The sequence below is a fragment of the Atractosteus spatula genome, chromosome 5 (assembly GCF_055471065.1).
Source record: "Atractosteus spatula isolate fAtrSpa1 chromosome 5, fAtrSpa1.hap1, whole genome shotgun sequence".
Classification (NCBI taxonomy): Eukaryota; Metazoa; Chordata; class Actinopteri; order Semionotiformes; family Lepisosteidae; genus Atractosteus; species Atractosteus spatula.
The window spans coordinates 43,404,335-43,476,423 of record NC_142710.1 but is presented as its reverse complement, the minus strand read 5'-3'; the positions used below and the strand labels follow the sequence as shown (position 1 = coordinate 43,476,423).

General features: G+C 42.2%; 1 protein-coding gene across 1 annotated transcript; it reads right to left on the bottom strand.

Moving 5' to 3' along the window:
• Window positions 1-13,777: 13,777 nt before the first annotated feature.
• opn4a (opsin 4a (melanopsin)) lies at window positions 13,778-67,206 on the bottom strand. Its single transcript, XM_088916541.1, has 11 exons — window positions 67,069-67,206; window positions 36,565-36,707; window positions 34,839-34,972; window positions 30,206-30,409; window positions 27,738-27,909; window positions 26,192-26,353; window positions 25,304-25,411; window positions 23,262-23,448; window positions 22,261-22,413; window positions 15,301-15,369; window positions 13,778-14,029 (listed from the first exon to the last, which is right to left on the bottom strand). Exons 1-11 carry the CDS (start codon window positions 67,204-67,206, stop codon window positions 13,778-13,780), a joined length of 1,722 nt encoding a protein of 573 aa, XP_088772667.1.
• Window positions 67,207-72,089: the final 4,883 nt, after the last annotated feature.

Here is a 72,089-nt window from a genome sequence, read left to right as displayed (position 1 = left end):
TCTTTTTCACTTTATGCTCGGTGCTGTGTCATATACAGTACAGTAATCCATGTGCCAAAACCAATATGGCAAGACTCTGTACAAGATTCTATTGATTAAGCTCTGGTCATTTTAAAGCTGTCTGTCCACCGTGTTCACTGTGAGGATACCGAAAAAATCTGGCCTAATCAGCTGAAATGTGAATCAAGATGGAAATGCAGGTCCATAAAAGTTGTTTGTTTTTGATTTTAGGAATATCCCTGGCATGGAGGTAACAGAAAGAGTTACTTATTCACTCTCCCCATTCAGAGAGATGAAACCCTGTTATCAGAAATAGTTTGGAAATGGGATTATTTATCAGCCTTCAGTATCTAATTATCATGACATACCTGCACTTATACCACTGATCAATTCAAGCAAGAGATTTATAATGAGGTGATAAAGGATGGAAATTCTATACCAAATATAGATGCTTAGAAATGTTTTGTGGAAACAACTAGCGTCTTATGCGATTTAGAGAGTGGAAAGCTTTTTGGGAGTTCCATGACCTCAGTAATATTTTTGCTGTGATGAAATGCCTCTCCTTGTGCCTGAGCCTCAGTCATTGTTAGAGTAATGACCCATTGTGGAATATGAGCACACGTTCAGGAGAATCATTCCAAACATTCTTTTGTTTGGCATTTGGCCCTGGCGTGGCAGACCTAGCCACAGATTATACTCTCATAGCACAACGCAAGGCAGCCTGGAAAACTACTGTGGGATTGCTGTGTTTTTGCTGTTTTAAATTCCTGTGGAAAATTATCTCCTGTAAGTCAGGATGCAACAGAAAAGCTGCGTTGCTTTGCAATGTTAAATGTGATCTTTATAAACAATAATCACATTTTCCAACAAGATGAAATGGTCATTGATAGCTTAAAGAACTGCTATATTGTATAAGTTTATTTAGAAACACAATAGCAAAAGCAGGTTTTTGAAGCACGTTTACTCATTATAACACCTGAAATTCACCTCTGTGTTTCTGACACAGAATGGGGATTTTCAGGAAGTCTTAGAATTTTTCTTTACCTTTACTTAACATGAACTCCGTGGATTCATGTTACTCTGTTCAGACAGATTCTACACCAGCTTCAGCCCAAGATGGATAGTGCTTTAATAAGAAGAGAAGCTTGTGGTGGGCAGTGTACATAGTGGAGTTCTACAGGGCTCAGTACTGGGACCAGTGCTCAGTTTAATCTATACTGATGATATAGGTGAAATTTGCTGATGATAGATTGGCTGTGACCCTCAATCAAGAAACAGCAATATTACTTGTTAAAACAAGCAATACTTCTACAGTATATACCTGTTTTGTTACATAAGTTAGCTTCTCCCACTAATACAAGATCCAAACGTGCAGCTTGTTGTTCCATTTTTTTTTCTTAACAGAAATGCTAATGATTGCATTCAAAATATTATTGATTAACAAAGTAACAAAAAATGAAAAAAATAAAACGTTTTAAATTTGATTATGCACACTATGAATACACAGTATTGATATCACCAGACAATTGTGATATCTATACTGTGCATTCATAATGTGCATAAGAGGGAGAATCCAGCCTGCAAACTTGATACTCCTTCTTACTTTTTGACTGCTCAAGATTTATTTAAAAAACTTCTGTTTAGTAGGAAATTTTGATGAGTTCATGTCATTTATTGTATATGTGTACTATGAAGATCATGCTAATTTTTGCTTCTCTTTGTTTCTCCACCTAACTGCTTCATAACACATTTAAACAACAGCTTGCATGTTATAGTGCCGAATTTACGGTGCCAAACTGTTCAAATACATCAGAAGAGTGCCTAAACACTGTTGGTGTATATCCAGTTACGAGCACTTGGAGCATATTGGAGATTTTAACATGTATTTTCATGAGAATTTAGTGTTGCTTTTAAGAGTTTTCGCTGACAAGCACAAATTTTGGAACCACTTGTGCTGGAATAGGGAGGGATGAGTGTAGGCTTCCCGAGTCCTGTTTCATTAGAAAATGGAAAGTTTTTTTTCAGGTAAGAAGGTCTGGTATGATTGTAGTGTGAAGGACACACGAGGGTGTCATGAGGATGATGTTGTTAGGGAGGGAGGCTCAGCCTGGTGAGTCCAGACCTTTGAGTGATGTGGTAACACCATTGGAGCGGTGGCTCTGTGGCTAAGGATCTGTGCCTGTGACTGGAAGGTTGCTGGTTCAAATCCTGCAGCTGGCAGAGGAATCCTACTGTGTTGGGCCCCTGCGCAAGGCCCTTAACCCCAACTGCTCCAGGGGTGCTGTACAATGGCTGACCCTGTGCTCTGACCCTTCTCTCCCTGTCTGTGTCTCATTGAGAGCAAGCTATGAAAAGATAAATTCCTAATGCAATAAATTGTATAGGGCTAATAAAGCAACATTATCATTATTGCTTGGGAAACTGGCGACCAGGATCTGAATCCCCATCACAACTGCCCCCCGCCCCATGCGTTACAACAAGGGACACAATTAAAAAATCATAGAGAGTTGCAGTAGTGTCACCTAGACAAAGGAAAGAAACAGAAGAAAATGAACAGTTCAGCTACTGTCATGCCTGTTTACATCAAACATCTTAGCATTCCACCTGCTAGTGACTAAATACCCCACAGAGCCTCCCCCAAGAGCTTCTTCTCCCTCATGTGGAATTTCACTCAGTCAGTCCAGCTGTGTTCTTCCAATTAACAGGTGGCTTTCTCTCAAAATCTCCTCTCACTACCTCAAACATGCCTTCAGAAGGGGACACACATTGCATCCATGGTGTCCTTAAAACAGGCTGTTTATGGAACCCTCCACTTTCCCCACTGAACACTGAGGTCAACTGATGCTTTCTGAAAGAACACCTGAGAGGAAAGGAGAAGTTGCAGTCTGTCACGATGCTCTGAGATCATGCAGCGGGAATCTGCTTTTGCTAGAGATGCATCTAAAATAACACACTTTAAAAATGAGTCATTTTTAGCATTATCTTATTTTATGCTTTTTCTTTCATTAATAATATTGCAGATATTGTTATTGCAATTGATTTATTGCAATTGATTTTTCTTTTACTCAAATTTCCTTCAGTGTATTCAATATGAGCAGCAGTGAGGGAGTGAGGAACCAACATTAACTTTTCACATGCTTAGGACGAGTGTTTAATAAACATAGACAGATCATGAAAACTGATATAGTTTAAATGAAAAAATAGAAAATGGGTATTTATTGCCCTGATTACATTAGCAGATAACTTTTACTAGTAAAGATCTATTTTAAACACTGGCATCAATCATGGATTGTGGTCTTATCATTCTCCTGTTGGAGTACAGCTGATGCCATGCAGGATCTCATTATTGAGAAAGAAATCATTACTGGTGGTGTGTCTGAAATCTCATTTCCAAACGATAAACTTGAAATAGGAGTTTAGCGTGCCTGCTGTGTGTATTAAGAAGCAAGGAACAGATAGTGGTACACTAAACATCTATTCTGTGATGGATGTATTCGGAGTTTAAAGATATGGGGGGGCACACTCCATGTGCAATGAGGAGATTATCTCGGTGGGCAGGGAGGAATCTGAAGCGCCTGTGATATGATCTAGGTAATATCACACACAGACAGGCAGCTGCAGTGCTCAGCTCCAAATGATCACACCAGGCTGAGGCAGCACTGATGTGGGTGGCAGAGATGAAAAATTTCAGACTCCCCTATGTCATTCTCTCCTCTCCTCTTCAGTGGTTCATAAATCCCATGAGAATTTTTGTTAAGACAAATAGATAATATAGTACAGACATTGCCTGGGTCTATAGACAGATATTCTTAAAACTGTCCAGGAAATCAGTCTCCTGTCTCTCGATTCTCTCAAAAACCCTATACAACTTACAGTATACAATGGTTTGATTGTATATTTCCCAACAGTTGAATACTGAGGGCTCAGCGCTTGCCTGTTGACTTAGGTTTTACTAAACACAATACCGTTATACTTAAAAGGCCTTTCTCAATGGTTAGGGAAGACTAGTTCTCGAGGTGTGAAGGGAAAAGCATAATTTGCTCAACCAACAAGTTTACTTGCCCATGGTGATGTCACTCCCTGAGGAGCCAGGTTGCTCTACTGGGAAAGGAGGTGAGATCTCTTGAGTGAATGGAAGAACGTCAGCCATCATTTCATAATGAAACAACCTTGTAAGGTTCTAACAAAAAGAAAACACTTGGCCAGATTAGGGTGGGATAGTGATTTCATAACACCAGGGTAGATACTCAGCTCCAGCCAGAGATTCCTCATAATGTACAGTATATTCTGTTTCGGAGTGTAAACAGTTCAAGACCCATCATAAAAAGCGGTTAATGTATGTACTGTAGGTTCTACACCCTAATTCTACCACTTAAGGGGGATCCTACACATCCAACAGAAAACTGCAAGGGATGCAGTTTGCAGCTTAGCAAATATCTTTTGAACGTATGCTGTAGAATCATTCACAGTATTGAGAACAATCTGCCAGCATTGTTTCTACATTCTTAATGGGCAAAGTTCAAAAGGTTGGTTTTCTTCTGGAAGCTGAGGTCACCTACAGTATAAGTATGCCACCTTGAAATGAGATATTGGCTAGGGCAGGTATTTCCAGGAATATTTGGGTTGAATGGTTTCATGCTTGAAAATATCGACCAGTGATACCAGCCTGCTCTCAGAGGGTAAATCTGTTTCATTTAACCAGAAAATGACCTCAACTTCAAGTTAACCTGGCAACAAAAATTGTCGAGTTGCTGGTTTAAGACACATACCTCAGGAGTCTACCCCTACAACTTGAGAAACAGTGTAGGACAAGGAGACCTCCAAAAGATTAATGATTTCATTATACCCTCATTGAGAGACACTGCAAAAGAGTTAGACTAAGACATTAGAAGGCGAGGGGATATGGCTAAGGTGGTCACTTCACAAATGCGAAATAGGGAGAAAAGTTTTACTTTAATACTGTTTAAAACTAGTAAACAGAAAGAAAGGTTACCCTTGAAACATATCCCTGAAGGTTTATTAAGGGACAGGGTACAAAGTATAGGTGGTATACACCCTGTAATTGTGCAAGGTGTTCACCACAGCAGAACCCAGTCCTGGATGGCAGTGGCATATACAGATTCCCTAGGTCAGAGCGCAGAGCACACTGGGTAATTCAAGGTATCAGCCAGAGCAGACAGGAAGAATGGTTTCACTATCCATCACTCGGCAGGGTCTCAGATGCCCCATCCAAGGCTTTAACTCTGTCCTGGGGATTGAGTTGGGTTGGGCATATGTAACAGAGCAGCAGTCTTCCTGAGCTGTCCATGTTGGTTTAAACCAACCTTGGTGAAAGATGGCATTCTGACAATTTAAGTACAAGGAGAAAATAAGTGCAGGCATATAGTGCAACACAGGGATTTAGTGTAACTGGTTTACTCTATTTCCTCAATAAATAGAAAGAGGTTTACCTGTCTATGTAGTTTATTAAATAAAATATGGTTATGTTATGATGGCATTTCTCTGGGGTTAGGGAGACAGGTTATTCTAGATCAGTTACAAATGAGAGGAGGCCATTCAGCCCATCTACTGTAGCTTCTGTGGTTTTTTGATTCAAACACATAGCTGGGTAGCTTGTTTCACACTCCCACAAACCTTTGGGGTCCTGGTTTTAAAAGCACTTCAACATAGTTTCCACTTGTACTCTCTGGTTCATATTTCACTTTTCATTCTGAAGAAATATGCTGGGTTAACTTTGTGAAGTAATTGTATCAGGTCTGATCATAGTCTGCTCTGTTCAAGACTAAAGAGATTCTGTTCCTTCAGCCGGTCAGCTCTGGCATGAATCTGGTAGATCCAGAGTAAGAATACCTGTTCTATAACGTGCTGACCAGACCTGTACACAGTATTCTAAATGAGAGGATAAGGTGTGTAAGCCCTCCCCCACAGAGCTACTGGCTAAGGGGTCCTGCACAGCCATGTACAGTATGTACTGTATACTTCTCATACATGAAGATTATAATTAAAACTGAAGATTCACAAACTCTTTGATTTTCTCATGTTCTGTTCAACGGGATTGACATCAAATGATCTTTTCAAAAAGGAGTGAAGACAACAAGTGAAAAGGTGCTCTATTGCAGTGTCTTCTATGATACAGCTCTGCCAGACAGATTCTGTAATGAACCAGGCTTAGGATAAACAAATGGCACTTTTAATCCATTATACAGTCTATTCATTAAAGATTTCCACATCTATCTGTGCAATCTATTCATTAGACACCTCTGTAAGTATCAGTATAATCCAATCATTAAAGACTACAACTTTCAGTGTAATCAATTTCTTAATAACTTCTACAACTATCAGTGCAATCCATCCTTTAAAGACTTCCACAACTATCAGTACAATCCATTCATTAAAGACTTCCACAACTATCGGTGCAATCCATTCATTAAAGACTTCCACAACTATCGGTGCAATCCATTCATTAAAGACTTAAATAACTATCAGTGCAATCCCTTCATTAGAAGTTCTTAACTGACGTTTGGAGGAATTATGATAAACAAACCAGTTTTACCCAGCTGGCCTAAATCATAATCATTTCTGATGTTAGCTTTATTCAGTATATCACACAAACACCCCATCTCCACCTTTGCAGCTACCCCTTGGTTAAGTCCTCTCTGAATGGGGGTCTGAGTCCCCTCATCCTATGGCAGGGCTATTAATGACTTTCCACTTGACATACACGGTCAGAAAGTTACTTCTTCTTCCATGGAAACATCCCCCAGCAAAAAATAATTTGTTAGATAGCGCAAATAAACTGCGCAGAAGGGCTCTGAGCTTTTGCAGTGGATCCTCACAAGAGAAGTCTGAAAACACTCTACTAAAAATATACGCAAAAGCCATTCACCATCTTTTTCCTAGAAAGAGAAAAATATATTTTTCATACAGCATTTAGAAAAATATATTCCCTCCTTAAGAAAGTGAACATGCTTTCCTAATTTCGCTTACTGTTTTTTCTTACTTTGTCAGGTATAGCACATGCCAAATAAAGGCAGGAATCTGGGTTCCTGATCGGAAGAGCAGGGAAACCACTCCAGGATCTGAATCCACTCTGGAGGTGTACAGCCTGGCCGCTCTATAGTCTCCCCTTAATTCGGCTGGAGAGCTGGGGATGAAGTAGGTCTTTTTCTACGTGTGAATTTGTAGTCCTTGCAGATGAAAAGTGCCATTTAAATGCAAGGGTTATTATAATAAAAATTGATTCTTATTATTTTTGCTCAGGTAGGCAATATCTGGACTAAAGAGTCCAATCTATGAGATAATCAGTTTAAAGTGACATTTCTATAAATCAGTCCAGGGCTGAACAAATTCACACTATGCAAGTATTATTATGTTTAACTGTATCGTTTTATTTAAAAAATAAAATCCAGAAAAACAATACACAAGCCAGAATAACACAATTCTACTACAAACAGCTTATTTCATATTTTAAAGTACATTTTTATAGGAAAGCTGCTCCCCCAAATTTAATTTTTCACACATTTTAAGAAGAATTTTAAGCATGTCAATTATCAGATTTTAAATACAGTACAATACATAATAAATACAACAGCAATAATAACAATAATACGTTTAACGGTAGGTAGGTTACATTGTTGTGATACATTAAAAAATGTCCCAGTATGTTTGTGACTCAGACTCAGAAGAAAGAATAAAAGTAACAGAATGTAACTGGACACTTTTCGATGGTGAAACCACATACTAGAATTATTTTTTCTTTTTTTGTTTCTGATTTAGTTGGTGGATTGGTGAAGCCAACTGTGAGGCCAATTAAAATTTTTTTCAATATTTTTATTTTAAGGTTCTTTGAATTCTGCAGAGCTGAGACACATTTATCGACAATCAGAATTCCTGTAGTTCTTGCTGAATCAGCCCATTTAGAAGAGATTCCAAAAAATGTTCCTCTGTATATTGCTGTTTTTCAGCCTACTTCAGAGCTACAATAGATATTTATACAGGAAACCATTGGAAATCTGCAGTTCATGGGAGATTTATAAGGGACATAGTTGTAGCAAAGCTGGTCAGGATATATTCCTCAAAACCTGCAGTGATAAAACCCAGCCAATGGGTGGCACTGTGTTTTAAAGTAAAACTAAAACACAGGACTAGCATTAGGTGACTTTCTCTGGCTAGAAATGTAATACTAGTAACAAAGTTCAGTGCATTAGCTTCACTCTTATAATATATTCCTTTTTTGAACTTCTGTATCTACTGTATAATATAGATAGACTATATATACATTTTTTGAACATTTAATCAGTATTACTAGAATCTGTGCACACACTAAATAATGACATATTCCTTGATATTTTTTAAGCTGCAGAAATTTGTGAGGTGTTATTTGAAGCATTTAACCCCCATTTTAAATTGATTTGGTTTCTCTTAAAAATACTTTGGAAATATGATTGTGCCTTAGAAGGAGGTGCAAGAAACACACAGGGAATTTGGCAGAGGGGCAGAAGCCTGTCAGTGTCACCCCTTCCCCTTCTCTCACAGGCCAGGAAGCGTTACTGGAATAGTGCATTAAAATCTGCACAGGTCTGCTGAGGGTGTTGACATGTGTGAGTCTGAGCTAATTTTCTGTTCTATGATATTTGAATTAAAATGCAAAACCAGCCCTCAAAATCCCCTGGAGACATTTTTCAATTTTTATGTCACTAAGATCCAGACTCCAAAAACACACATGAATTCTTTAGTTTTACTCACCACACTTTCCGTACCCCTGGTATAAATATCAGTTTCTCACAGGAGCGTCTGTGTCAGATCTTTTAATGCCTGATAGTAAGTACTGTGGTGTTTGAGTCTGCTCTGTTTAGTGGTTAGTATTTATTCTTGCTATTTTAAGTTATAAGGAAAGGCAGTGCTCTTCTCTCCCACGAAAGACCAGCATCTCCTTCAGTGATAATGGAAAACAGCACGTCCTTATTCATCCTGTAGATGTTTACGGTGCGAAATAAAACTTAATATATTAAATTTACATATTTTCTTCCTTGATCTCCTATGAAATGAGAAAATGACCTATGGTTAAATCTCACATCCAAATAAATGAAGCACAGTTAGAGTTCATGTGTCCCAGACACACAGATCTGCACTGAATATTCATTTTGTCGACAAAGTGTCTGATGGGCAACTTTATATTAACACATTGTTATTTTTACATTCCTGCTTCAGGCTGGCTTAACGTAACAAGTAGAAACTAGGCCAGCAGTATCTGAGAGTGCCCGGAGCTCTGTTGCGGGTGACGATACAGACAATCTCAGTGTTGAGGTTTAACACGAGCAGTAATTCTTTCCAAGCCCAAGGACAGACACTGTCAGACTGATCAGAGCACAGGCCCAGTTAGCGATACGTACTCAGAGCACAGTCTGAGCAACGCTTCCTGACACACACATCCTCTGAACGGAGCTTGAAGATGTGTTTCCCTGGAACTGTCAGCTGATTTGCTAATGATGGCAAGATGACATGTTGTTTACACTGGGGGATGGGGGAATTAGGAAGCGAGGTTACCTTGCTGAGCACAGTGCAAAACTGTTCAAAAGTCCACAGAGGAAAAGCCCATTAACTGTTTCTAGCTAGTTATTTCTAAATAATGGAAGTTGAAGCTTCTCACACACACAATAGAAACTAAGGCAGGTTTCCCAGACTAAAAACTGGTGCAGGGTCATTACATCAGGTGCAGGTGTTTTCTGCAAGGCAGGAGGCTCAGAATCCAGGATTGATGCAGGATCGTCCAGTTTAATTGCATAAGTGATTTAATTGTTTGTGCAACATTAAAACTGAGATTTCTGAGCTACCTTTCCTCTGTTGCACCCTTTGAGACAACTGTCAGAAAGTACTCACTTTCCATTAAGTGAGGCAGGTAGAGGAATTAAGAAACAGGAAGAGAGAGGAACGCAGAGCTCAGCTGGAGCAAGCGTTGGCCCTCCAGGAGCTGGGTTTGAGAGCCCCTGGGTGGGAGCTGTCTTTCTGGTAATGCCAGTGAGCATGCCTGCATAACCTTTCAGTGCATCTCAGTGAGACAACTTATTTTAACAAGAATAAATCAAGAGTGGAAATTTCTTCCAATAAATAAATAACTTTCCCTCTGACAGACATGAGTGTAAAATTAACAGCAGAATTAACAGGTGTTCGCTCTACAAAAGGATTTAGCCTGGCTTCACCCTGACAGTCTCTGTCATTCAAACAGCTGATAATGCCAGAGGTGTCTCACCCTTGTGACCATTGACCTTTGACCTTTGGCCAAAGAGGCAGAGGAAACACTGGGAGCGACTGGGGCAGAAGGGGAAAGACAGAGTGGGGGGTAGAGAGAAGAAAAGAGGGAAAGAAGATTGAGGGGGTTGCAGGGACTTACAAATGGAGCAAATGAGGAGGAGAGATAATACGAGAGAGTTATGATGGGGAGAAAGAGTTACAGTGTAAGACTGTGTTCAGCTTGAAACAGTTAGCATATTATATAAATTCCTATTAAAACTGCAATAACAAATGTCCTGTGTCTCCTTTAAGACTGACTTCAACTCTCATCCCCCTAAATACACAGACAACAAAAACAGCATGAGACTGACTTGTTAATTGCTCTAACAAGTTCACTGCTCAGCAACAACTGATTGCAATTGAACAAGCAGTTATTTTGGAAGGGGACAAATATACTCAATTGTTTCAAAATTGCCATTTTCAAAAGTGATTCTTCATACGAATGCTAATTGAAACTTACACATTGTTTTTCAGCTCTTTTCAAACTTCATATGGAATTATCTCCCCAAACAGCAGGGAAAGCGTCTCAAAATGGTAAAATCTAACCATAGTGAGAGGGAAGGTGAAATGGCAGCTAGTTCACCAGATATTCCTGATATAATTAAGGAGCTGTCATGGCTAAGTGATGCTCATCACACCTTCTTAGACAGGTTGACAGGATAGAGGTACAGTTGTGTAGTCTAAGAGCTGGCAGTTGCTGGAGCTGGGTGACTGTAACAACAGAGGAAGAACCTGGAATGAGAAATAATCATTCTGTCACTCACTGCCCAGTTAAGGTCTTAAATGGCACCAGGCAGGGACGGTTCTACACTGCATAACAGCATGTCACTGCCTCACCTGCTCAGCTGGACGTCTGTTGATCAGAATAAAGGGAGAGGGAGAAATGGCATGGCGTGGGTGAGCTCACAGATCATCCTGCTCGTTTCAGAAATTCTCATTTCAACATCACTGGCTCTTCTTCGCCCCTGAAACCTACAGCAGATTTCACTGGATTTCACATCTTGTGTGGCTTGCAGAAAATATTTATATAGCACCCTATCTAATTAGTGTAAACACTAATTTATAATTTATTATTAATTCATTAATTTAAATTAGTGTAAACACTAATTAGATAAGGTACTATACTGTATATTAAATTGCAATGTAGAAACCTGTAATTTCAGATAAATAAAATTCAGCCATGCTAATGTGAATGTATGCCTTAAAAAATGAATGTCCAGTCCTTTTCTGTTAGCACAATTATTTTTAAAAATATTTTTCCTTTACACAATAAACCATACAGAAGGCTTTACGATGAAAACGTCTTTCTACTTTCTCAACAAAGTCCTTTAAAGTTACCCACTGGCTGGGTAAAAGAAACATCTAACAGCAGGTCACCTGAGCTACACAGGCAATCGAAACATTTTCATCTGAATCACAATCTGAGTCTACATGAACATTCAAAACTACATAGCTGGCAGAAATTCATTCAATAGAGTCTTTTCACAGCCACTTGTTCTCATCAATGAGTGTTCAGTGTTTAGTGGATCACCGACACATCAGTATAATGTCACAACACATTTACAGTACACACATAGCAGACTAGTGAATTAGCTTCTTTCAGATACAGGGTTGCGACATCTCTGCAACTGTAAAGAGGTTGCTTTGAACATGTAGGTAGCAATATTGAGGAAAATTTACGTCACATATAATACAACATTGTTAAATGTCACTTTTTATACATTTTACATAAAGTCTTAAAGCAATGAAACCTTTATGAAAAATATATATTTTTTTACTTTCCAGAATATGATACTAATTAGTAGATACTGCACTTCAATGGCCCAGGGACTTATCATGAATCTAGTCGATATATATATATATTTATTCTTTATTCATTTATTTAGACCCACCCAATCTGGAAAAGCCAGTGTATGTTTTTCACTCCTCAGCTTGAGATTACGTCATGGCTACTGTACCTTCCAGACACTCATCTTTCAACATGTCACAGGCAACAGGCTCTGCACTACCTGGAAGAGAGGCGCACCCCTCACCGCCAGCACTACGTCTCTGAGAGCCAAAAGGCGAATTCCACCCTCGAACCCGTGACTGTCGGTCAGGAGACCCATATGGACAATAGCCACTCAATACTTACAGACAGGTCTCTGGTCACCTGAAGTCCCATTCAAAGTCAGTTATGATGGAACAAAATTCTACTTTGACTTTCAATAGCTTGAATCAATTTAATGTTCAACTTTCCTCATTTTGTATTCGGCTCGTACCTGTGGTTTTTTGGATTATTTTAACATTTTAAGTGCTGCAATACACACAGAACAAACAGAAAATATGGCCCTGCCGTATTTGGGTACATACCCTATTCCCAAGAAAACAATTAGTTATACTATCCAGTTGTCCCATTTTCTCACCCTGGAATATAACTAGTAGCCTTCTGGGTGTGATTGCACCTGTTTCAGGCTCTGCATGACCTAATAAGATCAAATTGCCACGCACTGCTCTCTGTTGTGCTTGTTACAGTATCTCTAATGTCAAGGCTGCTCATGCTCGTGTGGCAGGGCCTTGCATTATGGTGGACTTTATCAAGCCAGAGCTTTGGCCATGTCATGTTCTCAGCAAGGGGCAGCATGTTAACAGTATGGTGACAACATGATGACAGTGAATGTACAGTATATCTCAGTGAGGGGGACTAGAAGCATGTATGTAGCTGCAGCTTTTCTCTGTGCACTGTACTGATGTACGTATGTGCTACATTAAGTAAGGCCTCTGCTGGTACCAGACGGAGAGATTCCTGATGTTTCCTTAAATTAAAGTCAGTGTCCAGGTCAATGCCAAGTGACAGCTGGCACATACTCCTGAGATGGCTGGTTCACTTGTCAGCTTTCTCCTTGCCTTTACGCTGCACTGAATTGAATTGAGAGGGCATCATGTGCTTTATGCAAAGTGCAATGTCTAACCTTCCTGCTAATTGAGAGATTGGCCCATTTATAGAACTGGGAGTGGCTCTGCCTGAAACTGGATGCTATACATGCTGCCAACCAAGAAAGGCTGTTATGATTCTGAGCTCCAGCACCTAAATTATCCAAACAGGGCTCAATTTAACTGATTTTAATCCAGACTAAGGGAAGAATTGTTTAGCTTCCCTCATGCTAAAGATGGTTTATCACTGAGGTCCACAGGACATTTAGCAAAATCAGCTTCTGAACAAACTATTCATGGCAAAAGACACAGAGAGCAGAAATAACTAAACCAGCCAGTCTTCAGTCATGGTAGCATGCCCCTCTCAATTTAAAAGGATGTGGCCATTTAGATCCCTTCATAAATGATTATACAAGAACCAATCAAATCAAAGATTGTACAAGAACCTGTTGCTGGCACTACACAGACAGCTAGAGCTGTGTAAAAAGAGCATGTTTTTCACATTTGCTGACACACTTTAAGTTATTAAATATAAAAAATAAATTCTCCATTAAAAGAAATGCAGAGTGGGTGCTCAGCTGCTGTCTTTTAGTCCAGGAGATTTGTGAGAGGGAGAGGTGTACACTGACACCTGGAGTGGCCCTCCCAGTGGATCCACAGTAATAGAGGCTGCCCCCACACTGCTATTGCCTGTTCGGACTAGAGAGGAGCGGCCACTGGCTCTGAGGGCAGGCGGGAAGTTGGGGCTGGTCTCTGAAGTGATGACGATGCTAGGTATCCGCCCAGAAATTCCCTTTAGTTCGGCACCATCTGAGACCTCACCTGCCTTTGTAAGACAAGAGCAGGAAAGAGGAGTGGCCATGAAAAAGACAATAGTTAGGGGTTCACAAAACACAGCGAATTGTACATCCAGCCTTTTGAAATACACAAAGCATTGTACTTAAAAAACTGGAGCATAAACTGCTCTGGTGAAGAACAGTGTTTCATATTTAGATATTCTGTGGGCTTATGTGGCCTCTGGTTTCCTCCCACCTCTCAGAGGCATGCACAATAGATGGGACTAGTTTTTCTCAATCAATTGAAACTTCCCCTCCACAACTTATTACCAATTAACACTTCATATCAATTAACACAAATTTATAAATTGCAAGTGACAATTCCACACTCATTACTCCTCAAATCATTACAAAATATTTTCATCCATCCATTTTATAACCACTTTATCAATACAGGGTCACAGGGGAGATAGCAACAGGTGCAAGGAGGGGTACACCCTGAACCCTGCAGAGCAGATAGACACAGAAACACTTTTCACAGAACACAGGGAGAACATACAAACTCCACACAGATGGCATGCCAGGAATTGAACCCAGGGTCCCAGTACTGCAAGGCAGCAATGCTAACAATGCACCACCATGGCACCCCAAATTGCTTCTGTTTCATATGGTTTTCATATTTTGTCTGTTCTGGAATAAATCTCCATTTTTCCCTCCTATTAACTTATGGGTTAACTTAAAGGTCTTATTGGCACAAAATAAGAAAATAATCTTCTGTTACATGATCTCCCAGTCAGCTTTCATATCATGTGGCACATTATTTCATGCTGGATAGTTAGAAATACACACATCTGGAGAGAAGCATCACTTCTGGTTTGCACTGGATGTGTGTGAGATGCTGTGTCAGTAACTGTAGTAGGGACATTTCTGCATATTGAAGAATCATAGAAGTCAAGACTGGGAGCTATAAGGATGTTAAACATCATACTTGTGATTATTGTGCATTACTTTTATCTCTGTTATGGTAAAATAATATTTACCTTGTTTATATATCTTAACGGCTGGTGAAAATTAACACAGAACTATAAAAATCTACTAAATTGGAAGACTGAAGGCCTGAAATGTAAATAGAATGAGCTCTGGGATTAGTGGTTAGCATCGCCTGTAAACTCAGCTAGAGAGACAATGGGAGGAGCTCATGCAAAGATTAAAGACATGTCGAGCAACTAAGACCCAATGGCAGCAATCAAGAGCTCTGTGTGTTTAAGAGCCCTCTGGTTACCAGTGTCCCCAAACACACCAATAAGCAGGCAGAACTCACAGTGGGGGTAGAGCTGCGCTCTGACAGGTTCACTTCAGCCATTGAGATGTCGTCAGCATCCACAGATGTCTATTAGAGAGCAGGAAAAAGTGAGAACCTCTATTGACCATCAGATGTGCACAGAATATTGCACATACAACTGGAATATAATTTCCCTGCCTTAGTGAAAAGAGCAGCCCCAAATATTGTGCAATTTTCCCACAGTCCACAGCATTCCTCATCTGTGGTGCCCGACCAGAGAAAACAAAACACTGTACTTATTATATGCCAATGCTAAGGATGCATATAATTCCACAGCCCTTCCCCCCCTTGACAGATCAGATCACAACCTTGTCTTGCTTACACCACTATACACGCCTATTGTCCAGCGCCAACCTGCAACAATGAGGACTGTGAGGAGATGGTCTCAGGAGGCTATGGAGGATCTACGTGGTGCTTTGGAGGCTACCGACTGGGATGTGCTGTGTGAACCACATGGGGACGACATAGACAGCATGGTGGACTGTGTCACTGACTACATAAACTTCTGCGTAGACAACACCATCCCCACCAAAGAAGTACACTGCTTTTCCAATAACAAACCCTGGATCACCAGCGACTTGAAGGCTCTTCTGAATGACAAGAAGAGAGCCTTTAGGAGGGGGGATAAGGAAGAGGTCAAGCGTGTACAGAGGGAACTAAATCAGAAGTTAAGAGAGAGCAAGGACACCTACAGGAGGAAGGTAGAGGACAAGCTGCAAAGGAATAGGGTGAGGGATGTATGGAGCGGCATGAGAGAGATCCCTGGCTTTAAACAGGCTGGGGGTGCAATGGAGGGGAACCTGGAGATGGCCAAGGAGTTGAACCAGTTTTTTAATAGGTTTGATTCAGGGTCCTCTGTGGCTCAACACCCATTCCCACACAGCCACACGCTCCCTAACCCTTCACAGCTGTGACTGCCCAACACCTCCTCCATCCCCCCACAGTCATGGCCGCCTACAGCTACAACCCCCGACAGCTACTCACCCCCCCATCCCCCACAGCTGCCATTCTCCAACACCTCCGCCATTAACACCTGTAGCACTGAAAGCACTATGAGCACCATCCCCCAGGCCAGGCTGACCATCACGGCTGACCAGGTGAAGAGGGAGCTGAAAAGGCTGCACCAGGGTAAGGCCACAGGACCAGATGACGTCTGTCCCAGAGTTCTAAGGGCTTGTGCTGATCAGCTGAGCGGAGTGCTCCAGTGACTGTTCAACCTGAGCCTGCGCTTGGAGAAAGTCCCTGTGCTCTGGAAGACATCATGCCTGGTCCCGGTACCAAAGAAAGGGCGCCCCTCTGTCCTCAATGACTACAGACCAGTTGCACTGACTTTTCACATCATGAAGACACTGGAGAGGCTGGTCTTATCCCACCTGAGACCCCTGGTTAGCTCATCACTGGACACCCTACAGTTTGCCTACCAGCCCAGTGTTGGTGTGGAGGATGCAATCATCTACATGCTGCAAAGGGCCTACTCACACCTGGACAAGGCTGGCAACACCGTAAGGATCATGTTTTTCGACTTCTCCAGTGCCTTCAATACCATCCAGCCCTTACTTCTAAGGAGGAAGCTGGAGGAGATGCAAGTCAATGCCTCCATGATCTCGTGGATCACTGACTACCAGTAGGGTCCAACCTACTCCTGTCTACATCCATGGGAGTGGCGTGGAGATGGTAGACTCGTACAAGTACCTGGGAGTGCACATTGGCGATCGACTGGAATGGTCTAAGAACATCGAGGCCATTTACAAGAAGGGTCAGAGCCGACTTTACTTCTTGAGGAGGCTCAGGTCCTTCAATGTGTGTAGTAAAATGCCACATATGTTCTATCAGTCGGTGGTGACAAGCGGTGGTTTTCTACGCTGTGGTATGCTGGGGCTCTGGGATTAGAGCAGTGGATTCTAACAGGCTGAACAAGCTCATCAGGAGAGCAAGCTCTGTCATTGGGTCTGGCCTGGACCCCCTGGAGGTAGTGGCTGAGAGGAGAATGGTGTCCAAACTAGAGGCCATCATGGACAATGTCTCCCATCCCAGGTCTGTGGTGAGCATTTGACAGTCTGTCATCATTGGAAATTGGGTCTGGCCTGGACCCCCTGGAGGTAGTGGCTGAGAGGAGAATGGTGTCCAAACTAGAGGCCATCATGGACAACATCTCCCATCCCAGGTCTGTGGTGAGCATGTGACAGTCTGTCATCATTGGAAAGGAGTAGCAACAGGAACTGAATTAGGGGAGTCGCTTGTTTTCAGCTTCATTCCTCCAAGTTGCTGATCATGTGACCTGACAAGGCTGCACTCTTTGGGCTCAGCGAAGGTACCATCTTGACAGGATCTCAAGACCTAGTGAAATGAGAGCGGTGAAGCTGGCCGGGTGGGGAAAGTGTCTGAGGAGGATTATCTTCAAGATCATACCAGATTAGACCAAGGAATTAAAGCCCACAATAATTGCACAATAGTGGGGTTTTATTTAGCCTCTATATTGGCCTCTCTCGACCTGACCTAAATAGAAAACCTGGAACTTCTGGTTGTTGTAATTAATTATTCAGAGTGCTGGTATCCAGTCCTCTACACTAAGGCTCATGATGTAAACCCTTACAAAAAAAACAATATTAGATTTCATAATACTTAGAATACTTTTTGTTCATACTTGTCCCTCCACTGGGTTAATACAGCAGAACCTCTGATTTGAATCCTACATCTTCCATGTGGTCGATTTCTCTTCCATTCCACTGCCTCTACAATCCATTTCTGGTCAAATTGAAGTGTGACTGGCCAGTTCCCACAGAATCTGCTTCAGTTCTTCTGTCAGGTATCATAGTCATCTTGACACTTGATGACTATGGTTCTCTGTTGTTGATGCTCAAGTTAAATGCTTGCCTGTGAGTCTCAATCTGTCACTTGCAACTGAGAGTTCTTGAATGGGAAACTCTAGTTATCTGGGACTATATTCCTGGCAGGATAAAACATGGATGAAATAGGCTATTTAGTCTTTATTCCTTCTTGCCCGTATAACATCCCAAATGTGTCTTTGAGCATTGCTGGGAGAGACTGTTTGGGAGAGACTGTGTCTTCTTCATTAATACCTTTATGGGCCTCCAGGTGCTTCAGCCAGCTCAGGGGCTCACTGGGAGAGCAGGTCCAGCTCTGTGATCCTGGGTCATGCCACTCATTGAGGCAAGTGACGAGTTTCTTGTTGGTCAAAAAAGTATTTAAGCCCTAGCTGGTTCTTCTATTTTTATATTGAAATGCATTCTATATTGTACCACCCTGTGAATGTTTCCTGTGATAACGAGGCTGAGGACATCGCGATCCATTTTCACAATTTCGTGACTCATGACCTCCTTTCTCCTGCTGGGGTCTCTCTCTTTTTTACATGATGTTTCACAAAGTGAGCATTGGCAACCACTCCTCAGTGTGATGACATTCTTCTCACTCCTTGCCAAGCTCTTCCTCAGACCCTTGACATTTCTCATCACTGGAGAGAGGTGCAGGGGACATTGTGGGGGTAATCTGTGTCCTTTTCAAGGAGATTGTTGGCCATCGCTCAGCACTCCGAACAGACGGCTTGATTAACTTCATCTTTTCATTATCCTCAGTCTAGCTGACTAAGGTTTTACCATTGTGTCCATTTGTACAGCTGGGTATTTTCACCGAATCAATCTGAGCTCCTGGCTGAACAGAACAAGAGCTATGCTCCATCAAGATTTAAACCCACTGCATTACAAGTCCAGAGCCCTGCCCACTCTGCGCTGCTGTACAGACACCTCTTTCACTGAGTCTTCGCATCTTGGATGAGCCTGCTGGAGCCCCCTGCTGCACTGGGGCAGAAAAATATATATTTGTTGAAACACCACAGGGCAGGACTCACATCCTCAAGTTTCATGTCACCCTGCAGGCAACACAGGGCTTTGTGGCTAATTGTTTCTTTGGAAATGTACTAGAGGACATCTAGCTACTAAATCTATTCATATATAAACAGGCAGGTTGCATACCTGTAGATGTCTCATTTAATAGTAAATATATACACAGTATTTATAATAATTATACACCCAGGCATTTTCATATGAAAACTGTCAGCTATACATTATGTCCAGTGTTTACATGGTGTTAATGTTAAAATTGTATGTTATCTTTCAGAATAACAAAATAACTCAAGTTACAGATGACAGGAGGCCATATAGACCATCTAGGCCATTGGTAGTTAGTAGTTGACTGATCCCAGTATCTCATCCCTCTGGTTCCTGAAAGAAGCCAGGGTGTCCACTTGTTCCACGCTCCCAAAAACCCTTTGTGTAAAGCAGTGCCTCCTATTGTCGGTTTTAAACACACTTCCCCATAGTTTCCACTTGTGTCTTTGTTTAACTTATAAGGTTCTTTGTCAGAGCCTTAGAGGATTATTAATACTTGGATTGAATCATGTGGACTCTCATATGTTCTTTTAGCTGCATTTACCAACCAGGGTAGTATTCCATAAGAGGTGGCAACTTCTATTAAAGCATATTAAAATATTTCTTAGTGCAATGGTAAAATGCCAGTAAACAGAACAGATTATAAAGTATTGTCTTGTCCTGTAAGCACAGCTCTGGAATGACAGTTCAGTCTACAGGTACCACAATGACAAGAAGCCTGGTCACTACTGGGATGGGTCTTCCAAAGAAATCTGGGTCGCTGCTGCAAGAGGTGTTAATGCATCAGTAGATGGCGCTCTTCTCTCTGGAAGAGAATTTCTAACCCAGTGCCTTAGTGTGGGAAGTGAGGACACTGTGCTTCAGGAGGTGTCTTCAGATGAGCTGTTAAACTGATGGCCAGGCTACCTGACCCTTAAAGATCCCTATGTGCTTTTCAAAAGAGTAGGGCTCTCAGGATTTGCACTGTCTGCCTAAAGTTCCCCCTTAATTAAATTCCTGAAGTCTTTTTTCTCAGTCCCATCCCTGAAGTGCTGTGTGCCATTCGGGTGGAGGTGCACTTCATCAGGAGATAAAGAGAGCACTTTGGGGCGGAAGATGATATAAAGAATGTACGATTTTTCTTTATTATTTGCTCCAATTACCAAAGCCATGGTTCTTATGTCATAAAAATACAGTGACATAAAAATGAAATCCACACAGAGCACAGCCTGTTGTGCTGAATCATCCTGAATGTGGGAAAACGATATGATTTTACAATGGTTTTCATGGTATATACAATCAAACTAAATAACCAATGTAAAAGTATTTTCAACATGAATGATTATGCTAAAGTTTGCTTCAGGAAATTGACTTTCTGTTGATGGAGCAGAGGGGGAACTGTGTGGTGTCAATATGCCTTAGATGATGGAAAAATCAATCGTTCATGTATCAGCTACTCACTAAATCATACGCCTTCCTTTAGGCAAATCAAAAATGCATCAGGACACACAGTTACAGACATAGTTACAGAAACGCAGGACAATGGGGCTATATAGTGAAAATTACAAGTTACAGAATTAAACTGTAGCTTTTATGTAAAAATTAAGTGTTATTTCATGCAATATTATGTTGATTTTAACACAGCTCTTAAGCTTCGTAAGAAATTATTAAACCTTGTTAAGAAATTAATGTTTCTTCAAGAACAGTAAGATAAAACCATCCATTCATTTTCTAACTGCTTCTCCCAATTCTGAGTCACAGGGGAGCTGAAGCCTTTCCCGGCCCCCAGTGGGCACAAGGCAGGGTACATTCTGGATGCAACGCCAGTCCAGTGCAGGACACACATACTGTAGACACAACCACACACACTGGAGCCAGGACCAATTTCGCAGAAGTCAATTAACCTACCAGTATGTCTTTGGACTATGAGGGGAAACTGGAGCACCCAGAGGAAACCCATATGAAACTCCACACAGATACAGTAGCACCCCAGTCTGCAACTGAACCCAGACCTCCGGCGTAGCAACACTTTAGGGCCAGTAGGATACATGGTAACACAAAATGGTCCCAAAATCACATTCTAATCTGCATCTTACTGTTCTTGAAGAAATGTCAATCGTGCACTTGCAGCAAGATCTCCATTTACACTGCAGAACCTGATACTAGTTGCAGACAGCTTGGGTTTTTCTTCCTTAACCACTTCTACTGTTAGCTACACTGATTTCTCAACCCCCCTCAGGGTCTTACAAACAGCACTGAATGAAACGTGACGGATAGAGCACCGTCATTGGCAAGCACTTTGATTTCTATTAGTCGTGAGAGATTTCCTCCCCAGGAGCCCCACATTTAAAAGTCTTCAATAAAATCCCTGTCTTTATCTACAGTATAGAGGGCCTGAGGCTGTGCGTCACTTTCTGTCGGGCTGCCTGAAAGCCGATGACCTTGAAATACTGTAATACCGTGTCAGTGTAATACCGGATTAGGAAATATTTCAACTTTCTACAAAAGCTATTGGTTTACAATACACAATTTATATGACGTGCCCAATTTGACTTCTGTTTCCTAACACAATATATCCAATATTGTTTTTAAAGCAAAATTGACCCAGTTATTAGAAAAGCAGAGGAGTAGCATGATTCAGGGAAACACTGATGCCAGGGAACACCTTGACACAGGAATTTACTAGTGTAAAGGAAAATTTACTGTACTTATGCCTTAGTTTCTGCATTGCTTTTGCACAGTTTTCGATTCTACTTACAGTATAAATAATTTGAGATAGCTCCTGAGAGCACCAATTTTAGTAAAACTAGCAGAAAGTATAAAAACGTGGAATCTAAGACAGTTTTTATATTCCATTTTTAGACAGCCAGGAGTCAGTAAAATCAATCTAAGTCATTCTGTGAGGAGGCTAAAGAGAGACTCTAAAGGGTCTAAAGAACAGGGTCTTCAGTCCCCCAGTGGTGTGCATGGTGCCGTGCTGTGATCATGCTGCCCCTCCGCTGTGAGCACTCACATGTTGACGGCGGCACAGGCCTGGCTCGGCCTGGGTGGTTACCTTCTCGAAGACACCAGAGTCATGACTCTTCAGCTTGGATTTGGTCTTATAGTTGCCCACCTCTGCTGTGTCCTTACTGATCTCACAGGAGACCTGGCGGCTGGCTGGGCGCGAGTTAATGCTGGAGAGGTCTGCCTCAGTGTCTGTCCAGCCCTGAGAGAGAAAACTCATGTACTGTAACTCATGCAAGGGATGCTCCAGTAATTGGCTTTTGGGTATAGGAAGCTGGCAGCATGAGGTCTCACTAACCATAAAGTTACATACTGGCCACTCTCACTCCAATCTGGCTACATCCACTGCACATACACTGCAAGTTCTTCTGGTTCATCATGGGAGACAGGGCTGCTCTAAGTGACTGTCCACATTGTGGCCAACTAGACAAAGTAACCTTTGTTTACAAGTGTTTGCCAAACTGCTGCTGTAAAGTATAAGACAGCAGGGACATTTACCTAATACAGTTATATTATAATTAATATTATAATATTAATATTATAGTTAATATTATTAATAAAGTTAATATACTGTAGGTAATATTATAGTTAATGATCAAGAAAGGGAACAGGTGCAGAAAACTCTCACTGAAGCATGAAGAAGAGCGCACAGTGAGCTGAAACAGCTGGAGAGTGAGGAGGAGTGCACAGAGAGTGAGCTGAAACAGCTGGAGAGTGAGGAGGAGTGCGGAGAGAGTGAGGTGAAACAGCTGGAGAGTGAGGAGGAGTGTGGAGAGAGTGAGGATAAAGAGCTGGAGAGTGAGGAGGAGTGTAGAGAGAGTGAGGAGAAAGAGCTGGAGAGTGAGGAGGAGTGTGGAGAGAGTGAGGAGAAAGCTGGAGAGTGAGGTGAAAGAGCTGGTGAGTGAGGAGGAGTGAGGAGATAGTGAGGTGAAAGAGCTAGAGTGTGAGGAGGAGTGTGGAGAGAGTGAGGAGCAAGAGCTGGAGAGTGAGGAGGAGTGTGGAGAGAGTGAGTGCAGTGAGACTCAGACACACAGGCAGTAGTGTGCTTACAGACTCGCTGTCGGAGGCGGAGGAGAGGCGGGACTTGCCGCCGCGGTGGTAGGCAGAGCTGATCTCGGAGGACTGGCTGGTGACAGTAGAGCGTCGGGTGGACTGGAAGCTGCTGGAGTAGCGGGAGTCCTTTCGGGGGACCCGCAGCAGGACACCAAGGCAGGGGATATACTTAGCGATAGCTGACCTGCAACCCCGAGATCAGAGCGTGAGTGAGCTGCGCCACACGGAGACCTGACAGCAAGGCACTCTCACTTCACACTGGGACAGCATGACTCCACTGTCTCTTCGCAAGACCATACCAGTGCTTTCCCACGCTGCTCTAGGCCATGACAAGGCTAGACAGGAAGCCGTAGCAGCATGCAGCTTATGAGGTTCATTTCACGTCGAAAAGTAAAAAAGAGTAAAATACACTCTTTCGAGCTATCACACCTTTCCTAGGTATCACACACATGGTGCATTTCATGCTTTTTTCAGTAAAAATAAATTAATCTCTACACATTCTTAAATAATAATAATAATTGCTTACACTTATATAGCGCTTTTCTGGACCCTCCACTCAAAGCGCTTTACAGGTAATGGGGACTCCCCTCCACCACCACCAATGTGGAGCATTCACCTGGATGATGCGACGGCAGCCATAGTGCGCCAGAACGCTCACCACACATCAGCTATCAGTGGGGAGGAGAACAGAGTAATGTAGCCAATTCATAGAGGGGGATTATTAGGAGGCCATGATTGGTAAGGGCCAATGGGAAATTTGGCCAGGACGCCAGGGTTACACCTCTACTCTTTTCGAGAAACGCCCTGGGATTTTTAATGACCACAGAGAGTCAGGACTTCGGTTTTACATCTCATCTGAAGGACGGCGCCTGTTTACAGTATAGTGTCCCCGTCACTATACTGGGGCATTAGGACCCACATGGACCACAGGGTGAGCGCCCCCTGCTGGCCTCACTAACACCTCTTCCAGCAGCAACCTTAGTTTTTCCCAGGAGGTCTCCCATCCAGGTACTGACCACGCTCACACCTGCTTAGTTTCAGTGGGTTGCCAGTTGTGAGTTGCAGAGTGATATGGCTGCATAAATAGGTTAAACTGACAACACACAGTAATGCACAGGGTGCCTATGAAGTAGGTTGGCCTATTCAAACAGCTGGGCACACAGCTGGGACATGGGGAACACATCTGCAGAGGCCTACAGTATATTGCATCATGTACAACTGAGAACAGGACTGTGACAGGCCCGACATCTACTGTAGCAAGTGGTTCAGAGGCCAAGCACATGACAACTCACCATGCACAAAGAAAACAGTTCAAAGGAGCCTTTATTGTACAACATCTTCTGTAACACAAGAGGACTTGCCCTACAAAACACCCAGCCACTGAGCAAATCATTACATACCCTTTGCTTTTTATTCATAGCCTTTACATCATTACCTTAATTGCTACATCCATCTATTTTCTAACCACTTCTTCCAATTCAGGGTCGCAGGGTATCCAGAGCTTATCCCAGCAAACAACAGGTGCAAGGCAGAATACACCCTGGACGGGATGCCAGTTTATTGTGGGTCACACACAGACACAGACACTCACACCAGGGCAGTTTTCTCAAAAGCCAATTAACCTACAGTACCAGCATGCCTTTGGACTGTGAGAAGAACCTGGAGTACATGCGAACACACAAACTCCACACAGATAGCAGTGCACGAATTGAACCCAGGGTCTCAGAACTGCTGGGTCACTGCACCACCATGCTGCCCAAGAGCAACTTCTTAGTAACATCTAAAAGATTGTTGGTCTTATGAACACAACCGACCAACTCGTGAAAGTTTACCTCTTTCTAGCTGCTGGCCTAATGCAAAGGTATAACAAGGGAAAATGTGCACAAGTCACTTTTTAGATGAGTCACACCCAGCTCAGTCCCCTTTAACATCTCTGTGAGGAAACAGCAGTGTTCAACCACTGGCACCTCCTGATCGGAGGGTAGCATGGAGCCAGGAATCACACACAGTCAGAAATTGTCTTTCTGCGACACAGTTACCTGTACTTGGGGTGCGTGATGGCATAGATGATGGGGTTGTGGATGGCTGAGGCCTTGGCGATCACAGCTGGCACGGAGTTCATGTAGGGGGTGAGGACATCCGAGTACCTGAGGAAGTATGCAGAACGGTGGAGGAAATGGTTGCATTTCAGATCATAGTGTCACTCGTCACGACTCGTCTAGTGTCACTCACTGGAAGTGCATTTTAGATCAATTTGAATAAAATAGATTGGAATATGTCAGATAATACATGTACATACAACAGGTATTGTATCTAAACTTTTCAGTACATTTCAGCACATTTGTAGAGCCCTGGTTTTAAAGTAGCAACAGGTGTATTAAGGTTGTGTACAATGAGAATATGTTTCTTTACGTTTCTCTGCTGAGTGGAGAAAGGAGGAGGTTTCTTCATCAGGTACCCACTTGATTCACAAGGCCACATTACCTGAAACTGATCTGTTGGTGCCTGCTCTCTCTCTTTTATGTTCTATACTAGTTACCTTATTATCTATGTCAAGGCTGTTAGTTTCAAGATGGTAGGGCTTCAGAAAGATTTACACCTCCCATAAAACAGTATTTCTCACATTTTCTCATTTACCTACTGCATCTCTGTCTTTAATACCTTCCACACAGGAAAATGAATCCCTCTACAAAGATCTCTGAGAAAATGACTTACTGTGAATGACTTAACATCTATAGTATGTGTATCACCAAATCACCAAAGAATGCGGAATATTGTGTATAGAGCACAAAAATATAATGTCATATGAATCCAAGAACATAGTGTAGAACATCACACTTGCTCTCCACAACACTCCACACAAATCCTTCTCTCTGAAAGCAGCTGTTTGAAAGAGGACCTCAGTGCTGAGCCTGTCCTGTCCTTACCCTGCGAAGGCTGTGAGGGCCACAGTAGAGTAGGGAGACCAGGAGAGGACATAGAGGAGGATGACAATGAGAGCAATCTTAGCCATCTTCCACTCGTTCTTCAGCCTCTGGTACTTCTTCAGAGACTGCTTGCTGTCGTCACTGCTGATCTTGCTAACAGCCCTGTATGAGGCACACAAACACAGAGTGACCCACCGCCCACCCCCACACACAACAACAAGAACCTCAATCTTCAGTGCTACATTTGATATATTCCAACTCTGTAACTCCAACACAGGAGGGAAAACCCAGTCAAGTGTATGTCTTTCTGTTGAAGGACACCTGCCTGCTCATTGAGAGCTCAACACTGGTCGTTCTCAAGACTCACTGGGTGTGGAACTCATCTTGACAGATCCTGTAGTTCCTCACACAGCCTTTATTCTGAGCCATCTGTACAGAATGTCTCATTTTTTCCACTAAACCCCACAGGAGGAGAGGAGTCTATGAAGAGCATCCTAACAGAGTCTAAATACATGAGCATTGTGGCCACATTACTTTCCTTTTCTGCGCTGAACTAAACGGGAATGGTAAGTGAAACACACTGGCAGCCTAAGACAATAGGGCACCTTGCAGAAACTGGTCAGCTACACCGGGTGTCATCTGACAAGCTGTCTCACATGTCTCACATTTCTCACACCGCATGGACTGGGTGCAGAGATAATGGGGGTAGATGAGGGGGTATGAGCTCCAGTAGCTGCTGTGAGCAAATTGGGAGCTCATGTAAGATCAGAGACTCACTGTTCAGCACCACAGGAATAATAGCTAGCAGTAAACATTTTTGTTTCTAAAATGTTTCAGTAGGTGCCTAATTTATAGCTTTCATTCAAAAACTGCAATTATTTCCCTCTGAACATAACTGTTATTTATGATGGAACTGATGTTTTGTCCACAATGTTTCAGAAGGTGCCTAATTTATAGCTTTCATTCAAAATCTGCAATTATTTCCCTCTGAACATAACTGTTATTTATGATGGAACTGATGTTTTGTCTAAAATGTTTTTCACAAGGTTTACCTTAACGGGCTGCTGTAAAAACTAACATGACCCTCATACTGTACCTTCAGAGTCCCCAGCTGAAGGCCTGAGGTGTAAATTAGGAGCCCTTGTCTCATCTCCAGTTCTCACTGGCTACAGCATGGCCCACTTCTCATTCGACCTGAGCTCAATTCAACTAGTCAAGCCCTTTCATGCACGTCTGTAGCTGTTCATGTTTTAAATAAATGTACAAAACCTGATAGATTGAGGAGCAGAGCTACAGTATAAGCCTCTTGCTCAAAAGGTAAGGTAGGGTGCACGCCCTCCGGGATACTGAAACAGGTTTTAAAAATAGATCCAGAAAGGTCTTAAATTCAGATATAAAAAATTCAGAAACACTTCGACATTTATCCCACATGCATTCATAAATGTCAAAGCATGTCTGAAATACCTCTCAGTTTCGAAACTTGAGGAAGTGCCACTGTGACAATTCCCTCCCAGCCCGGTCTGCGGGAGACTGGCCAGGGACTCACTTGTTGGTGGCGCGGATGGCTCGGAAGATGAAGACGTAGCAGTAGATGATGATGAGCAGTGGGATGAAGAAGACGAATGTAAAGAGCAGCATGGTGTAGGCCCGCACTGAGGGGGTAAAGGTCATGTAGTCCCAGGTGCAGGAGGTGAGGAGGCCTTCGGGGACGTAGGCACCTGGGGAGAGACAGAGCAGCCCGCTTGCTCAGCTACTCTCTGCCAGTGTTACACACAGCCAACTGAACTGAAACAAGCAGCTCTGGTGTAAAGGCACATCAACTGAAACACAACTGCAAGCATAAAATACATCACACATCAACAGATTAGTCAGGGCCTGTGACACTGTGTGAGCAGGGCCTGATGTATATGATCATTGAGAAGGCTGACATTAACAGCACCGCTGTGGTACTTCTGTGGGAAACCCAGACAAATCCTCAGTTCTGGGGGATCACCTCTTGACAAACAGAAACTGAACTCTGGATAGGTCCATACCCTGGGCTTTAAAAAGGGTTTCATCATTCCTGCAATTGCAAAATCTCTGATTTAGGTGTGTACTGTAGGTACTATGTTTTCAATGTTCATTTATTAAATGAGGAGATTTCTTTTTAAGTACTAAAAAGAATACTAAGAGGCTACTAAATACTGAAAGACTACTGAAAAAATACACCAAAATTCTTTGGAATTTTGAATGAAATATCGATTTGATATTTATATTTAGCACAGATATCATTCTGTACCCTGAAAAACATTTAGATATAAATTAATAATTTAGCAGTTGGAATACATTTAAACATATGGATGTTTTCCACAAGTCACAGTATGATTAAAACATGCACTAAGGAATTTACTGTATTTCTTTACCGTTGTCTTGCCTACAGTATACTCTTCCCAGAGCCCAGACTGACTAGATACCCAATTCCTCCAGGCCCTTGAGAACCCCATCCTGCAAGCCCATGTTCCTGCCCAACACTTAACGACTGAACTGAACTAATTACTGGCTTCATTTAACAGATTTCCCAGCAACCCAGATGCTACTGACCTGAAAAAAACCTGCTGGCCCGTGTCCCTGTAGGACTGCACCTAGGCCCCTTTTTCGGCTTCCTGTCACACATGCTCATTACAACTCAGAAATATTACAGCTCCGAAGTGATGTTGCCACTTCTTTTTGTTTTAAATCTCCCCATTTCAAAAAAGAAAATAGCTAAAAATCAGGAAAGCTGAAGTTCCTCTAAGGAACTCTAATTCCTCTAAGGCCAGAAGCACTTCATCAGCACTTACATTTTCACTTTCCGACATTGTGTTTCTTTTAAACAAGTAAAAGACACAGGAATTCTGCTTCCTTATGTTTTGAAATGAGGAAAACTGACAAGCTTTGTACAGTAAGTCTCAGCGCCCTGGGCTGCAGACACATCTTTGGTCCTGGAGTCTGCGCGGTTAGTCTGTCCCTGCCTGGAGCCATCTCTTTTCAAACAGAAGCAGAAATTCTTTATACAGGAGGGAAAACAAACAATGTGGATAAGCAGGATAGAGAGTGCCAATGAGTGCCACTAATTACCTCCTGAATCCATGGCAGGCCTCTCTCTTCCAATTGGCTCTGCTTCTCATTTACTGTTTTACCAGTTAGAACAGAGGAACAGAGACAAACAAGAGGACGTTCTGTCTATCTGGGTCGTATGGTTGTTAGTAGCTAATTGATCTCATCCTGCTTGTTCTTGAAAGAAGCTGGGAACACTTTCAGAGCTATTGACATGCAGCTTTTAAGTGTCAGAATTCCAAACAGGCACGTAAAAACAGAAAGAAATCAATACTAAAAACAAAAGAACAGAATTTCTGTCTAATGGCTGCTTGAACACATTCTTTCTTTTTAAGGGGAGCCTTTTTGCAACCAAAAACATGAGGTTGCTCTGTACCAGCTGGTGTGGAGTGACACCCGCCCCCCACAGCGCACAGTGGAATCACTAATGATGATGACGGTGGCTGGGTGGATCAGTTCCCTCACAGTCCGACTTTTGTGAGAGCTCTCCTGAAGACATTCTCCCACAGTTCCTGTCCTGCGTGCTGTCTCCTTCTAACGCAGGCCTGATTTCGTCAGGCACACTGTGTTGCTGTCCCCCCTTCCCCATCCCCTGTGTGTCCAAGCATGCCCACCTGGCACACAGAGCACTCTAACAACCTAGTCTGAACCAGAAAAGCCCTATTCACTTAGTGCAATGTAAACACTTCACTGCCTCAGTCAACAGAAAAAAATTTTGTAAATAGGATCAGAGTAGACAAAAAAGAGACACAGGGATAGATTTTAAGGTTTAGATCCATGCTAAAAACATGTCTTTGAAATACATCTCCACATGTGTGTGTAGCAACATCAAGCTGAATTTCCCCCATTTGCTGTTTCACAAATGCTACTTTACGCAAAGAACACTTCAAAGCTGTTTGTTTCTATTTATGTCCCAGCCTGGGCCCCGCCCCCACTCACTCCAGCCGAAGAAAGGGGGCAGGCTCCAGCCCAGCGAGTACGTCCACACCGCGGAGAGGATGAGCAGGGCGCGCCTCCGGGACATCACTCCGATGGAGGCCAGCGGGCGTGTGATGACGAAGTAGCGGTCCACCGCGATCACCGTGAGCGTGATCATGGAGCAGATTCCGAACAGAGCGCCGCAGAAGGCATACAGCTCGCAGCCTGCCAGCAGAGACAGAGCCCGTCAGTCGTGCAACGCAGAGGAAATCACTCGCGTCAACAGTTACAGAAGGTTATAAGCAGGAGACCATTCTGTCCTTTCAGCCCGTTTGGTGGTTAGTAGTTAACTCATCAAAGATCTCATCCAGTCATTACTTGAAAGAAACTAGGGTATTCATATAAAGGTATTAATAACATCAATAACGTGTCTCAGTAGTTCGTTCCACACTCCCACAACTCTTTGGGTAACGAAGCGCCTTCTGTTCTCAGTTTTAACATTTAAGTGATTCCATATTTAACACAGCTCAGTGCAAAAATTAAATCGCACTATATAGCTTACCTTCCTATTCTATCTTCCTGTACTTGTATCCTGAGTGTTACTGTGCTCATGAACAGCGTACGAAAAAACACATACAGTATATCTTGAAAAAGTCAAGACGAATGAAGAAAAGGAAGCAAGTATTAAAACTCTCTTGTGCCTTTTGAATGATAAATAGATCTGTGGAGTCTTCATTGACAGTGTAACACTCACACACTCAGGCCTGGACCCAGAGGCCCCTGGAAAACATGAGCCGTAAGGGCTGTGACTATTCAAGATGGCTCAACAAAAATAAAGGCACTTGACAGGATTCCTTCAGAAGACTTTTCTCACACCATCTTTCTCCTCCCTGGAGCAATGCCCTATAGCAGGGTGATCCTGGGTGGGTTAATCTGACAAATTGTCATGCCTTAGGCTACAGTACATTGTAGAACACACTTCAAATCAAGACAGCTCTCTAAAAAGAAACCTTATACTGAATAACTGTTAATCAATGCAGATGTTTTCCTGGAAGAGGAAGTAGCACATCAATTTGCCAGCCTTTTCTATTTGGACATTTATGACCCATCTCCCACCCTCCAAAACTGAACCAAAAATCAGAATTGCTCCTTTCTATCTACTGGACTGCTGCTATAATTTTTTAGACATGTGATTGTAATTTCTCATCCTGTGTCACTATCACTTACACTCAATTCCAGAGGACAGTCAAGATGATAAAACAGAAAATAACTACATGGCAACACAGTTTAAGAGGCTGAAATCACACAGAGTGATAGAGGAGCAGTGGTGGCTGTTGCGGTGGTTGTTGCTCTTTTCCCAAGATCAGAGGCTGGTTGCAGAGCAGCCTGTTATGCAATTAGGGCTCTTAATTTTTAAATGCATCTTTTCCGACTGCCTGCTCTCCTTTGAACAGTAATCAGGAGTGACTGAGTCATCTTTAGAACCCAATTCCCCATGACAGGATTGTGAATGTTCAATAATTTACTTTGATTTTAACCCACTCGGATAGAGTGGCATTGGCCCAGCCATATAGAAAAATTATACAAGCCCCAGAAGTGACAAAGTGGAACCCCATGACTGCTAGTGGAGAAAATCCCAGTGCATAATTCTATCAAGGAACACCTAATGTCCTCAGGTCCGTGACACTAGTCTTCACATTCGTCCGGTAGGCTTCCGAAACCAACAGCCAAGTATTTTGATCCTGTGGTCTGGAATTCTACATCCAGATGGAGAGGATGTGGCTCCTACTTGGAAGGAATGGCTGCACGGCTTTATCAGAACATCTCCCAAGTGGAAGAGAAAGCAGTGTCTTGGAATTGCATGCGCATTTTCACTGATAAACAGTGGAGGTGAAATTCCTTGGCAAAAGCACAGCCCGAGGAAGAAGGCAAGGGGTGGGTGTGGCCTGACTCAGGGCTTTGATTTGAAGAAGTGACTGTTCTGAGTTGATCTGTCTTACTCCACTTGAGGTGGAACAGGAGCGTCATTTGAAAGGAAAGATCTGATATGCTGGCATACTGCAGCTCTGTGCATGTGCAAAGGATTCTGTTCCCAACTTTGTGAAGGATATGAATGCCGCAGAGATACGCCACTGGAGAGGAAATTAACATCTGGAGATTTTGTTTTAAATAATAATGAGGGTTTCACCAAGAGGAAAAATGGAGCAAAGTGAAGGTTAAGAGAGAGGTCCGCTGCTGAAATCTCTCCCAAGCCATCCAGGCGGAGTGCCGAGTGTGGGAGACTAATCCCTCTAAGGTTTTGCTTCAGAGGAATACTATATCCAGACAGCAATCAGAGTCAGTCCGGGTTGCGCTCAAGGAACCTACTGCTTGAATTTCTGGAAGCTGAAATGAGAGAGCAAGTCAGCAATTTTGCCTCGTGGGCTTGTTGGGCAGGGTGAGTGTGGATTTTCGCCCTCAGTGGAAGACATGCAGCAGAGGAGCAGAGCAGCGGGGTAGTAGCAGAGCTCCACTGGCACAGAAGCACCTTCCTTAACTGTAGCTCGCAGGTCTGATATCACTGAAGAGCTGGAGCTCCTCGGGGAACAGGGGGCAGGCACAGTAAAGGGAGGAAAAGGGTGATGCCGTTGCATTACCCCAGAGAAGGCTGGCAGAGGCGGAGAGTTGGAGGCAGAGGGTGGTGAGAAATGGGAGTACATTGGAGGAATGGAAAAAGTGAGATTAAGCAATTTTGAAACGACACGACAGCCTTGGGGAATAATGTCTGTGGCATAACTGAGATGACCAAATGGGAAAAACAGTTTTCTCATAGGGTGGAAGTGGGAATTCAAGTTCAGAAAAACATTTTGAAAAGTCACCTACCGTTCCCAAGAGCCACTTCTTGTAATGGTTATATAACAAGAAATGTTTTTCCTTGTTCTGGTTTACTTTTTTTGTCATAAGAAACAAGGGATTTCAGGATCAACAGTGGGTTTTCTGAATGACCTCCCCACCCATCCTTACTTTGTGTTAAGAGCAGTTAATGTAGGTCATGATCTAAAGAGTCTGATTTGTGTTACTAGAAGAATGCTCACTGATTCCCACAACACAAAGTTACAAGGAAACCCAGCCAATATAAATCCTGGTTTGCACAGTATCAGGTCTGCACATATTTGAGAAAACTGAAATGCATGGATTATCTGGTCAGAGAAGAAAAGAGAACGAACAGCTGCACAAGAAAAAACAAGCAAGTTTCCACTCATACAACAAAATAAATCCTGGCTGGCATAGCTATCTTTGTATTTTTAATCCCGATGAAACACCATGACAAAGTGTTTTAGAAATGGTCTATTTTAATAACGAAACACATAGAGGTTTATTTCACATTAAAAAATAGAAAGAAATAAGGAAAACACAAGATTTTGGCTGTGGAGCCACCTTACATGTGAGGAACTTGGTGTTCGGTGTGGAATTATAACTACTTCTGCTTTTATTAATATATGGCATATTTCTATTCCTTAGTGTCAGTATATTGCCATAATTCCCCCCTCAAACTTTATTAGTAGTGTATTAACAGAGTGACATAAGTATGATGATAACCAATATTTGCTGCAGATTAATCACAAGGTGGTAACACAATCCAACCCTGACTGTAGGCTGAACCAGAACCCATACCTTTGCACAGGGTAACTTGTTTATACTTTTTAACAGTTACACTTACTGTATTATCCATTCATAGTGCAATTATGGACATATAAACTGAAGTGTGATCAATTGTTCTAGAGTAACCATGGAATATAGTAATAATAACATAGTATATTTACCATGGTACAATGGTGTGGGAATCAACATGAGAAGCCTAGAATCCTATTAAACAAACTGTTTTTTTAGGGGGGGGGGTAAACTGTGGATTGCTATTCTTTACCATGGTTCATTATTCTAGGATTTTTTCAAATGAGGTTATAGGATGCTTCAACAGAATATTTTATTTTTAATGTGACTTCATTTATTCTAATTTTGACTGCAATCTTCAATAAAAGTTTAAAGCCATTGTGTACTCATCTAAATCAGTTCCTTTAATAAAATGAATGATAGCTTCATCTCTCATCACAAGTCAGGTTGCCTGTGATGACCGCTTTGCCATCTTTGTTAGACAACCTGCTTGATGGCTGTCCGCTGCCTCATACTGGTCTGATCGAGACGCTGTCTTTCCCTTTTCAGGTAAGGCTGGTGCTGAGAACCGCCTGGCTCCCTGCAGAAGTCAAGGTGTCGCTGGATTCACTTGCAATTTCAGCAGATCACCGATCGGTCCACTGAAAAAATCTTGAGCCCCCTCAGCTGTCCTTTCTTCTTTTCTTAGCTGCTGTCTCGGGAATGACATGAGATAACCGAGATGTGATCTGTGAATTAATTACTGTTCTCTCGTGTGCGGAAAGGATACAAACCTTCCAAAAGCTTTTTGAGTAGAAGAGACAAGAGATACCCCTGCACACTTTCCCAGCAGACAATGATCACACCAGAACACAAGCACGTGGAATGAGCAAAGTCTTTTTAAAGGTCATCATTCTCACGGGAGAATTTCTCCTTTTCTGACTTACCAGGTAACATAAAGGTTATGAGAAACAGCAGGTATCAAAGCACAGCACCCGGCTCCTGCAAGCTTTACTCCAGTTACCTTTTTCGCCAAAGATCCACCTCTTGTGCATGCTGGTGGTGAAGAAGACAGGGGCCTGCGTGAGGCACATGAGGAAGTCTGTGATGGCCAGGTTGATGATGAAAATGTTGGCTGGTGTCCTCAGGCTCCTACTCCTGCGAGGCAGCGCACAAACAGAGGAGTCAGAGACACGATGTTAGCTTGGTGCAAGTAGACACCCTGCAGCACCTCTCAACCATGGGAGACACACTCAATCCCCTCTTCTCTGGCCAGTTTTACATATCCACTACAGTCCACAGCACTGTTATCGTAAAAGCCTCATATCAGCTTTGCACTACCTTTGAACAAAGTGCTGGAACTGGCCTAAAGTGATTCATATCAACAACCCAAGTAGTCCGTAATTCACAAGGCTAATTCCTAAAGCCGTTTAGAGAGAGTCTGTAAATGGATTGTGTCCCTTATAGCCTAGTTGTCACTGTTTCAAACCTGGAACCTGCCACATCATATATAATTTGGCACCAGCAGGAACTATGCTCCTCTAATCAGTCCTCGTGCTGCAGCAATATATTGTGGACCTTGCACTCAGACAAATGATTGGCCTTTAAAGGTAGTGTCAGAGGGGTACATGTACAGGTACTCATTGTTTCCCAGAGCTGCTACATATTTGGTGATTCTCAACAGTGGGAATAAAAAATTATTTCGAGTGACTGGGACAGAAGTGGCTTGGTTCACCCAAGCGTGGAACTGTCCCACATGTTGCAATATTTTTAATATTCTTTTATACTGAAAAAAATGTCATTAGACCATTGGAACCTAAAACTTTTTTGGAGTAATAAGTTTACTGGAAGTTATTCGCACAGAAACAGGATTTTTATTCACATGGGTTCAAAAAGAATCTCAGACCTGTGATGACAGTATTTTAATTAAATGCACATTTTTGTATTCCAAAGAGGTACTTGTGTGCAATTGTAAATTAAATCACAGAAGAGTAATTTGTAGCTAAAAAGCTACAATAAACTCCTTTATTAATGGATTTTGGGGAACGCAAGATGTGATATGGGTCAGATTAATTTTGTTTTCTAAAATAGCAATAGCTCAAAATCAGTGCCAGATTCTCTAAAACCTTCTCCTGGCTAAAGACAAACATCAGGGGCACCACCTCTTTATCTGACTCAGAATTTTAAGCCCCAGATTTCAAGAACACTGCCACTCAAAAAATCAAAATAAACTTGATCTGGGACCATGCCAAAGAATTCTGCAGTGCAGTGTTCAACAGTGTTCAACTACAATATTTTCTCACAGGTGCTTTGATATTGTCTAGACCTCTCCTATCTACCACTGTCCAAAGGGGGTTTGGGGCACTAGGTGGGAGAGCAAGAGCAAAGACAGAGAAGTGAAAACAAGACACACAGAAATAGGTTCAAGGAACTTCAGTTGTAATGTGGAACTACTGGGGCTTGCTAAGACCAGTTCACACCATGAAACAGTCATGAAGAAAAAACACATACCCAAGACTTCTACGTTATGGGCACATCTCACATGGCCACAACCACATGGAGTCACACACCACTGTAATCAGTCATTTACTTAGTGCTGGGTATTGACTGTCTAGTACAACAAACCAGTTTGGATGCTAATTCAAACAAGAGAAATGTCCTGTCCTTCAGACACGTGGAAACAAGCCCATTTTGTTCATATCACATACTGTATTTTTGCTGAATATAGGAGGGCTAGAGTGAAAATCTACCTGCTGAAGGCATAGATCACCAGGAAGTTTCCCAACAGTCCTGTGATGCCCACAGCAAGAATGACAGCTCCAATGGTGTAGTGGGCGTGGTCTGGCACGTCCACCGTGGGGAAGAGGTGTGGCGCCTCCTGCACAACAGCCACCTGAGGACAAACAACAAAATTTCATCAAATCAGACAACAGGAAAAACCATCACTTTAGTGAACAGGAATGGCTATCCTAGTGTACACATTCAAGGCCTCTAAAGAGAAAATACATATGGCTTCAAAACCCTCCTTTTGAGGTAACTTAAAAGATCCTTTGTTTGCCGGTTTTGTCTCCCAGAATAACAACAGTATACTGTACTGCAAAGCCTTGGCAAATTGCAATGAGTACCCTCAACAATGATGATCACAGGCTGGCACAACTGGGCTTGTAACAATGCTGGCATTTGCATCATCCTAAATCACCATGCTGCCACTGTCACCTTAATTTTCTGTGTTTTAAAGGGTTCATCATCCATGCTTGCAGACGGTACCCCTCCTAGCTCCTAACTCTTTTATTGGTCTCCTCTCAGAGAAGTCACATGGATTTCTGCTTTATTGATCTCTTCTCGGTGTTTTACTCATTCTGATCTTTCATCATCTCAATACCTGCACTATTTATTCATCAAATTAGACTGGAGTATTCTACTCAGCTCGCTCCATGTCTCCCAATCACTCAGGATCTTGAATGGAGTTTTTAACAGCAGTTTGGAAGGGATAAAGGCAGCAGAATTTATTAAACTCGGCTGCCACAACGCTCACTAATTCTGATATAAGCACTAACTCTCCATATATACCACATGTCACCCTCTTCTCTACCTCACTCATTTTTCGTATCCCTCCTCCATCCCCTCTCCACCTTTGCAGCTACCCTCTCAGACACATGGGGGCCCTATCCTCCCTGTCCAATGGCCAGGAGGTTGGCCCTCAGCCGAGCGGATTTAGTCACGTCTTCGCATTTCAATAAAGAATTCTACTTTCTTCCAGTCCTTGTCGTCTTTCTTCCCTCGTGATCTAATATAATCAGGCACTCGATCAACTCTGCTCTTTCAACATTTCCTGCACTTAACGTTGATAATAAGCCATCTTTGTGGACACTCTCCTACACCAGCGGATCCTGTTTGTCCAGGGATGCCACTGATTAATCACCACTTGCACCCCTGACACAGCAGCAGCCTGCTTGTTTTCTCTTCTTAAGAGACACTTCTTAACCTCCCTCTGAGACTGCACACCTGCCTGCTGATGGTATAGCCAGCCTGGGGGTCTGAGTACTGCCTAGACTCCCTTCACTCTTTGTTGTGAAACAGAAGATATGCTGCTACCTTGCCAGGCACTACCCTGCTCCTCCGGGTGTCAACACCTCCTTCAGCCCTGGTTCTGATGGTCAGCTCTGTTCCTCAGCTGCACACTTCAACCCCATTGAGCTTGACAAATGGACTGCCGCATAGGCCACCTGTCCAGCACTTGTGGCATCCCTCTGTATAGACTTATCTATATTTTCTCTGGCATTCTCTGCTTGTCAATTCACTGAATTAATCAATCACCTGAATATAGGGAATGATGGCACCGCATAATACCAAGCTTGATGCGGGTGCCCATGCAGAGCCTTATGTTTGTGGTGATGTTTTGTGCTCACTATGTTTGAGGATGCCCATTTTTACATTACAGGGCACTGCAAATATTGTCTTCAACTGAGAAAACTATGTTCTTCAATGCTGAACTTTTGAACTCTTGACTTGGTACTGTTTATTGGAATATAGGTACAAAACTTCCAGCTTATATAACAAACTTCAGCCGTGTTTCTGATGCAAATTGTTACCATGGTAATGGGGGGAGGGGGTCACCTGTGTTTGGACATTCCCAAGACCTTGACCACTGTTAATGGTTGGTTTTATCTTTCCTTAGTTAAGGGGTCTCTAGCTTGCACTTGGAATTTCTTATCAGTTAATTCCCATCCCTGCCATAACTCAAAGGTGCCTAAGCATGTCTTGTGTCACAAGAAGCCTTTGTGCAGAAAGAAATCAGTTAACCCCCTTTCACATCTTATATCTTTCTTCAGTACTTTTTGAAATAAATACAAACTATTATTCTACCTAGTAAATATTCAATCTTTTTTCAAATTCCTCGTGGTCTGAAAACTTTTGAAACTGTCCTTTCCTGCCCAGTAGTTATTGCAAAGCTATTTGCTAGGTTTGGTGTCTGCCATCAAATTCCTTAATCGGTGGACACAGAACAAAGCAAAGAGGAGAGGGGCAGCTTCCAGCCTGTTTCAGTAAGCCTGCTCTCTTGTCGGAGGTTCAGATCCTGTCTCCTCCATGCTGGTTGTAGCAAAGAGATGCTGAGCTGGCAGCCTGAGCAAGAAATCAAGACCCTAGTGTTTGCCCTTTCAAAGCACACGGGTCATTGCAGGGCCCATTTGTACGCACCTCCAGCAACACAGAGGTGAGAGACACACAGACAATGTGTGGCATTGAATCTTGCGGCTGCTTTATTGATCAAGTTCATGATAATCATGACAACTAAGCAAACTGTAGAGCTCAGACTGCTTGTCCTGGGTCCTGAGAATCCCCATCATTTAGGATTCATGGGTCATCCTTTCATTCATAATTTCTCAAAACTTGGAGTAATTCCAGCTTTGCACATTTCGAAAGTAATGTGTTAAGAAGCTGTTAGCATTGGAAAGATGGACACCCTACCTAGAGCCTTCCAGGCCCATTCTTGTCCACTGATGAAACAGAAAAAGAAAGATTGCAAAGAAAAGGAAGCCATTTAGCTTATTCAGTTGCTGATGGCCCATTGATCAAGGATCTCATCCAATCATTTCTTGAAGCATCCAATGGGAAGTGGTGTCAATAAAATATCTAGGCTGCTTGTTCCACACATTTGTGTAAAGTAGCTTGTGCTTTCTCATTTTACTTTAATTTTTGTTGGTCCAGGATATCTATTGGGATAACTTTAATAATTAACTTTCAGTATTTTCAATATGAATGCACCTCATTATCTAGACTAAAGAGACTAAACATTCACAGTTAAAGAGATGAAGTACCTTTTACTCATCTACGCACAGGACATTCTTACCAGTGCTGGAATGGGCCTGTATCTTCTCTGAATTCATCTCCCTGCAGCCTTTCCTTTCCAAGCAGCACTGGCTCTCCCACAAACAGCGGAGTCACAGGATGGAAAAGGTGGCGAAGAGCCCTGAGATGTGTGCTTTTCAGAGGAAGTTGTGCCCTATCAGCATTTCCCACATCCTAGTACAGCACAGTATCAGTTTAGCTGATCTACAAATTGTTGTTCTGTATTGGAAGGGCATACAGAAATAATGGTCAACACCCCCTATGGATTTAAAACCCCAATTGATTATTAATACAAATATTAAGGGTTTGGAGTTTTCTGATGCTGAATAAAAGGCTGTCAGGATTAAACCTTTCGGACATGTACTGTAGGGAGTTACACCTGCAGCCCAAACCCATGACCACCAAGAGTGGCAAAGCAGGTGAAGATGTGAAAGATCCCAGGTTCAGCGGTGCTTTCACAGTGTATGTCAGTTACCTGTCACACACTATGCTGTGATGAAGCCTATTCTGGGAGACCACCAGTGAAAGAGCTAAACAGTTCCATTAGTCCACAAATCGCTGCACAGCTTTCTTTTGCTGTCCCTAGATGGAGAGTAATGCACATGCAGTTACTGTACATCAAAGTGCAATTAGAAGGGCAGGAGAAATTCCTTGAAGACTTCAGTGATGTTTCAGTTTTCTTTAAACAAGAATTGATTTTTTTCTCCCATTGATGAAGCTTCACAGTGAAGAGCAGATAGTGTCGCAGGAGGGCTGGAAAAGGAGTTCCACAGAGTTCCACAATAACCTTGTCACTCCAGTATCAAGGGAATGGTTGGTGAAAAACAGCAGCGTCTTTATTCATCAGGCTGAACCTTCTCAGTTCCACCTGGAATAATGAACTAAGCAACGCTTATCTGGTGATAAAACTTATCTCCAGTGTATGTTCATAATAATTAAGATTCCCAAAGGATGCCAAAGGGCTACATAGATCAGAAGAGACTCGTGTCCATTCCTTCTGAAGCCCAGTAGCTTCATCTGCATGAGATGGATAAATACCACCACACATTTCACTGCTTTGAAAGATCACTTATTTGCAGTGACCTCTTTTCCATAATACCACCTTGAAGTGCTTCTTCCAGTGAATGCATTCATACTGCCGAATTACATTTGAGATCTGCCTCAGTGCCTTATGACCAGTAAACTGTTGTCACCAGCACAGTGCTGCTGCTGTTGCCTACATGGTTTCTTGGTATAGCAGTTTTGTTTCGTTATAGTAAATATAAAAATTGAATTAAAATTGTGCATTTTATTCCATATTACACTTTATTGCAGTTTTGTATTGGTATTTTAATGACTTTATATGACTGCATTATCATCAATAAATGTATTTATCGAAACACTGGTTACATTTGTCTTCATCATTATCATACAAATGTTGCCATTTGTTAAGTTCGTTAAATTTGCAACTTCAAAGTCCTTTTAGTAATAGGCAGTGTGGCACAAAAACTCTCTAAATCACTTGAGTGTCTGAAAATGAAATTGCATACTTGAAGCTGATGTTTGTTAAAGCCTTTATCAGTGTGTCTGATGGGCCTGTGCTAAAGCACAGTAAAAGCACTGAGGTTTGGAATTCTTAGCTAAAGCATAGCAAAGCACTGAGAGGTGTAGTACAGCGCAGTGTGAAAGCAATGAGAGAGCAGCTGGAGGAAAGTACAGGCATGTTTTAAGGTTGGTGAAAGCCTCAGAAGGGAGAACCCCTGTCACATTGAGCAGCACACTTTCACAAAAGGAAGTGATCGGTGGAAGTGATAATGGCAGCAGAAAGTCCTCTGCGTCTCAGCTCCAAGATGACGGCGCTTCTGAAGAGCTGTTACTCCAGCTGGGGAATACTGCCCCATTCTTGGAGAACTTTTCTCATGTTCAGAAGTTCTCTATACTGTTTAATAAAAGCAAATCTTAATTGTTTTATTACTGCCTCTCTTTTTCCTCTTTGGCATTTCAAGTGAGCCTCTGGAAACCACAGCCCCCTGTCTTCAGAAGCACCTTCCCTCTGACTAATCCCACCTACCCAGACAGTTCACAGGTCTCAGTGGGTATCTGGAAGTGGTTGAATTATGTTTTTTTATTCTTTCTAATCTTTTCAGAGTTAAATCTATGGAGACTCCTACCATTCTTTCATCAGGAACTTAAGCAGAGCTCCCTGCTTCTGCTTATTTACTCTGCACCTCTGCTTGTTGAACCCTGTTCTTTCAGTGCTGTGGTACTGTAGAGAGCATAAGCAAATCCTGTCAAAAAATATGCACTACCAAAGTGCTGCATCCCACATGACTCATTCTGTACTTTGGTAGTCCTAAACACTAATTGGCCAAGGTTACATGAGACAGGTACTAGTACATTATGTTGTGTAGATACTGTATGGGTAGATGGTGATTGAACTGATGTTAGCTAATGATAGCTAATGTTACAGTAAAGTATACAGTATGAAGGAGTTTGTCTTGGAGGTCTTACTCTGTAAGTCTGAGTGGCTTGCAGCAGTTGAGCGTGCCCAGTGCTGGCTCACCCTAGAGCAGGAGACAGGCACTTCTCTGCCCCAAGCACCACTACAGGAAAGAAGTCCATTTCTGGACTGGGCTCCTCCTTCCCACGGAATTTGCCACAGGCTTGGACAACAGATAACAGGATTGCTCCTGTACATTTCTGTCACTGGTCACTTTATATAACACGCCTTTCATTTCTGTTCATTAAAAAGAACTTACATTCAAACCATTATTCGACAAATACTTGCAGGATTTAAATGTGTTTTTTTTATCTGTATATTTAATATTTGTGCTTCCATCATGATTTCAGGTTTATTTCAAGCTGGTAATTTACAAGCTATTAAATGCTAAGAGAACTTGCATATCTGAAATGGGACAACCTGAACTGCCTTCATGGAAGTCCAACTGTTATTCCAGTGTAGAGGAGGCAGCCCAGCAATATGCAGGACTGGCATGTTTTGTAATAGGACAAACCCCAGCAGCTCCAGCCACAGGCAGGAATTATGAATAATTCTGTAGCTATGCTAGCTGTTCAAACATGCAGGGCATTTTAATATGAAAACAGGTTACAAGGACAAAAGAGGACCAAATATCTGGGTAATGTCCAGTGGAACCTGGAAGAATCTGACACCACAGCATTGCTGGGGTTCCACCATTGAATTTTAAATTCCAGTCCGTATAATCCTTATAACACTTAATGTCTTAATTATACAGACATCCCCTAAAATCCATTGCACACTCTGTAGGCAAATACAACAATTACAAAGCCATTTAATGAGCTAGGCTTTAATTAGAATGAATTTGCAGAGGATTATTCATCATCCACAACAGGGATGTGAACCAGGGACCTGTGCAGCTGTAAGAAATGATTCTCTGACAGCATGTGTGGAGTCTGTGTCTCTGCCAGCTGGGGTCCACCTCTACAGATACAAAACTCAGAATAGCTGTCCCTGGTTAATGCACCCCACATAAACGCAGGGCCTGTTGCTCCTGCACTGCCTGGGATTGAGGAGCAGGACCTCATTACCAAGCAGTGCAAGAGTCCAAAATCTAAGCCAGTCATGCAAGTGTTCAGACTCCAGCAATTTCAATCTGAATTTTTTTTTAGTTCATTCCTGGTGGCTTGTGGAATGAGTTCTAAAGTAACTTCTGGTTGTCATTAATAACAGGACTGTGCTGTTGAATTCATTCATGTGCAATCCATGGGGTGATATCCCTGTCATTTATTGCAGTAGAATCTAAATGATTATAGCCAGGATGATTCAAAGATTGAAGTAGACCTACTATTACATTTCACTAGCACTTAAAAACACAGAACTCTTTCTTGCATTAAGTGATTTGCAATGTTGTACTATGGGTGTTACAGTAATGTACAAAATCTCCTTTATAATATAAAACACTATACAGTATATATCCATCCACAGTAAAAGACTATTTTGAAAAACTAACCACGAGTATAATCATGTATGCCAAATGGAAATAACACAGTGAATATGTATGCAGCTATTGTGTTGTGCTAAATAAGGAATTAAGCGTATTCTATTAATTAAAACAGCTTTGTTAAAACCTGGGAAAGGCACCAGATGTGAAGCAGTGAAGAGTAAAATCAATAATAAGGAAAGATGCTGCTCACTGGGAGACAAATTTAAAAATCAAAAGGTTCCTTTGATGTGAGCTACAATCTGGGAGGGAATACAACATTTAAAGTATAGAATATGAATAGACAAGTCCTTACCACTGCACTCCTGTTACCCCAACCATTCATCCATTCATATTCTAGCTACTTTATCCAGTACAGAGGTGTATGGGAGCTGGAACCTATCAAGGTACACCCTGGAATGGGTGCCAGTGCATCACGGGGCACACACAGACACAAACACACATTCACATCAGGGACAGTTTTCCCAGGAGCTAATTAAGCTACCAGCATGTCTTTAGAGTGTGGGAGGAAACAGGAGCACCCTGAGGAAACCCACATGAACGGTGAGAACATACTGCATACAGTAAGTCCACTCAAACTCCACTCCACCCACCCCAGTGCCCCAGCGCTGCGAGACAGCAATGCTAAAAACTGTGCCACCATGCCCCCCTCCAACCAAACCATCACCTCTTTGATCTCTGCTATCATGCTACATCCAAAAGACTGCTGAACAGCTCAGATGAGGCACTTAAAATCCTTAATGTCTGGGCTAAAGGTTGTATCTGATTACTCATTTTCACTTTTCTTTATTTTCACCCAGCCACTTAATTCTCAATACACATTCCCAGAGGTTTTCTAATTATCTTTTTCTTTACCTGTGTAAAGTGTAGAAAAACTCTCAGCTGACCATGTAATTAGACCAATGAGGAGGCCGAGAACGTGATGGTGATAAAAAAGGTGTAGCCCTCAAGGACCAGCTTATTAGAAATTGTTCCCAGCTCTGCCGTGCCAGTTGGAGAGGCCTGCAGCTCAAGATTCACCTGGTCAATGGGCTGTTTAAATCCCAAGTCTTTCAACACTGAGGAATTAAGGAGAAAATCATGCAGGGCTATGGATTTCAGCTGTCACGGTTCTGTCAGTGGTGTTTACTTGAATTTGGCAGGGATTTGTTCGTCTTTCTTTTGATTATTTCATTGTGCTCATTTAATCAATTTTAGAAAAGGCATCTCCCCCCCCTTTATTACTCATGCAGAAGCACGTTCTGTAGTTCAAGGGAATTTTTTTTAATCAGGTGAGCTGTTCCACAGCCTATATCAATTTAAAGCTGACATTTCAGGATGTGTCACTTGGTGCAACATTGAGAACGCTAGAAATGGAATATTGGATTTTGCTATTTTAGGTGATTTTAGCTGTTGGTGCTGGTGCATGATAAGCTCATCCTCCTTGATTTGTTCCTGTGGCCTGCAGGAATTAGACTGGAGAATTTCCTAAATAAGCTCTAAATATCTGTCATTTACAAACTGGCTGTAAACAGAATTATCTGACTGCTTGTCTTCTGACAGATTAGTTTCTAGGTGCTACAATCAGGTGTTTGTGGGAATCTGTCTGCAAAGTTTTCTTCTGCAGTGACATCTCCCCTTACATGCACACAGTCACTTTCTATTCCTCTAGTCCCAGTTACGACTCAATTGAACTTCTCAACCAGTTACCACATGTATGCACAGTGCTGACCTCTTAACATCTGCTGCATGTCCGCAGAAGACAGCATCTACACATCCTACAGGTGTCATCCTTCAAGATTGGTGCACAGATCCCGGGGGGCTCCTCTAGAATGGCAGCCAAGTCCTGCAATTTTAAATACAGCGGAAGCTACCATTTTCCAGTTGAATTGCTACCTCGTCAGCACCTCAGAGAACAATGCACTTCTTCAGCAGCTGAAGTGAGTCCATCCAACCTATGAGAAGATGTGGGGCATCTTGGGGAAGAACAAAGCTCTATCAGCGCAAAGCATCCTGAGCTACCATATAATCAAAGTGCCGTCTTATGTAAACACCACAAAACTGTAATAGAAAATACTGTATACAGTGCTGCAGATTTGTATTGGTCTGCCCTATTTTGTGTTAATTCACACTTGTGTTTGAACAAAGATTCTTCCCCCAGTCCCTAGCTACCCTTTGCCTCATTTGCATCTGCTCTCTGCTCATCTCTCACTCCCTTGAGCTCCCTCTTTCATTCTGTCCCCAGCCATCACCCCCTCCTACGTCTTCTCTCCTCTTTTTTTTCCAAGGCGGATTGGATTTCTTATTTTAGCTCTTCTCCCCCTCCCCCCAAGGGAAACCAATTAAACTGCTTTTCCATTCTTATTTAGGTAGCTGATTTTCATTCAAGAGGACCTCGACATGAAAGGCAGCCTGCTCTGGAGAGCAGCTGGAAGCCTTATGTGACAACTAAGTAGCACTTAATCTCTGACAGTGGAGGGTAATAAGCTTGCACACCTCTTTACCCCGAACCCTGGCTGGAGTTAGGAATCGGGTACATTGTCAACACTTCAGCTGTTCTTATCACGAAGCGGTAGGCGGGCTTCAGGGCGTCCATCTTCCAAAGCTGAGGCCAGAATGGTAGGAGTGTCTGGCTTTTATAGGGAGAGGCTGGAACAGGAGGCAGGTGCAAAATAAGAAAGAGCTGGAGCGCCCTTAAGAGGAGGGACTTACGATCGTGACAGTTCTTCCTAATGTAACAACTTCATTATCACTAAGTACTGTACCTTTCAGCCTTATTTCTGTTACCTTTATGGAAACTGATTAGAGCTAATCTATAAGAATATCAGCAAACAGCATTGTATGTAAAAACCAACATGTTTTTTTTAAAAAAGAAGGTTTTCAAGTAAACTGCTAGCAACAATGTCGTCTGTGAACAATCTCTGAGGCAAATCTCGCGATATATTTAGACTTCTAGAAAGCTTTTGATAAGGTCCCTCTTAAAAGGCTTATCTTTAATTTAAATGCAATAGGAATCCAAGTTATGTGTGCACAGGGACTGAAAACTAGTAAATGAACAGGAAACAGAAGGTTTAATCAGTAATTGTATAGATGACACCTGTGGGCAAAACCAGAAAGATCTTCCCATCTTTATCTCTGCACTGATTTAAAATTCAAAATGTAAAATTTTCCCCTTGAGCAGCATGTTTCTTAAGAGGTCAGGGGACATGAGGAGGGATACATTTAGACGTTGACACGAAAAGCTACAATATCACTTTGGAGTCAGGGATTTCTGGGAACACCCAGGATTCTGGGTATGAGATCCAGCAGGAGCACTAATGAAGAGCAGCAGCAACACGGAGCACTCTGATTAGGAAATCACTTGACAGTGTCCTGACACAGCACAGTGAGCACCAGCCACAAGCACAGGAAGCCCTCACTCCTGTTTTGCAGAGCCCAAGCTGGGTGTCATTTCAATAGGAGATTGGTAAATTAAGGGTGTAGAACGTTAGGATTTTTATTCTGGATTATAAACTGTGCTAATGTACAAAGTCAGGATCAGAAAATAATGAGTAACAATTAGAATTTTCTTATTCTGAACAGCTGCACTTTGTGCCACAGATCACACTGAGAAGCAACCATATCCAGCACACTCTGTCCTCTGGGGCCTTGTGGCCTTAACAGGTAATGCGCAAGAAACCACAGGTAATTCTAAAGCAAAGCAATATTACAGAGAAGACCATACCGCAAAAACACAGACCTTAAATATTAATAATAATGGTGCTGTTTTTGGATGAAAGGTCTTGCCTTGATGTGGGAAAGAAACAAAGACTAAAGTCAATATTTGCAGAAGGTCAGAGTCACTCAGGTGAATGGATCCCCCCCAGTGCTCTGCATTAGAGAAGAATCTGAGGAATTCTCCGTCCTGGCCAGGCTGTCCTCCTTTTACATAACAGTGAACTGGAGATGAACCATCAGGAGGAGAGCTCACTCCAGCGTGTATGTGAAGAGTTGAGTGGAATCACATGAGCACAGCTCAGACAGAGGCCCAGAATGTTTGAACAGAACATGTGAGGATCTAAAAGTACAGACCTTGAGGCAGGAAATCATGAATTACAGACACAGCACTAACTGTGTGGTAGGAGCCTACAGGGCATTTTCAAAGTGGGCAGCAATAAGGATTAATTTTCCCACGTCTTCTTTCTGTTATACCAAATTAGGCCAAGTGCTCTTAGCACAAGTGTGTAGGACATGGCTTTACCTTAAAGTCTCACAAAGAATGGTCTATACAAAATCCTGAACTGATTCTGAACTGAAGCTGACATTTATATCTCAATTTAAGATGACACCATTATCATCATCATCTACTGCTCAATTAAATCTGTATGTGACTTTCTATTGTGATTTTTCATCACCAAGAATCCCAAAGCATAGTGTGGCACATACTTCACACCCCACTGCAGTGCAGTCCCACTGCACAGCAGATCAGGGAGAAGAGTGAGAAACTGCTTCACCAGATGGAAATTGGGAACATCAGGACATTTGGGTTGACCAACCTATTGTTACAAACAGTAAAATGGTGTGGTGGGAAGGTCTCCATCTAGTAGTCCACAAATTCCATTTCCATGGAGGTTCGTTGGAGGATCACCATCCTGTTACTGAGGGCCTCCCCAAGTTTCGTCCACAAACCTCTGCCTTTCTCACCCATTTTGCCCCTACTGTAGATAAGCAATCATTCCACTTGGCCACCTTGCTGGGATCCAGTGTATCCTTGGTGTAATGGTCATCCAGTGCACTCTTCACAATGACTTGTGAATGTTACACATGATGGGCAGCACAATTTAGTCAAAGGGCCCCCCTTACCTGGAAAATCATTTTCCCCTTAAGAATCATTCAGAATCCAATTCATTTTTGTTCATTTTATTTCAGACCTGGTTTTCTGTTGGTTGGTTCTTGGTATTATTTGCCTCTGACAAGCACGTGTTGTGATATTTATTGCAGTTTCCACAGGAAGAGCAGGTGTGTTAAACATCACTGTCCCTTGGACTCGTTTTCAGATCAGCTTTAATGTTAGCTGCATCCCCAGTGCTTTTCATCCCAAAAGACAGAGGAGTAGCAGTCATAGCCTATTTAAGTAAGTGCAGCTCTGTCTGCAACAGTCCATCCCCCTGCTGCAGTCTTTCACAGACCCATGGAATCTTTGGTGCACTCACATATCTCTTAATCTGCTTAACTGGCAGTGGCAGTGGTGTCGCCACTCTTGAACCTTGTTTTTTGCTACTTCCTCTAGAGGGAGACATGTCTCCTACTCCTCTGTTACCACGCTGAAACAAAAGTGGCATGCTGTTGGTGGGAAGGACAAAGATTTCCAGGTGAAATCAAATTTATTTACTAAATTTATTAATGCTACATCTACCTATCCAAGGTATGAGGTGTTTACTAGTCAGTTTGTATTGAGGTACTATAAGAATGGCATGCTACAGTACAGTACTGTATGTTCATTCCCTTTATTGCCAATGTGAGATCATATCTTAATATATCTTAACTACTCCTTCAAGCTGGGACAGAGTAGGGGGTCTCTGTCCAAGCAGACACAGTACAACAGTTTTCCAGAAACAGGTCAGTGGAGTCTTTCAGTTCAAGAGGTCTTGGATGGTGGTCTGTGAACTTAATTCTGCCCTGCACTGAGTCTGCCTGCTGTCGGATCCTGTTGCTCAGAAGGCATGAAGCAGGATTAGGGTCTGGATATAGGATTGCATTTTTCATAATCACCCTTTCATCACAAATGAGTTCAGCACTCTGTGTTTAATATGAGATTGAAGCATTTCTGATGCTGTCAGGGGAAAGTAGGATGCAGGGAAAATTGCTTTCTCTTATTTCAGAGGCACAACATCTGTTAACAGCTGTAAACAGGAGTGGGTTAAAACAACTGCGCATCACTGTGCAAGCTCCCTGTTACCATTATGTAGGAATCACCACTCTCATATTTCACTGAAAAGGCACTAAATTGTGTATGTTTGCAGAATATAAAACCAAAATGTATCCTCAGTTACTATGAACAAAACATCTCTTTGATTTTTTGTGTTTGTTAGAATATTAAGAACTGTCTGGACTGTCAGGCTATTATCTAGCAGGGGTGGGGTCTGTGAAAGACATCTAGGGACCTCATACCTCACCAAACACAGAACACAGTGCCCCTCTAAAGCATGTACACCTGTGAATTTGTCTTGTTATCTGTTCTCTGCCCAACACAGGGGTTCTGCTGCAGAGAAAAGTGGGAAAGTTGCACTCATCTCTTCTAGGCTTCTGTGTGGTTTGTAATCAGCCAGATGGAGGGGTCATTGATAATTCTAAAATGGTGAGGATAAAGGGAAAAATAAGTAGGGATTTTCCATTTTATAAAAATCCGGAGAATCTGGATCTCTAGCTCTTAAAACAGAAGGTTGAGTGCCATCCAGTCCAGTTCAGAGCACTACCATAGAGAAAGGACACTCCCGTAACTTCCTTCACACTGAGCACACAAATGTCAATGCTGGAGCAACTTGGGCCCAAAAAGTGTCTAAACTACAATAAGGCATAATTATATATTACATATTACATATCATACAGTGTATTAGTATAGAATAATTTTAATTTACACAAGAACATTTTGGGCAAGGTTGATTCACTTTTAACATGATTTATGTCTTTTGCAGTGGCGTAACAACACTTACAGTACTTGAACTTTATTGCCATGTGTAACCGGTACATGTACTGGTACAATGAAATTCTTACAGAAAGTCTCTTGATTGTTAAAAAAAAGTGTAAGACAGAAAGTGCAGACAGTGCATCAGGACAATATACAAACAAACAGTAGACAACGTACAAGTAAACATGTAAACAGTTCGAATGTAAACAATGCAGACGTGAACAATGACTGCAAACGTGCAATAAATAAAAATACAATGAGGTAGATGGTGTAGGTGTGGTCCGAGGGACAAGGCCAAATGTGTTTGCCAATCGCACTGCTTGTGGGTAGAAGCTATTGAAGAATCTAGATCCAGTAAGAGTCTATATGCTCTTGTATCTCTTGCCTGAGGGCAGTGGGGTGAAGAGCTCATGTCTGGGGTGGTGACTGTCCTCTGTCATGGCCAGAATTCTGCCACAGTAGCGGTTCTCATAGAGCTGTTTAATCTCTGTGAGACCATGGCTGATGATCTTCTGGGCCAGGTTTACAATTCTCTGCAGTGTCTTTCTCTCTCTCAAGGAAAGGTGTTGCCATACCACACGGTGATCCCATTGGTGACGACGCCCTTGATGTTGCAGCAGTAGAAGTTCATCAACACAGATACTGGCATCCCCCATCACTTGAGGCACCTCAGGAAATAGAGGCGCTGCTGAGCCTTCTTCAAGATAATGTCTGTGTTCACAGTCCAGGCTAGGTCATTATAAATGTGAATTCCCAAAAACCTAAAGCTGATGACTGTTTCCACTTCTGTTCCATCAATACTGAGTGGGCTTTGAGTGTGCGGCCTGTGTCTCTGAAAGTCCACAATTTCTTTTGTTTTACTTATGTTCAAGTCCAGGTTATTGCTATGACACCACCTCAGCAGCTGTAAGACTTCATCCCTGTAAGTGGACTCGTCATCATCGCTGATCAGGCCTATTATATTGGTGTCATCTGCAAATTTATTGAGGCGGCTGTTGCTGTGTCTTGCTGTGCAGTCGTGAGTGAATAGGGAGTACAACCTTGGACTTTGACAGCAGTCTTGTGGGGTGCCAGTGCTCAGGATGAGTGATGTTGATGTTTTATTACCTATCCGCACCACCTGTGGTCTCTTGATTAGGAAGTCCAGCAGCCAGTTGCAGACAGAGTTGCACAGTCCTAGTCCCCTGAGCCTTGTCACCAGTTGGCTGGGTATGATGGAATTGAATGCTGAACTGTAGTCCATAAACAGCATTCTCACATATGAGTTCTTAGTGTCCAGGTGTTCCAAGGCTGTATGTAGAGCTAGGGAGACAGTATCATCCACTGATCTGTTCTGGTAGGTGAACTGCAAGGGGTCCAGGGCTGTGATGGAGGAGTTGATGTGTGACAACACCAACTTCTCCAGGCATTTCATCACCACAGATGTTAATGCCACAGGGTAGTAATCGTTCAGGCACATCGCTTTTGTCTTTTTGGGGAGTCCGTAACCACATCCATAAACACTGTGGCCAGCTGGGCTGCACATATCCTAAGGACGTGGGATGGTATCCCATCAGGCCCTGCAGCCTTACGGATTTTCACCCTACTCAGAGTCTTCTGCATGTCCTGTTCTGAGAGTTTCTAAACAAATTCGCCATGTACTTTTGAGGTCTTCTCAGCAGTGTCTGTGTTCAGAGTATCAAAGTGGGCATGGAAATGGTTCAGCTCATCAGGCAGGGATGTGTTGACAATTCATGTCAATTTCCTGGCTGCAGGCCTTGTAGCCTGTGACTGACACACAGCCACAGCCACAGCCTCCGGGTCTCAGCGCACTGCGTTCCAAGCTGCACTCTGTAGCTCCGTTGAGTACATTTTCTGGCTTTTTCTAATGCATACTGTAATTCCCTGTACAGCTCTTTTTCACCCAATTTGAACGCGGCAGATCTATCTTTTATTTTATTGCAAATTTCATTGTTGAATCACTGTTTCTGATTGGGAAATGTCCTAATTTTCTTTTCTGGTACACAAATGTCGGTGCAATATTTAATATAGCTGGTGATCACATCACATAATGTTGTTAACAACTAGTTTTTGCAGTATTGTCTACTTGGACCATACGTTTATCTCATACTGGGCTTGTAGAACAGCTTATTACTAATTTCCCTAATTCAGATTTAGACTAAAGGACCAAAGATCCAGAACCACTGCGTATCATATTTAAAGAAATGATTACTGAAACTAGGATTGGTGATTTCTTAAGTGAAGTGGAATGTAAAATCTTGATAGTTTTCTATCTTCTACATGGAAAGATATGTAGTGTGAGAAATTACTTATATTCTTGCGAAAATCCTACAGGAAAAATTATATATAGACCATTTCGTTGATGAGAGTAAACTCCTGCTTGTTGTACAGTATACAGTTGTCTAGCAGGGGGAAAAGCAGCAAAACAGCAAAATAAATCCATCTTTCCAATTTCCAAACCACTTTATACAGTACTTGAGAGTCACAAGGCAGCCAGAACCTATCCCAGCAAGCAACAGGTGCAGGGCAAGACCACATTTTTTTTAATTAACCTATTTGTATTAATCGCTGAAGACATAATAAGGTATACATTATTGAACCTGTATTTATTCCTCTTGCAGTAGGTATGTCCAAGTGTTTTTATTACAGGCTGATGTAATTTGGGAATTTTTGGAAAGTTGATTCAATACAGCCATTTGAAATACCCATAAAAGTACATTCTGCAGACACAGCTCACAGATCCTCACACATCTTTATTATAATTAACCTGATGACTGTGTGTTTTCATGGAGACTGACAATGTGCAGTTGCCTAATATTATCACATTGGACTTGCGTTTCTGAGTTCCTCAACTCTGTCTCTGATCTCTGACACTCCTGCTTTGACTCGCTGAGCTTGATGATCGTTTCCAGTCACTGAGCTGCGTTACTTTGCAAATCAAATAAAGAATCATCCAGGGACTATTGACCCAAATCATTTGATTTACAGAAATTTTTGCTCAAAAAGAACAACTTATTTGCAAAGTGCACAGCTCTGTCCACCAGGATGATTGTAGTTTTTTTGAAGTTTTTACCTTCTAAATATTTGCACAGCCTGGAATGTTTTGTGTGAGAAAGCTTTAAGGGAATTCTTAGAGGAAACACAGCTGCCACCCATACTCAGCAGACAGATGTTGGAGGGCAGTTTTGCATCAGCAGTGCACCCCAATAAAATCTGAATCTCCCCTCACTGGCATTCAGTACTCAAGCTCAGAGCTACACTGGACTTACAGAGTCAGGTTACTGTCAGGCAGAGAAAATGAGAAGAAGCATTTAACAATACATGAAAAGCACTGCACTAACAATCTCCACTGCAATTAAATTGGCATTGTTTTTTTTTCATGTGGCCATACCACATGCTTCCAATAGATGAAAACATAATTAAAACAATTAGCAGTCATGAACTGATACAGAGGTGCAATCTGAAAAGCACCAGCACCAAGCAGGAGAGAAAGCAGTGAGTCAGAAATGCTTTTATTTCTTCAGGAAAAATTGCCAGCTACTGTATTGTCAAGGTCAACAGCATAATGGGGCTTAGTAGAAGCTTCTGACACATATTTTATTTATTTCTGCAAAAGCCTCAAAAAGGAAAACTGCATATACTGTAGGAATATGTTCAGCAATCCTTCAAAGCTCACACAGCTTTACAACATGCTAAGCCAGGCAACAGAGCTTTAATCGAAGACAAGCTTCACACTGTGTCATTTACCAAAAGGCAGATACGGTAGTGTTATGTGTATTTCAAGCCATGCAGAATTGTTTGTAACTAGAGGTTATTAGGCAGCTGCAAATCCTTCAAATAAATGATTGGAAAAAGATAAAGTCATGAGCATATTTCAGAAGGGGTCATTGCCTGTATGACTGAACAGTATAATTTCTGGTCACTACACATAATACTATATACATAATAAACAATACTGCATTTTGAGTATTAAGAGTTGCAAGGTCCAAGACCACAGGGGAATGGATGAAACCCTTTCTGGTTCCACCAGTGCATGATTACACCTTTCAGGTTCCACCTGTACCTTTACTGCTGCCCAACTTTGCCAAACTTTCACAAGGGAGACTATGCATGCAAGACCATTTTTTCAACTTCAAACCCTGCACTGCGTTTATCTACAGTAAATCTAGCAACAAGTCACCCTGGATGTCAAACATAAACCCATGTGTCTATTGTCACGGATTTGTGGTTATAGCACTTGGCTCAGTTTGATTCAACAGACTCGGAGGAGTTCTTTCTCTTTTGGGAAAATAAATCCTCACTCAAGTCCTTCCCACTCTTGTTTATAATCCTCCCTGGACAGAATCATCAGCAGTCAAATGAATAAGTAATAATGAACAACATGCAACAGAAACATGATGTGTATAACAATCCACAGAACACAGATTGAAAGGAGACTAGAGGAGTTGCATTGACAGAAATGATTTCAATTACTCCCTTGCACAAAATGATCTTGCTGATTTGAAATTGTTTCATCTCATTTCAACACTCTAGACCACAAGACTAGGTGTTTGCAACTCTGGTCCAAGATGACACCTGTGTCTTTTGGGTGCCATCCCACCTCTCTTAATCCCCCAGGCTATTCAATTCCTTTCATAGAACTGATTGTTTGATTAGACCTTTTCAAGTCCCTTGTGCTCAGGTTTTGGATTCAGAAACACTCTATGGTACTTGAATTGTTGTGTGTTGCTGACATCTTTCAAGAAATCTTTCTATCTTTCCTTCACAAAATGGCTGCGTTCGAGTCTTGGATAAATTAACTACTAGCAGCCAAATGGATGCACTGAATGGCCTTATGTAAATGAACATAAAATATAGACGAGAGGTAAATATGCTCACTTAACATGGTAAACTGACATTATACAGAAGATTTGTCCACTGGTATCTTAACTGTTCCACTGAAGGGAATGGAGAGGATGGTATCTGGGAACTTCAGTCAGCAAAATAAAGCTGCCCTCACAACAGGGGCTACTGAATGTTTGTAAAGGGCTACCACTCTGTTCTTCACATAAAAAATTCAAAACACACAGGGGCAAAATGAAAAAAAGCAGACACACAGCTCCGACCTAGAGTTCACAGCTCGCACCCCGACCCTTCCTGATCACTTGTTAAATGACTTTAAACATATAGGACACTGCACTGTCTACACAATTATCTCCAAGGAGCAGCTTGCTGTGATGGGTATTAATATTTGAAAAGAGCAGACAACTGGACATGCAATCTTTCAATTAAAGATGTCTGACTTCTGCTCCTTGGGACAAGGCAAAAAGCCAAGGTCATTTCCTCCAACAGAGCTCTGCACATTAAAAAAGCTATAAGACGCAGTTTCAGAGCCCTGTTATCCCCTGAAGACTCTTGTCTACTCCCTTCCTTCACCCTCCACTTTCTTGTCATAAATGTGTTTTGAAATTGTTGCCTTGCCCAGTGTCTGCCTGGTTAGGCTCTGACTCGCTGCTACCCTCTATAGGATGAGATAATAGATTATGGATAGAGGAATTGAGTGTTCTGCAAACCTGATTAACTCTTCCTCCCACCTCTCATTTCTAATTAGGTTACTGCAGAGGTGTTTGTAATGGTGGCTTGCAATTAACTTAAGCTAATATTTAAAGTCAATGCTGAGGAATGGCATTAGACCTGTATCTCTTAACATCAAGTTCTTATTATCTTATTGAGTTAAAAGAAAAGAACGTACAATACAGTAAATCTATTGTATATACTGTATACTGCACTGTACTCTGTGTATACAGTATGTGCCAAAGTAACAGTTGGGAGATCCAATACAGGCATGTTACTAACATTATCAATTTTCTCATTCCACTAGTGATTTCCACTGCAATAACAAATTTGACTGTTGGTAATTTAGCTTAGTTTGGGCAACAAGAATGCTCACATATTCTAAATGGGATTACAGCAACTGAAGCTACTATAAACTGCACGTGAGCTGTTCTCTACTGCTGAAAGGGACTGAATGTTCTCAGTACACTTCTTAATGACCAACAGTCAGGTGTTATTGTACAAGTTCTTTGATCTGAGCAAAACAGCAAGGTGAACATCAGCATAGGCAGACAATTAGCTATTGCAAATGCAGAGCCAGTGCACAAAGCTCTTCCAAATAGCTGAGCTGATACTGAAAGAACTCAGCCCACACCTAACACCTCAGTGCTGAAACACTGAAGACATTGGTTTCAGTGCAGTTCATCTGGTTATCTGACAGGACTCCTTTGAGATATACTGTACTGGAGTCAATCTTTTCCATCAATAGCCACAGTCTCTTCCGACTGCAAGTTCCAATCTGCCCAAATAACACAATTCAGTGTAAATTCCATGTTTAAGTAATGGATCCTTCTCTGCAGCTATCTGCACGTACTGTACGAACACTGTGACCTTAATTGCAGTAAATGTTAGGATTACATAAACCTTTATCACAGATGAAGTATAAAAACCTATTTCTCATCTCCACATTCTTAATAATTTTCCAGAAAACAAAAAGTGGGCAACTTCAATACACCGACTTCATTATCTTTTTTTCATTCTACACCAGAGTGTAGAAAGAATAGTGTCAGGCCAATTTCTTTTCTATCAGGGGCTGGCAGCCCCTATAGGCATTTACTGTGATATCATGACACACCAAAGCTTTCCCAGAAGAAACTATGGTAAGACAGAGCAAATAGCTTGTGAACACATGGTCAAACTACAGGAAAACCGTTAAAAAAAAAGGAATGGAGCTTTCAAGTATCAAATTTCAAATAATGCTTGTAAAATAAAGAATAACTGAATTTCTGGTTTACCCTCAAGGAGGACTATTGTTCCATACATCACCTTTTGTAATGGAATGAAGATCTTCTATTTAATCACATAACTCTGCCGAATTAAAATAAGCCTGCTTGTCCTTGGTGTAAACATCAGCCTTCCAAACTGGCTCCTGCTTTTATCAGTGAACTGCTAGCTTCCTACACATCTACAGTACACGTTGTTTGTGCACTGTGGACTTCTTTCAGTTGCCAAAAGAGCATCTGAACCCTGGGAGACCAGGGTTATGAACTGTTGCTCCAAGGCTGTAGAATGGTCTTCTGTTAGATCTTCTGTTAAATCAAATTTCATCTCAAAGCCCACTCAGATCTTTTGACTGATGTCTATTTTAATTCTGTTTAATTTCCTGTATTAATTTTTCTATACTTGCCTCTATTGTTTTTGCCTACATGTAACTCTAATTGTGTCTATAATAAACAAAGTTGCTCATTATTATACAGTAGATGACAGTCTGCTTCTGGCCCTGCAGACACATGAGCAGAAACCAATTTCTTCTCTGACTGAGTCTGCATTGTATTGAGTTTGGTGTTACCCCAGATGCAAACATATTAAGTCTCCATGCATGTAAAGGCAGAACTTTGGTCAAGGTGTTGAAACAAAGCTAAGATTTTTGTATTTATTTTTCATTTTGTATTGCCCACTTCCCCTGTTCCAACATTTGGAACTCCCCCATTTCCAAATGTCCCAAAGTGCCAGCCAGACCACAGTGCAAGCCTCAGGCGAATCCTGACCACAGCTGGCTAATGACATTATCCAGACTCAGGTAGGTAACATCTGGATAAGCCCTTTGCCTTTACTGGTGGAGCTACTTATTTCTTCTCCCAGCACCTAATTGAAAGGTTTTGTAAGCAAAGGCAATATTTTCTGCTAAAGACCTCCTTCACCTTTATCAGATGCTGTTTTTCATGAGACATGGGGAAGATTATACTTCAGTGCACAGACATCACCACAACTGGCGGTTGGGCCTGTGTGCCATGAATAGATAAACAAATAAAAGTGGAATCACAGATTAACTGGACACAGAAGACTGCACTCCCGCAACCACAGAGGCTTTTACTCTTTTACCTGTGCTTTCTATGTAGAGTCAGATATGGACCACTCACACAAGACACGGAAAGAGCTGACCTGCCGGGATATGCACTGCTGACAGCCACTGTCTTATTTAATAAGCTACTCTATAATCAACAGATCTTGAGTTTGATAATCAATAGTTAATGGGCTTTTATAGAGACTGTGTCACTCCTAAAAGGAGCAGTGGCACAATCATGCCAATGTTTACAACTTTGCACCAGCTGTTCCTTTGAGCACGCTCAGACCTGGGAGCTCAGAACAACTAGGATGGATCATTTCTCCTTGGATTTAATAAACGAGACTAAGAATCCAGCAATGAGAAGCACCACAGATCCCTGGGATTAAAATCAGCAGTCTTGGTACAACTGAATTGTGAATTCTGGAAAAACACCAAGCACAAAGAAAAGCAGACTGAATATCCATGTCTAGCCTTGGGCATCACACCGATGAATATCAGATTATCAAATTTACGGTCACAATTACAACTGCAGATTATTAGCTTGTGTTGACTCCTTGTTTTAGGACAGACAGGCCACATGACAGGAGAGCCATGAGAAAGAAATTCAAAGAACCACAGAACCAGTCTTGCTGGCTCACAGAGGCCTGGTGCCTTGGATGCAGCACAGGCTTTAGTAAATGCCAAGAAATCACCTCGTCTCTGATGAGAGTCAGATAAAATGGACTTCTTGGCTCATTCTATAACTCACAGGGATGTAGGAATACTTTGTCCTTTCTGAGGAATCAGCCTCTTTATTGTTGTGTCCAACTGCTGGAGGCAGGCCAAGGTACTGGGGTACTGAACGGCTGTTTCTTAGAGGAACAAAGCTTTTCTGTGCTTGCTTTCATAAGCTCACTTGGACCACAGAACCCAAAACACTCCTGTGCAGGTTTGTCCCAGCTCCAAAGGGTGAATCTGTTCTGAGTTAGCCGTTTTTTCTTTAGCTTCCCAATGAGATGATGAACCTTTGATGTATTTTTCATGCTGGTGTGGGAGTAGCTTTACTACCTTACCACTACAAGGCCCTGAGTTTGATTTATGACTTTCTGTGTGGAGTTTGCATGCTTTCCTTGTTTCATGTGGGTTTAGCCTAGTTTTTTGGTTTCCTCCCACCTCTCCTACCTCCCAAAAACATGCAGGGTAGGACTGACTGGCTGCTTTAAAATGGTGCATGTGCACTGCGGTTGAGGAAAAGAGCCATTCTGGGCACCTGTTTAGAGTCTGTGATAACATGTAATATGAATTCATTTGTTGCAACAGCAGGCGAGGCTGTGCCACAAAATTAATTCTAGGTTTCTCTAAGCAACTCTTGTTTCACATGCCAGAAATTAAAATCAGTTACAGTACTTTCAATACAAAAAAGAACATAAGAATAATAAAACTAAAAAAGAATAATAAAAAATAAAAAATGGTATAAATGAGAAGAAGCCATTTATATGCACAGTAAAGGTACACCAGAAAATGTGATTTAAGTATACTGTATACAGTATGGTGTGTATATACTTTTTAGCAAGATAAACAAACTCATCAAATTCAATGCAAAAATGGAGTTTGCATGAATGAAATAAAGAAGTGGATTAATCATCCCTGTACAGTCATCCAGGTACTGGCTCCCAGTAAATATTGGTACAATTCTCAAATTCCTTGCCCTTATCTTTCAAGGCATTAAGTGGATTGCCACTTAGCTATTTACTGTACATGAACCCACCAGACTTCTCATAATGGATCACAAGGTTGAAGGACAATGAACATTTTATGGGAAGCTGAGTCTTTCGTTCTAAAATTCCACAATTACTCTTGTGCCTGAAAGGCAGAAGAGCAGAACAAATTGGACACTTATTACTAGTGCATCACAGGCACCAGCAACATTCTCTCTGTGGGTTTAAGCAAACAAAACGAGAATCAGACCTGCACAGCACAATCTCCTGGTATTTGTACATAAACAGGTTACATTCACTGACTGGGACAGTGCACATCTATATCTCTGACCGGGACACTGCACAGCTGTATCTCTGACTGGGACACTGCACATCAGAATCTCTGACTGGGACAGTGCACAGCTGAATCTCTGACCGGGACACTGCACAGCTGTATCTCTGACTGGGACACTGCACATCAGAATCTCTGACTGGGACAGTGCACAGCTGAATCTCTGACTGGGACACTGCATAGCTGAATCTCCGACTGGGACACTGCATAGCTGAATCTCTGACTGGGACACTGCATAGCTGAATCTCTGACTGGGACAGTGCACAGCTGAATCTCTGACCGGGACACTGCATATCAGAATCTCTGACCAGGACACTGCATATCAGAATCTCTGACTGGGACAGCGCACACCAGAATCTCAGACTGGGAGAGCACACATCAGAATCTCTGATTGGGACAGTGCACATCTGTATCTCTGACTGGGACACTGCATATCAGAATCTCTGACTGGGACACTGCACAGCTGAATCTCTGATTGGGACACTGCATAGCTGAATCACTAACTGGGGCACTAACTGCACATGTTGCCAGGGTTTCTGTTATCACAATGTGCAATGCTGTTTGTGTCTGCTACATTTTGTGCTTACTGTTATATAAATAATATGTACAATATCTAATAATACCTTCTGTATACATGTCATAATAATATCAAAACTGCCTTTCTAACACAGCAGAAATCTATAATACATCTATGGCTTGAGTATAAAATGTACTGTGCAACCTGAGCAGGATAAAAGGAAATACAGATAGAAACCCCAGAGAGAGGTGTGCAGCCCTCTCACACACTAGCTTTCACACGCCAGGCACCAACGCTTTCACTGCATACAATACAGTATATCCCTACCTACAGTACAGCATGGAAACAAAGAGCTCCATTTTCTACCTAATAAAAATAAAAAGCTAAGCAGAATCATTACAATCTCTCTTTATTCACAAAATATATATTTATGAGTCTTGAAAGTTTCACAAATGGTCATGAGTAACTAAAAGATACTAACAACCCCGCTTGTATGAAGGCCACGCTGATGCGCGACGTTTTGCCAGAAACCCATTTTCACTGCCCGAGAAAATCGAGCCACCCGCCGCGCGGCAGGCTGGAGCTCCGCTGCCGGAACAGGTGGATGTTACGGGCTGTGGAAGAGAGCTGGGATCCCGCACTACAGGCGTCAGACAGCGCGCACAAGCCACTTGTTTGATGTTCATTTAATTTGCTTCATTACGATTGTTTCTCTTTTTCCCTGCTGCTCTGCGGTAATTGCCCGACGTTATCATAACTGTCGATCCGCTGAGCGTCCCCCCCGTCACCGGTGTGAAATATGCGCTCTGCTTGCGTGTGCGCCGAGGATTCATTCACTCCGATAAGAAATTTCCCTCTGTTTTTCGTTGTTGTTGTTGCCGCTGTGAGGCAGATTTAATTACTGTAAATGGCCTTCAAAATTTTTTACAGAAAGAAGAAGTTTTCATTCCTATGGGAGACTTGAGAGAACAGCCTTATAAAAACAGGAATGTAGTCAATTTAGATCCTTTAAAAAGCAACTACGGTTGACAACAGCAGCACATGTTTAAAGCAATCGCAAAGCCTGGTGCCTCAGATGATTATAAAAGACCACAGTTCGTCTGCCAGTGTGCACAGGCATTTGTGTCTCTCTCATTTATCTGCAGATATGACTCAGTGATCTTCTGGAGTGGAAAACAAAACAAAACCCTATCCTTGAGAAGTTATGAGCTTTCCATGGAGTGCATGGAAAAAAGTGATGAGCGCTGCTCTTAGTACTGTAAGAGATTGTGTTCCTTTGTCAGCATGTGCACATTTTAAAAAATGTTTTCCATTTTGAAGTTTGACCCACATACTGTAACATACAGATTTTACCATATTTTGAAAAACCCTTTTTGTGCCCTGTTGACAAATGGGTAGTTACAAAGTACTTCACTGTGGGATGGTTTGTGTTCACTCCAGATGGGACTGGGCAGGTAAACGAGCATAATGCCAGCAGCAGACATCTAAACACAAACCTCTCACATCCCTGCTCTACGGCCTCATCTGAGGGGGTAAGAGCGGCTCACAGTGTGTGTTAAATGATCAACAGCCTGCTGGCTGTGGAGGCAGAAGCATGGTGTGTTTTCTCCGCATGCCTGGTAGTGATCATGACAGACTCCACAGCTATCACAGTGATAGGATTTCATTTTCACGGTGAAAGTTCCAGCCTACAAGCAGATGCTACAAATTCTGTGACCACCTGCAGCAACTGCTCACCCAGTTAGTGCACTCAGCCTCTCTTAATGACAGTAAAACCTTCCCAGCATATTTTCCTCTGCAGCAGACACAGGCTCCAGTCCTCAGTGGGATAATCACAGACCTGGTTCCTAATCCATCAAACCCTGATCTTATTTCTGCAGTCAATTTCTAACACACAAGACTCAGCAGGTAAAACTAAACTCATACAGAGTATGACTCAAAGCACTTTTACACAAAGCACTTAACACATAACCTGCCGCTGTGTTAGATGGACAAAACTCCTTCCAAGACTGTTTCCAGAGGCTATGAGTGAGTTTCTGTGAGTGTTGCATTTTACTCAAGTCTGCAATGGCAGTTCAGTAAACAGCCTTTTTTTCCATGCCTCTATAAATACCAAATAAATATACTGTAACGAATAAGCCCCTGCACATAACAGGGATCTTGACTGCCTTGGCTGATGGTCTTCTTTAGCGTAGCCGGCAAGACCCCTGTTGAGGGCCGCCCATCGAGGGAGAATTCATTGCTGTAGAGCTTCCAAGCTTCCTTCTGTAATATGCTCAGTACTGCAGTTCCACAAGAGTAAGCCCTCCCCCAACACTTCCAGTAGGACTGTGGCAACCAGAGCCCAGGAGCCACCAGCAACCAGCCCACCAGCCAACCTGCTTCTGGAGATTAGGAGGCCCTCTCATTTTCCTACAGTAAAATGACTCTGTAGGAATAGCCACAAGTTTAAATACCAACTTTTGTCACTCACCTTGAATGATTTACTGTATATTTCATGCATACTATATCATGTTTCAATTTTTTTGTTTTATTATGCATGTTCACATGATTTACTCTACCTTTTTGTACATTTTGCCACTGCTTTGGAACCTGAGCTGTTTCCCTGTAAGTATTTATGACCCTGCTGAAAGTTAGACACAGTTGGCCTGCTTAACTTTGGTTCTGCTGAGCCACAGTGCGGTAGGATTTGAGGAGACCCTTCAGCCATCAGCTTCAAAAGCATTATTTTGATTATATTGAGACTTTTCACCTGGATTCTGAGATGCATAAAGCTGTAGAGATGGGAAATGTAAGTGAGGCTCTCAAGGACAGAATCCTGGTGGTTTTACAGTGAGCTTTAAAAACTTTAGTTATTATCACTAGGAAAATATTTTAACAAGTTCTTGTAAAGAAAATACTTAACCCGAGATTGACTTTCAGAGCTCAGCAGGAATGAAGACCATCCATGCAGGTGGCTGAAAATTTCTACTGAAGGGAAAAGATCATTTTAAATTAAAAGATTGTTGTTTAATATTTTTTAGTATTTGGCTGTTTTTGTGATGAATTACACAAAGTCTTTGTTGTAAGAGAACAAAACTTTTCATTGAATGGAACACATTTAGCGATTTGTTAGAAAACAGAAAGCTGCATATTCCTGGACTTTGTCCTGGGAGGTAGGGTGAAAGGCAGGACAACACTCCAGGCAGAATGCCAGTTTATTCCAGGGCACAATTTAGAGACAATAAGTACAAGTAGGCAGCATGTCTTTGGGAGGAATCAGGAATCAGAACACTCAAGCAAGCATGGGGACAACATGCAAACTCCACACAGAAGGTGCCAAGAACTGAAAGCAGGACCCAATAGCTGTGAGACTTCAGCAATATCCACCACTCCACCATACTGCTCCCCCCACTGAACAGTATGCAAAGGAATGTTGACAATGAAGTTTGTTCTTAACTTGTCTGTCAAGCAAAAATAATTTGGTATCTAATAACAATAAGAATTGAGCTTCATACGTCTCCAGCCTTTCACTGATGATACATGACAAAAACATTACTGGATGAAAAGCTTGAAAATAAAATAAGAACATGAACTGAAATAAAGAAGCAATGATTCTTTTTTTGATGGTAAGAAAAGAAAAACGTTTCGGCTTGTTTTGTTAAATGGTTTCTAATCTGATATAGTGGCTTAATAGCCAATCAACACTGTATGTTTTAACATTTTTTTTATTTCTATATTAATTTTTTTTTAAATTATCTATTTTCTGTTAATTACTGATGTAGTATCTGGTGTGAACTCTTGTGATAAAATTGTTCATTCTGACTAGTGGCAGATCATGTGAGTCCAGACACATAAATGAGCAAAAACTGTAGATACATATAGTATATCTGCCATTTATTTTAATTTTTGACAAACATTACATGAATTAATTCAGCACCTGTCTTCTGCACTGAGAATAACTGTGAAGCTGGGATCTGCAATGTCTGGAAAGAATCAACTGAACTACCCTCCCGGGCAGCCTGCCTGTGCAAAGCTGAAGATAAAGACTCATATGGAAAAACATCCTCCGATCAAATGCCATCTCTTGACAGCCAATATTTTTTCACACTTTAAAATGGGTGTTTAATGATGTAAGAAATCTTCATCCACTTCCAGAAATATTATTTGCATGAGGCCAAGCAGAAGTAGAGACATGAAAGAACCTTCTAACCTACAACGCAGAATACAGATCTTCACGTTAAAGGAACCACTGCTGTAACTTAGCTTGCTCCACATGCTTGACATGGTGTAGAACCAACCATGGGCATCAGGCCAGTGCAGATCACACATGAGATTCACACTGATGTAGTTGACGATCGCAGTCTGTAGCTATGTCATCATCATTTGTACAATTACAAATCACACCAGTCCAGCTTGCGCTTAGCTATAAGCACAGCTGAAAATCCTGCCAGAAGAGCAGCCTCTGTCACATGTGAACCTGTCCAGTACGGGGCAGCCGGACAGGAGTGATTGGTCATTGGTAGGAGAGATAATGCCTTGACTCATCCAACCAAACCCATTTGGTTGGGAATGTTTAAGGTTATTCAATTGATCAGGCCTACAGGGGCCCGATGACGTAGATTGTTCACCATAAACAAATCAATCAATCTAAGATGGAAAATGCAAATTACACGTTGAAAATAAAATGGTGGAGGGAAGAGGGAAGTACGACCTTTTGCAATTAAAACCAGAGATAAAGAGGTGCTTGAGATGTCAATATCAGTGTACCTGCGTGCATCCACCCAGAACAACTCGTCCTTCCATGCAAGGTTAAACAGGACCCAGCGGCAGGAGGAATCTCACAGAGGGTATGCAGTCTGTGGTCAGTGAAACATGCCTCTGCACTCGTGAGCCAGGGCCTTTGTTCCTTCCAGCAGTGAGAAATGTAAAGCCTACAGCAGGTTCCAGTGCCCTCTACCTGTAGGAATACTGCAGGAACACCCTGTAGAGCACTACTGCAAAGGGGACAACGTTAAGGCAGAGATCAACTGTTCTAACAAGTCCACGTCCATTATACAGCAGCAGTGCGAATGTACACAATAGGCTATTGTCACTTCTTGCCAGGCATGTATTTTCTGGTAGGATTCGTAATTGAACCAGCAATGAGTGAATTTCAGAGAAATTGGACAGCTGTATGAGAATGACAGACTGTTACAGTATGTGTCCAGAAAAAAAAACAAAACCCTGATTTTAGCGCTAGCGCACAAGAAATTGTTCAAAAAGGGAAAAGGCAGTGGGATGACCTCTCTCGAGTCTTCAGGAGCCGATGAAGCCTGAAAAAGAGCTGAGGTGGTTCTGATTTGGGGACATTTCTGCAGGGTGTCAGCAGGGTCAGCGAAGAGGAGTGCTAAAGTAGCACAGCATGGGGCTTTGTCTTTCATTTAAACTTCATGTAACAAACCTAAGACAATCTGTGCTTCACTTCACAAGAAATTAATTCTATTATTAAAATAGTGATGACTGTCCAAAAAACACAGTGCAGATGTATGTACAGATATAGACACTCACCCAAATGTCTCACGACAACACACTGTGGTGGTCACTTCAAGGGGTGAAGAAAGAGATACGATTTGCAGATAAAACATTTTTATACTTCGGCAGAAAAGTGTAAGAAGCACTTCCTCACTTTTAAGCAGCTGCCTCTTACTCACTGTTATTAGGCTGACATGGTGGGGGGATTTAGAATTTCCTCTTTCCAATAAAGATTTGGTTTATTCTCAGACCAACAAAATTTGGATCACAATTTTGGGTCTTTGTGGATGAGCAGCAAGATGTGGGCACCACAGCAAACTGCTCCAGGACCACTGTCAGGACCAGCAGAACTTTTATCGCTCTCAGAGCCACATTCCTCAGGTGCAAAAAGCTCAAGTATCAATACAAATTAGAATATGAGCACACGTCCAATTCACCCTCTTGTCCAGACCCTGACACATCAGATAACCAGACTGATACTAGGGGAAAAGACAGAAAATGTCCTTCACAGACGCCTACTGAAAAATAAAAAGCACTAAATAAAAGCTTCACACAAGAGCAACAAATGAAAGATTTTTTTTCAGTGCATTATACCAAGAGCACAGACAGCACCTTCTTGCAAGAGTGAAGCACAGACTTTTCACTTCCAAACTTTACTTTTTCAACAGGCACTACTGTTAGAAAAATACCCATAGAAGAATATTAACAAGTCCACAACGACCACCTCCTTAGCTACCTGAACAACCGGCTCATGTCTTTCACCCTCTGACTACAGTAGCTGGATAAGCGCCCTGTTTTCCTAAGGGGCTGCAGCTCAGAGGGGACTCATAGCCTGTTCTCGGGGTCACACTAGGGGAACGATGATGAGAGCAGAGCACTCACTGTGGTGGCGAGGGGCGGCAGCTCCACCAGCTTGTAGGCATTCACCACGGACTCGTTCCACACAGACAGGCTCTCCACAATGCGGGTGCAGTTGGGGTCCTGAGGCGGGCAGGAGATGCCCCTCCGGATCGACTGCATGGCACCTTTTCTCCAAAGACTTGAACAAAAGGTGAAAAAAATGCGTTCTACAAAGAAAAATGAAAGGAGCAAACAAGTCTTCCTAGTGCAGTGTCCTGTGCCTCAACAGCAGAGCACCCCGAGCGTCACTTTTCAATCACACGACAGAGAAAAAGCCCTCCTTCCCTGCTGCTCTCTGGTGAAAAGTTGCCGGCTCTCTCCGGCGTGTGTGTGAGGCACAGCTGCGCGATGCAGGCTCTGCATGCACACCGCTCTCAGCACAAGTCACATATCCTCCTGCTCTCTACATGCATACATATATATAGAGGGGCTGCACATGCTCAGTTCCTCCCCCTTTCCTCTTAGCCACTCTATACCTACAGTATTCAGGGCTGGCCTTACTTTCACAGATTAAAGCCCCTTCATATGCCCACAGTCATCAAAGGGCTTTCGGCAACACCCCTGTTTCCTTCTGGCTCGTCACCTCACCTTCAGAACCACATGGCATCATTTAATCTCTCCTTAATCTGTGTACAGAAGTACCTGCTCCAGCCTCAGGGGAACAGCTGTGGCAGAGGTACAGTATAATCCCCATCTTCTGTTCTGTGATCGCAGATGAGAAATTGCCTGTTCCCTTCTTCACAAATCACAGAGTTCTCGCCTTCCTGCTTTGGTCGGTTTCTCCCTTCTGCTATAGCAAAACAAAAGGAGGAGTGTGAGGTTTATGTAGGGCACTGGACTAAAGATCACAGACATGTATCCGGGGCAATTAGCGCATAACTTTGGCACAGCAAAAGAGCAAAAGTATAGGAGCATTCACAATGTCTAGACTTATTAGCTGATAAAACCTTTTTTCCCCAGTTTAAAAAATACTTTGAAAGCAGCTTTAATTTGTCAATCACTTTAAGGATCACAATGGTTAGATAATTAGGCCCTCCTGAAACACAGAAAAATCTTTATTTCACATCAATGGATGAAGCATTTGTTTGCCTCAGAGGATTCATGGTAAGAGCCCAGGTACCAAATGTGAATGAATCAATATCGATCAACACTATTGCGAAAGCAACTGAAGAAGTTAATCCCCTATGCTAGGCTTTTTGTATTACAAAAACAGGAAGGTTTGTGTTCAAACCAGAAGCCCCTTTTACTAAAAAATGATTAGTACTACCCCACTAAGATTACGGCTGTGAGTGCACAAAATGTGAAAGCAGCCAGACAGAGTGGACAAGAGTGTGTGATTTAAAACGTGAAGAAACATGTGCTTCATCACGGGGTCCTGTCACTAGGAAGGAGAAGAGCTAGGCATGCAATGGTGTAGCATGCGATCTGCAAAAACGACCTGGCAGCTTTGACAAGACCATGGGAACCAGGAGCCAGAGAACGAGAGTGAGGAGGAGTGAAGACCAAGCGACACAAATATAAGGACGTAAAGAAAGGAGAATTTATATATTTTTTTCATTTCTTTGGATTTTATTTTAAAATGTTCAGGTTTAGACCCCACTGGGGGTCAGGACACATCCTTTCCTCCATCTCTTGTCCAAATTAAATGATACCTTTGTTCCCCTCCTCTCCGCACCCTGCAGGGAATGTAAGCAGGGTTTGCCTTCCCTTCTGATCTGTCTGTAGTATCAGTTAAGCAGATGAATCGTGGGCCTCCCCACCCATCAAACCCACACAAGCAGACATGAGCTGCCAGCTTACACTGTGAGACTTGCCAGTTTAGTCTGGGTGAATTGTATGGATGATAATTCCATTGAGAAGACATTCCAGAGCCAAAACAGCTTCTGTAATACAATTATGAGGAAAAGAAAATAAAGAAAAAAATTCTTGCTTGAGCTTATCAGATAGGAACTGCCAACAAGTCTGTCAATTAACAAGTAGATGCTGAAATACTGTTTTAACTGTCTTGGCTTGTACATCTGGACATCTTCACATACAGTACTAGCCATCAGAGGAGAATAGGATCACTGCCTGCACAGTAATGCTGAATTTCAGTTTTGTCATTACAAACTTAGCTATTTCTTCGGTGTTATGTCTCTTACTGTATGATGCTTCAGGGACATCTGTGATCTCTACCTCTAAGCTACTTCTCTCCACCCTCCCAGTTACCCATCATTGCTCAGCTTGGTTGACCAGTGCACAGCCCAACAGAAAGAGGGGCAGAGAGCTGGACAATCCTGTCAAAGAAAACCTGAAAGACAGCTGGAGGCTTAGGAGGCAGAATTAAAAAGCACAGTCAGGTTTATTTTATTGACTATTAACAAACCCCTCCTAACCTTAATGGGATGTTTTGGTTTATTAACAGCAGAGAGCTACAGTAGCTATTCCACAGAGGATGTGATGGCACAGGTACCCAGGAGGAGGTAAATACAGTACATCGCACACATGCATGACCGTGCTGTGCTCTGTGATGGGCTGAGCCATTTCTTCACTTATAATACGCTGGGCAAATGTTTGAGGTCAAATTCTTCCAGGATGGGGTTACCTTTAAAGCGGAGACAACAGCACCGAAAATTTTTGGTGCTCCCTCTCTTTAAAGCCCAGGCTAAATACAAAGACAGTACGTACAGTTACAATTCAAACTGAATTAAAAACTACACATTCCAATTAACATGGTGGTGTTATAAGTTACATTCCTCTTGTTCTTCATTTGTCTCTTAGCCTCAATGTGCATCTTTCCCTGTTAAGACACCTCACTGCTCTGATAATGATACAGTAACACGTAGTCTTTTTTTTTTAAAGAAACCCAGTTTGCTGGCATTATTTACAGTACACAGATTAAATACATTTCAAAGAAAACAAATTCCTCTAATCCAGGATCCTAAAACGCAATACATCAAAACAATTGTTTGATAAGACGGCCTCACTGACAAACCTTCAGACAAAACAACAAGTCCTTCTGCAGATTGTTGGGCTGGTGCTCAATCATCGCCAGGACTGCTGTTATTACTCATGAGGCTAGAGTCATAGGTTCTTCTGTACACACATATGACCTTGCCCTCTTTTTGCTGTAGAATATAGATAATCTTTAAAGTGAAATGACCGTTTTTACATCAATACATGATGACCAATTTGATACATCTATGGTGAAACAAGTTGCATTAAACCGGCCTGAAAATGAGTGTAGAAAAATGTGCAGGATGCTTCAACACAGGACAGAGCTTTAAATTGTTCTTGATTGTAGAATCAAGCACCACTTTATCCCTGGTTTTGATTGCAAAAGGTCACACTATGACCTCTCCAGTAGTTACCTCTCCACCATTGTACTTCCATAGTGTGATTTTCAATTTTTACCTTAGATCGATTTATTTGATCGATGCTGAACAGTCCACATCTTCAGGCCCTTGTAGGCCTAATCAATCGAATAGCCTTAAAAATTTACAACCAGGCTGGATGAAATCGAAGCTTTAACTCTCCCACCAATCACTTACCTGTATGTCTAATCCCATACTTGGCAGGTTCACATGTTTTCTGCTATCCAGCATACTACAACATTCATGGAATCAGTAAGTGTATAACTGTGTAGTAACTATGACACCAGGGAACCAGGAAACATAGTATAGAGCAGAGGTCAGAGGCAAGGCTACTCAAAACATCAGAGAAAGTTTACTGATTTGGTACCCAGTGACTTATTGATCCAAAGACCTCAAACAGATGCCTTTTGAACAATGTCATTGAATTACTTTTTTGGTCAATTGATTGCTTCAAACACACCGACGTTGTGAAACCCTTCTCCGGTGACTAGTGAGCTTACAGGACCTAGACAACCTGGTTTCTTTCCTCTTGAAGAACAGACACCCCAGGAAACTTTGCCATTTGCTTTGCTTTGTATTGCGAGATACGATGTGTTTTGTGATGTGATGTGAGTTGTGTGGATTCTGTCACCTTGTGGTGGGGAAGCTTGAGAAGTGTACCAATTTAAAAACAACAGAGAATTATTTTTTTTACTATTCCCAGGCTTTAAAAAAGACCCATTGTATATCCAGCGGCAGACAAAGGTGTTTGTTCATTGGAAATAATGTTATTCACCACATTAATTAGTTGAATAAATATTGTTTGCTAAAGTGTATATATTTATATATGGAACAAGTTCCACACCTGAGGAAGGCTCCATAGCCGAAACGTTGTGTTTTCTTTCTTCTTTTTTTCAGCATGGAATAAACCTATTACTTGTTCCTTTGCAGCCTATGCATGCTGAAGCAGCTACCCACCTGAACTATATTGATATATGATGTCACAGATTCACCCAAATCAGAGAAAAGCTTCATATTAGAGCACAATTTATCTGTGCTAGGTTGACCTTCTTCTTCAGAAGTATGCAGAATTAATAAAAACTGAACAAAATGTGGTTAAGCTCTGTGTCAGAGTGGCTCTGGGTGTAGAAGGGGTTGCCTTCTAGCTGTCCCATGCTGGCTAGCTCAGCTAGACACTGGCTAGACACAGATGCAAAGGGCTCAGCCTTCAACAAAGACCCCAGTTCTTACATCAGAGATGAGAAAGTTACAGATCTCCTCTTATGATGTTTCTACCAAAATAGACTCAGTTGAAGGCAAATATGTGGGTGTCTAGTATAGATAAATAGAGATAGTTTCAGATGGTTCTTCCTGCAGCTTCTTATTTGACTCTGAGATCTCCCGTCTTAACACACCCACCTGCTGGGTGATAGGCAGGTGAGACAGGCAAATGCACAGTGTTGCATGCACATACTGTAGGGAAGCTGAGCAGGCAGCACGCTGATAAGGCAAGAGCTGTGCCAAGCACACAGACAGAAGTGGTGCTGTAGCAGGCTAGGGAACCAGGAAACATAGTTCAGAGCAGAGGTCAGGAACAAAGATGTGTTCATAAAAGTGTAGACAGTACACAGCACAAGGAAGAATTTCAGGAGGCATGGTCAGAGCGAAGTG

What these genes read in the sequence shown, in the direction of transcription:
- opn4a (XM_088916541.1), bottom strand. Translation starts at nt 67,206, where the DNA reads ATGCAGTCGATCCGGAGGGGCATCTCCTGCCCGCCTCAGGACCCCAAC. An exon ending in ACTCTGGTGTCTTCGAGAAG is followed by an intron (nt 15,370 to 22,260) that starts GTAACCACCCAG and finishes GCTCTCTAATAG; the next exon opens with ACATCTGTGGATGCTGACGA. An exon ending in AGCGCAGCTCTACCCCCACT is followed by an intron (nt 14,030 to 15,300) that starts GTGAGTTCTGCC and finishes TGTCTTACAAAG; the next exon opens with GCAGGTGAGGTCTCAGATGG.